Raw genomic sequence first — 72089 nt, 5'->3', positions numbered from 1 at the left:
GGACGGGACAATCCCCAGGCCTACCGCACCTGCACACCAAATTTCAGCTGTCTATCTACTGAAGTGCTGAATGGCCTCTTGCCCTTAGTCTTGGCTTTGAGCCTAAGTTCCATAAATCAATCTATCTTCTAAACCTTGGATATGCATAGGGGAAACACACACACACACACACACAGTTGAAAATTTAAATTATCTGGCCCTATACCGGATAGTTAAAATATCCTCTGTACAGCCGGATAATCTATCCGAGGCACTCTTAAATTTATCATAGAGGATTTCCTTAAATCCTCGGGTTGTGAGTCAGAGCCGACGACATAACCCCATAAAGGTATAATAAATATCAACATAATCATACTGTTATTGTTCTCAACATTTGGTGTGGGATATATTATCTGGCACTGTTCTTTATCTTATTGCCACACATGGAGTCGAGACTATATCGCCAGAGTTTATTCAAGGGTTTTTAGTGGTGGTTTGTGTACATGTACCATATTTGAGGTTAATAGAATTTATAAGTGTTGGTTGAAAAAAGTGCCAGTAAGTGTTGACAAATGAGACATGTGTTCGTAGCTCCTGCCTCGTGCGTCACCATCACCAGCCAACCGTGTTGTTGTGTTAACCATGTTGAGCTTTTCATTAAATATATCCTGAAGACTTTTATCCACGGCGACGTATTATATTTATTATCAATATTTATAAACCTTGTTGAAGAGAACTCGTGTGGGCAGAACGAACAACATTCTCGTTATCTTTGGTTCTCTACCTTATAAAACAGCGTCTAGCGATTGCCGCCAGACCAACGTTTGTTAACGTTTCTTAATTTGTAACTCTTTATGATGAGTGTTTATCATCAGCTGCTGGATATAAACAATTGAACTCTACAGCTGTGAAAATAACACTTTATGTTTGTAAATATAAACTCGTTCATGTGCAGTGATGGGATGTGGTGGGACAGCGAGATCCTCCAGCTGGATTTTTCGCAGGTTTGAGCAGTGTAAAGTACACCACTAACTTACCCTATTAGTTTAATTTACTGGTGAAATCTCATTCATCCGTTCCCAGTGGAGATGTGCTGTTGTAGTAAATACTATTAGAAACAAAACACCTACGTTTCCAGAGAATGGAGTAAACGAGTCTGGAGTGAAAGGGCGGGGATAAAGCGCAGATGTTACCTGATTAAAGCAATAACTGTGTTTATCTACTGACAGTAACAGTGTTGTAGAGTTCACTGGTAGAGAGACACGGTAACCCGGGGCTTGATCATCCTAGCAATGAGGTCCTTTTAAGAGACCTGGAGTTTCTTAAAAAAATAAATAAATAAAAGACGCATCCACTTTCCACACAGCTGACTTGTTATTCCTGGTCTCTCGTGTGCTGCTGAGAGAGAGAGAGAGAGAGAGAGAGAGAGTTAACATTTCAAGGAGATAAGGAGATCGTGTGGGTCGCTGTTCAAGCTGTTCAGCCTGTGTTTGGGTTGATGCTCTAGTTGTTCAGCCTGTGTGTGTGTGTGTGTTCATTGTTTGCATTTCACATAGCTTGAATACTAAAATATGCATGCTGGGAAAAGAGAACATGGAGTCAATGAATGGGTCACACTGGGAGGCAAGAGGTCATATATGACGTGTATGTTCCGTAGATATTTTCATCTGTTGGGATTTGGTGAGGAAAACATTTTTAAATTTCAGGGGTTTACAAAGTCAAGTGTCACTACATTTAGTAAACACACTGCAGTCAGGCCACAGCAGTCAGAGAATATTATAAACATATTTACGGGTTTAGTTAAATGACTGTAAAGTTTGATTTGAATGTTGAATAAAAATATTAAGCCCTTGATTCACATTAAGGTTTGGTTATAAATTACAAGGCGCCGAACAAAGCAATTTTCCATTCAGGATCATTAAAGCCTTGTACGACGTGCTCCTCAGTGCCCATTTGGCGGTGTCAGCCAACGTTGCATTTTGATTCATTACGGAGCGACAGTGAGCGAGGGTTTTTTCATGTGTTGCTCTCAGTCAAGCGGAGGTCTCTATTGTGGCTCTCGACCAGTCAACAAATGACGGCTATTGAGGCTATTGTGAGGTACAGTGTGAGCACCTCCCCCGCCCGCGACCCTCGCCTCATAAAGTCCTGGTCATCTTTACACGTGTGTCAGCCATTGTGTGGGAGTTGAGGGACATTATGTTGCAGTCGTCAACCTCTTTAATATTTAATATTTTGATAGTGAAATGTTCGCCTTACTGAAAGAAGGTTTTGTTGAGTGAGATTTAAGTCTTGATAAGTAAGACGAAAGACGTTGTCTCAGATTATGGCGATAAATTCTCTCAATATAAGTCCTGAATGAATCGACCCAGCTTATGACTGTGTGCGTGTGTGTGTGTGTGTGTGTGTTATCGGTGCGTGGATGGATTCTTAGTGGTATGTGGATTGTTTCTTGTGGTGTGTGGGTAGTTCTTGGTGTATGGATGATTCTTAGTGGTGTTAGATGATTTGTAGTGGCGTGTGGATGATTTCAAATGGTGTGTGGATATTTTCTTTTGGTGTGTGGATAGTTCTTGGTGTATGAGTGTTTCTTATTGGTTATGTGGATTGTTTTATTAGTGGTTTGTGGATAGTTTGGAAATGGTGTGTGGATAGTTTCTTGGTGTGTAGATAGTTTTCTGTTGGTATGTGGATAAGTTCCGAGTAGTGCGTGGATAGTCTTCTGTTACCTACTTTCTGGGAAATTTAAGTCTTGTTGAGTTTTATGACCAACTATGATTCTCCAACAACACAACACAATATGCTATAGTCACCGTGTTTCGTGTGGGATGAACCAGTTACTGACCGGAGAGACAAGACTCGATGAAACATTAACCTGCTGGCCAGTTTCCTTAAGTCCTCACGGTTCCTGGTCTTATTCACTATTATATCTTCGTTTTTCTTATTTTATTTAGTTACAAAAACTTGATCACTATTACCTTTAGAGTTGGGTAGAAATTTGACCTTTAATTAGTTACCGAGACAAACGCTAGCTTCGGTTAAATAAATGCCCTGGGAGCATCATAGGCTCATTCTCCTCAGTTGTTAGGTCAACACCTGTAAGCTGGACTGTTAACCGTTTTGCATAAGCTAAGGAAGTAAGCAAGGATCCTCCCTATATACATTTATTCTTCCGTCACTATATAATAACTTGTCAACAACACTAATGACCCTCAGAAACATTCCCCTACCCATCATCTAAGTCTGAGAAGGTAAGCATATACTCCATATTCTTCTCTGAAGGGCGCTGTGATGGTTCTGAGCTTCACCTCACACACACACACACACACACATACACACACTCACTCTCACTCACCACTCACTATATATATATATATATATATATATATATATATATATATATATATATATATATATATATATATATATATATATATATATATATATATATATATATATATATATATATAGGATGTGTAAGTCTCAGGGTTATTCACCTTTTTTTTGGCCAAACACTTTCAGCACCAGATTTATATTTTATATTTTTGTACAGCGCCTGGCAGTGAACTAAAAGGCCAAACTGAATACTGCATCTTACATGAAGCCTAACAGGTGTTCCACACTCGCCACCACCTCTGATGTGCCGGGCAGGAAACACAAAATAGGATGCTTGGTGTAGATGATTTTGTTGTGTGTGTCCTTCGGTCAACGGGGGATCTGTGTATATTTGTGTCTGTAATTATATCTGTCTGTCTATCAATGATCCTAAGTCTATAACATGTACTTTACCATTTCAATGGAATTTCACGCCACTTGGTACTAATGGTGTATATGGATGGCTGGTGTGAATGTAATACCACAGTTTTTATCTGGTGAGTCCGTCCGTCTATGTTGCCTGTATTGATAAGTTTCCTCAGCTGACTTGTTCATGTGTATTTGTTTATATTAGTAAAGATTCATTTGCTCTTTTTTATAAATGTATTGATAAAGTTATTGACTTACACATCTGTTGTAGATACTGTTTAATACTCCAACTATCGAGTACAGGTCAAACCCACGTTATAAAGGTTTGGTTATCCAAGTTAACATTGTGAATATTTCTAAGAACTACATGTTAATCTCCAAGTAACTCACCTGGAGATGTGAAGATTTTTCTACAGATGCTCATAATCACTATATCAGTATTTGTCACCACCCAAGAAAGACTTGCTGTCAAATTTGTTGTTGTTAATGTAGTAACTTTGTTGACTTATGAGAGTAATGTAGTTTTTGGTCGTTATATAGAGATCGATAAGTTTATTGATACCATATATGAGTGATAATTGTGATATAGATTACTAAATATACAGTACTGTTATGTTTGTTACTGTGATGTTATGTAGCTGTGTATCTGTACACTCTAAGATGGCAATTACATCCCCTAGACTTACGTGGCAGTGCACGACCTGGTGACTGTTTAATGATAATATTATTGTTATTATTATTATAATTATTATTAGTAGTAGTAGTATTTATAATAATATTAATAATAATGATAATAATATTAATAGTAACAATAATAATAATAATAATAATAATAATAATAATAATAATAATAATAATAATGATACTAATAATATATGAATAATAAAGGAGGTTTATTTTCGAGAATTGGGTATAGGTTGAGAGCAGTACGGTATTACACACACACACACACACTTAGAGGGAAGATTTCCTCTATCTGTAATGGGTGTCCTAAAGAACTCCAGACCGAACCGTAATATACATAATTTAACCTAAAGTAATCTACCTAAGATCTAAGTGAACCCAATCTAGCTTTAATGTGTGTAAGTGAACCTAACCAAAGTTTAATTTACTTAAGTAAGTCTAACCTAACCTTACCTAACCTAACCTTAATTTGCCAAGCGCAACCTTACCTAACCTAACCGAGCCTAACCTAACCCAACCCAAATTAAACTAGCCTGACCTAATCTATCCCACTTTTACCTTACCTTACCTTACCTTGCCTTACTTACCTTGCCTAAACTAAGTTAACCTGAGCTCTCTTATACTAACTTAACTTTGCCATAACTTACCTAACTTAACATTGCCTAATCTAACCTAACCTAATTTGACCTGACCTGACCTTTAGCTTCCCTTACATATGTGCCTTTGTTGGACAGAAGGAGCCCCTTTAGGACATATTACAGACAGTCATCCCAATCATCTCATACTGCACATTCCTGTCATCTTAGTCACCCCAATTATCACAGTCATTCCAAGTCATCATCAGTCATCTTAAGTATCATCCTAATAATCTCATTCTCCCTAATCATATTGTTATCCCAATTATCTCAGTCATCCAATAATTAATCGGTCACTAATCATCACAGTCATCCCAATCATCACAATTATCTTAATCCTCTCAGTCATCACAATCATCCCAATCATCCCAATCGTCTCAGTCATCCCAATCATCTCAGTCATCCCAATCATCCCAGTCATCCCAATCGTCTTAGTCATCCCAATCATCTCAGTCATCCCGATCTTCCTGCCAATAAAGCGCCGGAGTGACTGGTTATATCCTCCATCATAGTTCTAGGTGAGAAAAGCTCTTCGTATAGACTATCCCTTGACCTCCTCACCACCAGACACTCCCCTTGTGTTAAGCTGTCATGTTTATTTTAGTTATCCCCCGCTCAATGAAGGCGGTCGCAGGGGGGATATTAAATTCATCCTGTTGGTTCATTTGTCCTTATGTTCGTTTGTACGTTGTCTGTCTGTTCGGGTTTCGTTTCTAGAGTGAAATTAAATAATTAGAATTTAATAGAACAAATTCGTTGCTTAAGGAAGTGGTTAACGAGTGTTTTGTTATTTGTAGAATGTTCTTATATGTATTGCTGATGTTGTAGAGGAAGGTTTAGTTATGTGTGTGTGTGTGTGTGTGTGTGTGTGTGTGTGTGTGTGTGTGTGTGTGTGTGTGTGTGTGTGTGTGTGTCGTCTTCTTCTTCTTCAGGATTGTCAAAGAAATTCGAGGTGTGTGTTAGTACGGCCTGCTGTATATGCTAGTCTATACTCCTGTTAATGTAGCTCTTATGTAATGCAATACCTACGACCAGAATAAGTACAGGAATCTTATGTTGGTCTCTTGTAAATACATCGGTACATCTTTACACAAATATTCTCGTAGTTTTATTTTCAACCGTAGTTTCATTTTTTTTTTATAACTAAATATTTTTCAGCGGCATATAAGATCCTACCATGAAGTTTTATGTGCGGGCGAAACTCCTTTTTAAATCATCCTGGTATGAAGCCCGGCGATGTGAAACTAGTAGCCCACCCTCCCTCGGTTTGTTACTAATGAAGTCTTCCGTGTTTATGATCTGGAACTTGAAGCCAGGGTGAGAGAGTGCCAATTGATGTCGTCTGTTGCCCCAGAAAGGATCTCTAATTGCAGATACTCTCTTGGGGTATGAGCAACTAAAGGAGGATACATCTCAAGTGTTTGTTATCAGTATTTAAGGAGTAGATCTAGAGGCTGTTTCCTTGATGCTGTTGATGCGGTAACAGATAGCGAACACAAGAACAACATAACCCGGTTTAGGTGTGAGTGTGGGCCAGGAGCTAACCTAGGAGACACTCCACAAGGCCAGGGATTACCGCTCGTCTCTGGGTTAGGACACATTAGAGAGGTCGCTCCCATCATGGTGCCATTTATAGGATGAACCCGGTGGGCCAGACCTGAGTTGACCGATCACTGCTGAAACCTAGTCAAGCGCGGCCCATTAAACCTGCGTCCTGCAAAGTTGTCCGCCATTTACGATAACAAGAGTTGGGGTTAATGGCTTCCTTGACATCCAGCCCAGCCCCTCCCCGCCCCGCCCAACCAAACCCAACCCAACCCAGCCCAGCCCAGTCCCTCCCGTCCATCTCTGCCCAGCCCTTCTCGTGCACCCCTGCCCAGCCCCGCCCGTGGACGGTCGCTTGTGAGGTTGAATGTGAACGGCCACGTGTGTGGTAGTCATGTATGGACGGTCACGTGTGTGGTTGTCATGTATGGGCGGTCACGTGTGTGGTTGTCATGTATGGATGGTCACGTGTATGGTTGTCATGTATGGACGGTCACGTGTATGGTTGTCATGTATGGACGGTCACTTGTGTGGTTGTCATCTACGGACGGTCATGTGTGTGTGTGTTCGTCATGTGTAGACGGTCACGTGTGTGGTTGTCATGTATAGATGGTCACTTGTATGGTTGTCATGTGCGGACGGTCATGTGTGTGTGTGTGTGTGTGTGTGTGTTCGTCATGTGTAGACGGTCACGTGTGTGGTTGTCATGTGTAATCGGTGACGTGTGTGTTTTAAGAATTATGTGACATACAGGCCTACATTTGGTACAGTCAACCCAAAATTCTCGCGCCGCTTTCCCTACTTTTTAATCTGGAACAGGATAAAATGTTTAGATATCCCGGCAATGCCAACCCAACACATACCATGAGTGGCTGAGGTATTTGCTCGTTCCTAGTTCCATCGGACCTCAGGGGCGCGATAATTTTTTGTTGACTGTACCTAAACGGACATCTTGGCCAACCCACATATTCCGTAAGAATAGACTAGGAATAAATTTTAAACTAACTCTTAATGGTACTGTACTGCACAGCGAGACAAATTGACGCTAATTCTAAACAAAGACATATCAAAGAATCCGAACAATGTGTTAATTAATCAGCGTTTGTTTTTATCGAAGTAAAATTAACATACCATACCAAATTTCAGAATTTTATGTTAAAAGGCAGAGTTAAACACACACTCTCACACACACACTCTTAAAGGGGAGCAGCTCACAGCCTTTGTCCGTCCTTGGCCAAAATTACGTGTACATGCAAAAATTAGCTGTACAAATTTTCGAATATGTTAAAAACTGAGGTTGAGCAGCACAGGGTGGCTCACTTTTAGGTAACCATATTTCCTACGCCGAGTAATTGCACTTATTACTTTTACAAATTTTTAAAGTACTTGCTTATAATTCAGAAATAGTCCTTACCCCCAAGCCTGTCGGGTAATTATCTTTCATATCCCCAACGTTCCCTCGGAGGGGGTACAGGAGTAGCTGGCGTTCATTTGTGTTTATCGTACACGATGAGCACGATAACTTAAGACAGGTAGCAGTGGATTGTAACCAGACTTGGAGTTGCACAGTCGCGGACAAAAGTTTGCTCCCCGTGGTGACACTGACTGTCATCTGGTGCGGGTGTGATGTTTTATTTCATTTGGGGTCGATACTGCTTCAGTTTGGGAGGAGGCGAACTTTTGACCCCGACTGTACCTCAACATGAAGTCTCACAAGAACGATAATCACTACTTTATGCCATTACCATTCAAAAGTCCTGACTTCTAGCACTGTACCACGAAGGGTCAAGGTGGGGGGGGGGGCACTTTACTTGTGGTAAGAAGTACATTATAATGGAATGCAGGCAACGGTAGTGGGGTTGCAAAACGCACTTCACCAGTTGTCATGATGTATGCATACAAACTCAGTATCGAACACATCTCATACGTCCATCGTGAGTGGGTGAGCAGCTCTCTATCTCTCTATCTTGACAGCCTTAGTGCACTCACAGCTTAGTCATGATCTCTTTGGCTTTTAAGATGACAGTCTTTGATAAAGATTAAACCTGTAAGGCAGCAAGTGTGTCCAGTAATTGACGTTGTGTGTCAGTACTTGTAATGTCAGCGTTGGATTGGGTTTTATTATTGTTACAATGCAAAGACGAAATTATGTATATTCAGGCGGCCATTTGGTTTTTCCTTCTGTGTACAAAATGCTAATGCTAATATTGCTTTGGCAGATGGAAATAACTGTGACTCGTGTGTGCATTTACTTACATGAGGCGTGTGCAGAGTTGCCGTCCCTGTGTATGTCAATAGTCAGCAGCTTACAGTAAGTGTATTAAATCGCTTCTGGAAATGATTCATATTGCGGAAAACTCGACGATCTTAAGCCAAGCGAGAGGTTTTTCATTATTCTCTTAACTTACTGTATAATGAACCATGGTACTATTCCCTTCGTGTATTTTATATATTTGTTTGCTGAACATTACCTCTCGTGTGGAGGAGGAGGGTGGAGCAGGTGCATCTTGCATCACATACCGCTACATTCTTACCTTTTTGTTGCCACAGGTGAGGGGGCACCATGACAGCACAGCCACGTGCTGCTGCAGGTGCCTTGCCTGCTGGGGACGTCTTGCTCACAACCCTCATTTGGTTAAGATTGATTACTCTGTGCTCCTACCTGTGGCAACTTTTCCTCTGGTGTAGGTTCAGTATCATTATGGATCAATTCAGTATTGCAGTTTCCTAAATTTTAGCCATAGCTGTGATGTTGTTTGGCACTTTCTGAGTCAAGGTGATCGATCAGGCTCACACGTCAGTTTTGAAGACAGTCCGTGTATAAATCCTCAGAATCCCGATATACTGTATACACACTAAAGTTTTATCAGTCTTCCCGCCCGTCTGTCTGTCAGGATGTTTTTATACTCCCGCCATTGCCTGGTTGGGTAGTGTTTTTCTGGTCCGTCCATCCAGCTTTCCGCTCGTCTATCCTTCCGTCTGTCTGTTCTTGGGTGTTCACTTGGAAATATGAACGCTTACAGTTCACCATTAAACATTGTCAAACGTTATGGTGAGGCAGTAGAAGTGTCAGTAATATTATGAGTCAAGATAAATGATTGTCGCAGCATTTACTGTGTGTCGGACTTTTGGCGAGGTGTTGAAGCTTATCAAAAATATTTTATATGGATATTAGTGCAAATTCTTTCCTGCAACAAATATATATGGCAAGATTATCTCAAACAAACAAACTGTATAGAGCCGTTATATTAGATCACATATGATATCGAGGCGAGTGTTGTTGGGTTGTTTTAAGCTTGTTTTTTTAATGCAGTTGTCAGCTTAGCACACATAGCTTAGTTCATGATATTCTTCTCTGACATAAATGTCTTTTTAAGCTCTAGAGTGGTTGGGATGTTGCGTCCTCTGGCACTCATGACCAAATCCTGCTTTGGCCATCGTTAGAATTGTCTTCTCCCTTTCCTCGCTGTTGTTGTTATTATTATTATAATTATCATTGTGATTAATTATTATTTAATGGTGCATTGACTTCACAACTTAAAATTCTTTTTGTTGGTTTGAATAAATAATCCTTAAAAATTGGTGAGATTATACTGACATTAATTAAGATAGTCAAAATTGTATTTCAGAAGCTAACGACAATATTGTGTATCTTTGTTGTCAGGCAGTTTTTCAAGAATTATTTATGGTACATTAAGAAATATATAATTAAAGAAAAAAATCATAATTTGTTTTCTATTGACAGATCATCAATCATTTCTTAGATAGGAAGACAATATTTAACCATCACTTACATTTAATTAATGTTATTCATAAGAACCTCCAGTCTCGTTCACGTTGTTTAACCTATTATAATAGGTTTCAACAGCTCTCCAGTCGTCTCGTCTAGCCGGGCTTCCAAGTTGTTATCAGAAGTGCAACGCACTTCCAGTAACGCTAGCAGTATTACGTTAGATGTCACGGGTTCCCATCTGCGTCATACTGCTCAGATGTGTTCAATTGGGTTGAGATCTGGCGATTTGGAAGGCTGTCGTGGCAGTGGCCTAATTTTGGTATGATTCCGAAACCATGCTTTAACGCATGACGTGTGGAAGGTGCTGTCTTGTACCGAGTAAACTGGTGTTCTCACCTAAGGTAGAAGGACTTCCGTCCGTAACAATATGAAACATCGTGCGAAAACTGTAAACGTTTACCTGTGGTTACCGGCGTCAGTTGGTTGTTATCGCTTATATTCTATTCCACCGACCTTTGGCTGGTCGATACTTACTTTACTGACTGTACCTAACCCCGTGTGTGTGGGGTTCCCTCTTGAGCTGCATAAAATCTTCTGGCGTTAACCAAGCAAGCTATTAAAAGTGGCGTCCCTGTAGTGAAGAGATTAATCGGCAACTTCCGTGCCAAACTGTCAGCAAATCTAACCTCTCAAAACCCTAATTGGTAAAAGCTATTGAATTATCACCTATGCCTGTCCCTTCTATCTTCACTTCATTCACATTATAGTTGACTATCGTGCTCTACTTGTTATTAATCTTCCTTACAAAAAACTAGACGGCTGAGAGACGGTACAAAATGAAGCCATGTGCATCATCCTAGGATGTTCAAAATCTACCAGAATTGTGAACATGAAGACAGAACTCGGGCTGAATCCTTTATATGAGAGGATATCTCTACTTAATACCATGTTTTACGTTAAACTTGCTTAGAATAATTGTCTTCAACCATAACTCAAACTGAATTGAGATTTTCCCTAATCAACCACGACCGTCTCTCCAACTTTCCACAAAAAGCTCTCTATGGGGCATGGCTTCGTAAGAGTGTCACTAATCTCTTGAAGCTGAATGTGCCAATCACTCTAGATGAATCTTCTTAATGTTATTCTTCCTTGGCTAAATTTAACACTCGACATGTAAAAAATTGTGATATACTTTTAAAGCATAATCTTGAACGTTGTATTATAGAATGTGACAACCATAAAACAATTCACATCACCTGACTTATTGATTCCCGAACTTTATAATACAGGTATTTGAAGATATTATGACAGGTTATCCGCTATCCTCAATTTACTATAGTCCATACTGATTTCTCTTCAATAAATAAAATGACATGAATGAATATTCCCTATTTTATTGTCGCGTCCTGTGTATGAACCACACACACACACTCTGGGAACTACGTGGCAGGAAATGGGTATTTTCCAGCTAATGGACGCTATCATTCTGTCAAATTCTGAAATAGATATGCTAGGCCTTACCATTTCCTCCAATATGTCATGGAAGCCACACATCCTCAGCATTGCTAAAGCTGCCTCACGAAAATTGGGAATGCTGTACAGATGCCGTAGCTACTTCACTCCTGAATAGTTGCGTCAAGTATGTAAGGGATTCATTCGTCTTAACTTGGAGTACTGCTCTCATATCTGGGGTGGCTCTTCTTCTGTCCAACTGTTAGATAGGGTGGAATCAGAGGCATTTCGTCTTATTAACTCTCCTCCTTTAGTTGATAATCTTTCTTCCCTTTCTCTTCGCTACAATGTTGCTTCACTCTCTCTCTCTTTTACAGGTACTTTAACGGGCAATGTTCGGTGGATTTGGCATTCTGTGTACCACCGGCAAGGCCGTGGGCTCGTAACACACGTCTTGCTCGCGGTGCCCACCGTTTCTCTGTGGATGTCGGTCACTAGAATAACCCGTTATTGTACATCCTTCTTTCCTCACACAGCTAAACTGTGGAATGCTCTGCTTTCTTCTACGTTTCCATACTTATACAATGTCTCACTTGAAAAAGTTTGTTTTCCGGCATCTTCGTGGTGTAGATTAATACAGTATAACCTTTTTCTTTTCTATTTTTAATTTCTTTCTGTTCTTATTTTTTCACCTTCCCCCTTGGCCCCGTTGTGGGTCGTTCGACCTGTGTTCGGGTGGGCCAATTACCGTAAAGAAAATGTAATGCTGTCAGTGGATTATAAAAATAAAACTTCAGGACAAACTCAGACAGCGGACTAGTATTCGCCTAATGTGCTGACATTGGTATTGATTCTCATGATCAGGAATGGACAGTTAAGTTTTGAAACAAATGGCTTTTCACCAACTACTTACACTGTCATGTGTGGATGTGCTCAGGGGGAGTTAAGTGAATAAGAGCAGTGATTTAATGAGACAAGAAGAAAAACTCGTAAACGTCATCATCACTCAGAAAACCTAGAAAAGGTTTTGCTTACAGAGTTGATTGGAAGCATTACGTACATTTACTTGCTGTGGTAAGTAAGGAGCTTTATCCACAGGGGCAAAATTGTACCTTTTAGAAACTGAATGAACATGAAGTATAGAATCAGCGAAATTGACAGTAGGAAGACAGCAGAGCAGACCAAATGCCTAATTTGCATGCAGCGTTACTGGAAGTTCATTAAAGCAATATAACCGGCACTTGGAGGCAGTAAACAAGGAGTAGCATCTAAAAGAGCCGCTATGATGGATGTTGATGGCGAGGCAGCGGCAGTGTAACAACATGAGGCCTCCCCCGGTGCTGGGAGATGCAATCTAATCAAGTGGCACAGTAGACCAGCCCTCATTGCTAGTGGTTCCCTCTTCCCCACCCGGGAAAGAATAACCTCCAACGGAACTTAACTGAACAAGTAAAGGTGAGACGTACACAGCGCTACCACCACTAGTATACAATACTTGTATAAAGTACTTGTAAATATTTAAGGATAGCAGTTGAATATAATTTTTCTGTTAGTTATGCGATCCAAACAACAGAACTAAAATTAATGGATATACTGTTAGCTGAGCTCAATGTGGCAGTATTTGTTTTTATTTAGAGTAAATTACAGTGTGAGTTAAGGGTATGAAGTGGTCTGTATCACACACACCCACCCACCCACCCCCACACACACACACACACACACACACCCACACACACACACACACCCACACCCACACCCACCCCCACCACACACCCCACCCCACACACACACACCCCCCACCCCACACACACCCCCACACACCCCCCACACACCCCCCCACACACACCTCCCCCACACACACACCCCCCACACACACCCCCACACACACCCCCACACACACCCCCCACACACTCCCCACACACACCCCCCACACACACCCCACCCACACACTCTCCCCACACACACACCCCCCCCCCCCACACACACCCCCCCCACACACACACACCCCCCCACACACACACCCCCACACACACACCCCCCCCCCACACACACACACCACACACACACACCCCCCACACACCCACACACACACACCCCACACACACACCCCACACACACCACCCACACACACCCCACACACACCCCCACACACCCCACACACACACCCCCACACACTCCCCCACCCACCCCCCACACACCCACACACACACCCCCCACCCCACACACACACACACACACCCCCACACCCCACACACACACACACCCCACACCACACACACACACACACCCCCACCCACACACACACACCCCCCCACACACCCACACACACACACCCCACACCCCCCACACCCACACACCCCACACACACACCCACACCCCCACACACCCCCACACCCCCAACACCCCACATCCCCCACACCCCCACATCCCACACACACCCCCACACCCCCCAACACACAACCACCCCCCAACACCCCCACACACCTGGCAACTAACGAGCCATCATCACGACGAACGTTACTCTTGATAACGACCACCCTTATAAAAACTGGTCTTCCCCCGGGCTGGCTTAGACGCACGGCTCCTCCTGAGTTAACATTATACCAGCTGGTGATAATGCCGGTGTTAAGGGCATGGCGATTTAATTACTTAATACCTGGGTCGTACCATTCAGTGTTGTAACAATAATTCTGCAGCGACAATAGCCTCAAGATAACACTGAAGGATTCCCATATACTGTAATCAATACGGTAATTCATCCAACCAAGCAAAAATTAACTTTGGCAGTGTTAATGATGAGGTAGTTTTTGTTATTGTTAGTGATGGGGTAGTTTTTGTTAGTGATGGGGTAGTTTTTGTTAGTGATGAGGTAGTTTTTGTTTTTGTTAGTGGTGGGGGTTTGTTTATCATATTGTATAAAGCGGTAATGTTACAGGTAATCTCTCCCTCCACATGCCAGGTACAGTTTTGTTTATATTTTATGCGTTTTTAGAGCGCAAAATATTTATGTAAATATTTTATTCGTATTAGGAGAAACAGAAAATGACGATTGTTTCTGTAGTTTTAATTTTAGTGTAATTGCAATTGTAAAGTAACTAAACTTTTGAAAACGGGGGAAATAAATTGTTTTGTAATTGAAAATAAAAAAATAATTTATCCAACCCTGGTTGTGAGAGTGTTCAGAGGGAGAGTGTACGCTTGTGTGTCTGTGTGTCCTCTCCTCTCATGACGCTCTTAGTTTTATTAGCAAGAGTTGACCTTATACCTCCTTTATAGGTTTCAATGACGTTTACAACAAGAGTATGACTTAATACCATGTGTGCGGGATATTGTTTACTGTTGCCACAATGAAGGCAGTTGTTGCTGCTTAATTGGTATCTAGCCAGTGAGAATAAATTACCACAAGAAGGGGAATTCTTATGGGTAACTACATGTGTTTTCTGTTGTAGTTTATCTGGGTCATGCATGGCGCTGTGAAGGATACTCACCCACTTAGTGTTCATCTTGAGCGGAGTCAAGACTGGAAAAATCTTTAAATTATTTTTTCATCTCAGTTAAGAGTACAGGTGATTTAACGATAAAGGTGAATATCTTGAAATAATGATTCTGTTAATGCGGAGATGTACTTGAGATAGGTACGTGATGAGCCCGCCCAGTACTAATGGTTTCTCCTTGCTGGTCATCGTTGAATGGTGAAGGCAGGTAGCAGGAATCCTCTTAACGTGCTCACAAGACTATGATTAATGACTCCTGGTTTGAGTATTATGTTCTAATCTTATCGCCTCGTGCCTGGAGGTGTAGTCAGGTATGATAGGTCGATTAGAATTCAAATGGGTTATTTGTATGTAGTGAACACACGAGTGTTGGGTGAAATAGAACAGAACTTGTACACAGACTGCTGACTGCTTCCTGAATATAAACGTTAAGTTACAAAGTTGGTCGTTCATTAGTAAGTAAAAAAAAAAACTTTATGGTGTGATAATGTTAGTGTGTGCATATGCTAGAGAGAGAGACGAAGGAACAGGATTTACTAAGAACTTAATTTTTGAGAAAGTTTGTAGAAGGTGGATGTTAATGTTACAGCTGGGGTTGAGAGTGTGCTGACCACCTCTTTGTTGTTGTTAACATGGTCCGGGTTTTCTCAATTAAGAGCAGCTTAGTGTTCACCAGAAAGTTGACAATGAAGAGTGTCACTCCAGCCTTGCGTCATCAAAGGATCTTCGAACCTGGTTAGGCTATTGGAACAATATGTTGGACACTTTGGCTTTAGCAACACGTTGGTGGAAGTGTAAGGTTATAATGCCACTCAGTTATACGTTTGGGGGTACAGTACATAATTAACCCTTAGTATATTATCATTTTATCGTCTACTCTTTTCTCTTGTTCTTGTTTAACTGAGTGAAACTTTGTGTGTGGTTCTAGTGTAACGTGTTTAATGATCTCTGTTCATTTTAGCATATGTTAATTTTTATGTGTACTGTATGTCTCTGGCTGGAAACCCAAAACATAGAAGTCTGTAATCTTTCTTTGACATAAAACCCATGAGAGCATCTGTGGTTATCTGTCCGCTGGTACTTATACTAAAGGGTGTTTCGGAAATATATTTCATAATTGGGTAGGGGAGGACTTCAACAAGTCTATTGACATAAAATATCAAGCCTTGTTTAAAGAAGTGGTAGTTTGGTGGTAACATGAGGAAGGGGTGGGAAGGAAAGAGGGCAACGTAAGGTGATAGTTTTAAGTTGGCAGATTACTCCCTTCCTGCAGTGGTCTGTGTCAACCAAGGTTGGGCGAGCACACGTACTCAACAAAAAAATATGCACCCCTGGGTCTGACGGCCTTCGCAACGATCACTGAGGCCATGTTCATTTGGTAACGTTAGTACTTCTGATTGTGTGATGCAATGTGTAACCAATACGATTTATTCTGTATTTCACGTATAATTAATGCAGAGAATTTAACAGGAATTGCCCAAGTAAATGAGTGATGTTCAGAATCCTTACTCCGGTGTCTCATATTGTATAACACTGTAAAGGTGCAGAAATTTTGTTGTTGACTGTATCTGGACATGGAGGTGTATTTATTTGGCAAATATGCGGATATGCATCTCACACTAGGAGAAAATGCAGTGGAGGATTTCCTACTGTACAGGGAAAGTCTGTATCCACAGCAGTGACAAGTGCTGTACATCTCAGTAGGTAACTATTCGCAATCAATGTTTGGTGACTACCTTATTGGTCCATATCTGCTACCCCAGCGACTGACAGGTGAAACATATACATATTTTCTTGGAGACACTTTGCCAGTGATTCTTGAGGATGTCCCCACCAGAATACGTCAGCAACTGTGATACATGCTCATTTTGCTCAAATAACAACGGAATTCCTAAATGTTGGGTACCCTTGCCGGTACACGTTAAAAGCAAAGTGTATGCTACACAGGTCCCAACTCGTGAGGAATTGTGGCGCCGAGTGCAAGACAGTACCACAAAGCATTCGCAACACCCCTTAAGTCTTTGAACGTGTACGACGGTCACTTTTGCGTCGTTCATAAACTTTTAGCCAGTTGGAACTAAATGGTAAATCCAGAATATTCATTCTTGAGTTCTGCTCCTTTGTTTATGTCCTGGGACGTGCTGTTTCTTGGTTCATTCCGTCGCGCTGATTTTGTGGAAGCTGCCAGCAACTCGTATGTATACAAAGGACTGGATGAATACAGTGAGTGTATGGTGATTTATTATGTTGCATTTTATTTTGACACTGACTCGTGTACGCTGCCTTGACAAGTTCACAGTCCATCTGGGTAAGGGCTGCACAGTATGGTGCGCACAGGCCATTAGCCTTATTTAAGGACGCTGGTTTAGTTTATTCCAGAAGGGTATCATCATTAGAGCACCTCCCTTCTCTCTCTCTCTCCCCTTCCTGAATCAACAGTGGTCACAGACTAACATTTCCAACACTGTTATATACGAGAACAATTTATATGCCGTAAAATAATCGAGCGTCTGGTGTAAACTCATATTATAAGCTTAACCTTTGGGGGATATTAGGCTGTGAACAGAGATAAATTGACAATTGAAAATTTAAATTGTATTGTGTTTAATATTTACACAAGTCTGTTAGAATGATATAGATCACAGAGGCTCCATCTTTTGTATTGTAAACATTATTAGAGAAAACGTAATCATTGGGTCGGCTTATTTTCACCACTATTTTGGCTCTGTTAGAGGCGTTGAAGGCTGGCGCTCTTGTGACTGCTTGCACATTGTGTTAACTTCGTTTGCTTGTGTTTCATCATAGTATTTCACGTATTGTTGAACTAGTTCTTCATAAAACACTAGGAGGAAGTTTATTAAAGGTGGTTACTAACACAGTAATGTCAAGGGTAGTTGTAAATGATGTTGATTCGAGCTCTGATTGTAGGCTTGTTTAACTCGTGTGCACATATATATATATATATATATATATATATATATATATATATATATATATATATATATATATATATATATATATATATATATAAGCAGTGTTGTGGCGGGAGGTCAGTAGCACCTGGACCATCTTCACTACCTGCCTCACCCTCTGGTCCTCACACTCTCCATTGTTAGTGTGTCGTGGCCGTCACTGGTGTTATCTCCTGACACCTCATCTTGCCGCTGGTTCCGATCTTCACAATGATTCCGGCGATTCTTGTGCACTCTGGGTAGCGACTCCGGGGGACATGCGGCCTCCAGTAACCTATGGAGTTCGTCTTGTTTATATGCCTTGGACACTGTAGGCTTCTCGGCCTTTTAGATAGGCAGAAATCAAAATCCGTTTGAGAAGTTAATGTTAATTATTTATTGAAAACATGTGTTTGTCACCCAGCCGCTACAGCCGGATGCACTGTTCATTTAACCACTTGTAGTTATTATTTTTCTGTTTACAAATTAATTTCGAAATCGGCTTGAAATATACAAGTTGATTAATGACTCTTAGCATGGGTTTACCAGAGGGCGTTCGTGTTGGCCAAATCTATTATTATCCTTTCATTTGTTTGTGAATCAGCTGACGGTGGACACAATTATAATGTGGCTTTACCTCGACCTTAGCATGGTTAACGGGCAGGGAGTAGAGAGTTCAACATTATTGACACCAAATCTGACTGGGGTAACATACTACTTGTATATCCCAAGGCTCGGTACTTGGACTGCTACTATTTACTATATACAGAAACGACATAGATTTATGAATTGACACCAACATAAGTATATTTGCTGAAGACATATAAATAGGGTGTATAATTATATCTGATGAAGACTCCGAGGCTCGAATTCAGAACGGTGATTTGAGCTCGGCTCAGGCGTGTGAATCAGGATTCCTCGATCCGAGATTTCCTGCAGTGGATTACCCATATTCAGAACATCGGCTTGAACCCTAGATCGGGTAATCTGCTGCATTTTCTTCTATTACGAGCAAGAATTCGAACACTGAAATTCCAGCCAATCACTTTTCAGTTACACCATTACGACAGCCAGTCACCATCGAGAGCAATGTTTACAAGATTATGGCGGCAACTATGACTCGACGAGTTTTTACAGAGGAGAAATCTCTCAATGCACATAATAAGTTACTTTTGTTACAATAATTACAATAAAATTATAATAATTTATGGTACTGTGTTACAACGTGGCTGTGTTGATATATGATAACAAAAAAAATTCAGAGGAAGAACAATTACAGACAATTTGTAGATATAATAAGGGACAGGTGTCAATATTCATAACCAAAGCAAGATGAATCAATGCAGGGCGTAGTAACCTGGCTAGGTTAGGTTTCTTTCTGTTCTTTTAACCCCACATTTCCTCTGATTAGTAATGTTAAGAAAAGACTTTCCTTTATTATACATTAAAATCAAATTGCACTCAGCATTTGCTATTTTGAATGACGGATCGACCGTTAAACCTGCCTCCAGGCTGGATTAACGCGAGGATCGACAAATCCGATCTCAAACCCGGTTTGAATCTTTGTATTGGCTCAAGCCAGCGTTCTGAATACCAACAATCTTCAATCTTCGCTCGATCCTTGGTTTAAACCTCCATGTGGTTTCAAATCAGCATTCTGAATTCGGGTCCGAATATTTACAGGAAAACCATAACAAACTTTTAGTATGAACTGAAAAATGACAGATGTAATTTAATGTGGTAAAGTGTAAATGGCAACCAGCTGTCAACTGAATAAGTAAGAACCTAAAACCGAGTCAGCAACGCTTTTATTCAAAACAAAGCTAACAAAGTATTAGGGTTTACTGTGCAACACAGTAATGCCATTTTGAATATATAAATATTACTAAGCACATTAACTAATTCAATGGGTATTAGCTGCCCATACAACAAATTTCATAGTATAAACATTTCAAACAATATTGGTATTATTTTGGTTTTGGTCATCTGGTGAACCTTAAGATTCTAACTATGGGATTAAGTACTTTAAACAACAAGACACATTATCTCTAAGAGATTTCTATCGCATAAGAAAATACAGATCATATGTTAGGTTAGGTTTAGGGATGATGAGTTAAGTTATAAGGTTAGCTTAACATACACCGGTAATGGGGGGGGGGGTAGTAACTCAAAACTAGTGATTTCCGATAGAAATGAAGGTCTAAATCGTTCATAACACATCGCAAACCACCAGAAAAAAACATAGTCTGCATGTCTATGTACAGGGATGACCGAACCTTAAAATTTACCCAATATAGCCTATCTCGAATCTAAACATCCAAATACTTCTGGTAGTTAAAGTAAAGTTTTACCCACTAATTAATATAAATGATGATATATCCCAATGCATTATCAAAACAAAGTCCAGACAATGTCATTACTTCTAAATTGATTCGTATCTCCCTCAAGTACTGATATACTCTGGGGAAAAAAGAGAAAGTCTACCAGGTAAGAATACATGACAACTGAGCTGGTGTGAACATGGGATTTTTTTTTGTCCATAAGCTGCTCTTCACGGCACATTTCTTCACTTACAAAATGTCCCTGGCTTAGATCATAAAAAAAACACCCTTAAAACTTACCTTAACGTGGCATTTAGGGTCTGAAGAGGCCATCCTTTGTACTACCTACGACTGCAGCGGTGAGTTTGTTGGAGAACGTCGTCTGCTGGGAAACTGGTGACTTCATTTCAAATGGTGGCCCTGTTTCTAGAGAAATAAACTTATCTCTACTATTATAGCAGGACTTTAAACTTTTATCACACATTATCTATACCGTATCACTTTATGAACTTGGCGGAGTGTATTTCTTGTGTTAACCCAGAACCGACAACTCGTCCATTACCGAGTGAGGTAAAACAGCCACCTCATGCCCGGAGTTTTGATGTTGTTTTATTTTTGCTAAGGCTTGAAGTCTCGGAGCATGTTGGGGACTGCTTTGTAAAGGGATGTTTTTATTGCCAGTCAACGTTATATGAACTGCATAAAAACATCATTTACGAACAGTTGTAGTGACGATGTTCCTTCCTGGGTTGAAATCTAGAGGAACTGTTTACAACCGGATCTCGTAAAACAATTTAGAGAATGTCAGGACTTTCGCTCCACGTCTTGTTATAACACTCCGCCTTTGTCATATCACCAAGGAATGTGCATCATCACGTTCACATTACCTTTATAAACAATAGTAAACAAAAATTCTTCCAAAGTACCAGCACCGAAATTACCCAAGAATGAGCGCCTCCCACATTCTGTCGCCTAATGTACGGTAAAAAAAAACTCTTTACAAATCTTATACGAAACAAAATTACACCATGAACAAAGGTTTTTGATAAAGGCCCATGAGGCATACCTCGCAGTGGTAGCCCTGCGTGCAGAGTGTTTAGTTCGAAATTCATCGGAGCCGTCCTGAAAGATACTTTTTTTTTTACCGAGTGTACCGGAGCAAACCATGGCCTGCGATAACCTCCCCAGCCAGCATAGGATTTGCCTACGTTCGGTTAAGCAGTATCTATATTTAGTTCATAAATTTATTTCCCTGTTTGATATAAGAAAAATTCAACATTATTACAGACGTTTGCCGTAGTTGTAAATGGACTCTCTTATCCTGACCACCGACGCACATGTAGCCTGCAGTGTGGCCTGCTGCTACGAAGGTTGCCCTCCTTCGGCTTAATGAAAAGTTCGAGACAGCCGCGTCACAAGCCTGGCATACTTTGCACTGCGTCCAGAAGTCGTCGCCTCCTTCCACTTACTACCTGACAGTTTTAGTATAGAAGTGAAAAAAATAAAATCATCGGAAGTTAACTCATACCGTCGTGGATATTAACTCCATGGGTTTTTCTGACCTTTAACTTAACTGATAAAAAGTAGGGAGGTGTTATTAGTGAACACTGACCTGTGTGTGTTCGCGCGCGTGTGCTCGTTTGTGGGATGTCGCAGTTTTTAACCATATCATTACAACAGTCAGTAATGATATAATAGACAGTATCCTTATTCTGTTGTAATTGTTAACGCTCTTATTGCAGGTGAGGCCGTGGGACTAGACCTGTAGCAGAACCAGACGTAACCAAGGTAAGGAAGATCAACAATAAGTACTTTCATTTCCTAATTCCATGTTCTCTCTTAAGTACGACTTAAATCGGTTCATAAACAATAATCAACATCCTTATTCCTTATTATATAATAACTACCGTAGTTGAAAACCAGCGTCAACACGTGTCAAGCAAAACACATTTCATTGGTGTTTTTTCTATATTGCACAACCCTTTCATTCCCAAGTCGTTGAAGGAATAGGTCGGGGCATGTAACTGCTCTTATAATGATAACAAAACTAGTGATACACACGGCCGGGAGCGTCACAAAGTTGTTTACATCAGCGTGGGTTGACTTATCGTACACACTCTTCCCTTGTGTCAATAATTTTAGTGTAGTGATTCCTTGTGGAATCTCAAGAGGACTTGCTCGTCACCCGGGACGACATTTGTATCATTATATACCAAATTTTATGTGTTGTCGAGTTTAAGGTGTATTACAACACTACAAGTTTTACTACATTTCAAACATCATGCATCTTTGTTCTTAGTGAAACTCGTTTAAAGCTCCATCGAAGACGATTTTCAGACCTGTCTGTCTTGTTAAACAGATGGACACAGTCTTAATATAGAATTACATGTGTATCTACAACTTTATTAATACTGTACTAATGCTGAAATTCCACTGTAAGACGAGATAAAACACGGAAAATTGAGAGTACTGTATATTTCAACCGCAATCTACGGTCCTCTTCAGTGATTTCTAGTAATATTTAGCGTTAAAAAATGTGGAGGTGATACGTCTTGCCCTTGATGATAATATGACAGTGTACCATCTGGACCAACATAATGGGGATATCGATCTAATTGAAAGTACATGTACAAAATTACTTGAGTGTTAAAATTGGTGATAATTTCAGTTTATTGTGTGGAGAGAGAGAGCGTTGCTGATTAACTACTTGTATTAACACGAAGATAGATCTTACACATATCTTGATGGCCCGCCTCCAGTAAGACTCACTAACAACGTGGTGGTGCCACATTGTTAATGTATGCAATTGTGCTCTTTCTCCAAGATATGTTAACCCGTACACTACAGGGACACAACCTTTGATATTTTGTTTGACTACGGTTAGAGGCAGCCTGTTGACCGAATACCGAATATATATATATATATATATATATATATATATAGTATATATATATATATATATATATATATATATATATATATATATATATATATATATATATATATAGTATAAGGGGCAATCATTAGTGAAAGAAGAACAGTCTGTACTGACAGATGAATACTTATGCTGGGGAACCCCGTGTTTCTTCTTTCCTTGTGGTTAATAAGCATATACTAGATACGCGCATTCATAGTGATGACATATATAGTATGTGTGTGTGCGCGCACGCAGCCGATGTTGTTTTGCAAAACCTCGGCATGCATGCCCGAGAATTTCTTGCAAAACAACAATGCACACACACATATATACTATATATATGCAAGTAAATCATCAGGTGGCAAGTGTGATCTAGAGAGGTTATAACCATGGCAGTTGTTCACGAAGTTCTAAGGCCAGTAATTCACATCTTCAGGGTGAGTACAGACTGTTTTCTTCTTTCCTTGTGGTTATGAGAGTATATATATATATATATATATATATATATATATATATATATATATATATATATATATATATATATATATATAATGCCGGCTCTGAAGCACCTGAGAGAAACATGAATGTTTTCAGTTACCAAGTTTATATTATGAAGGAGCAAGAGGAGAGCTAATTGAAGCGTAGAAGCACCTTAATGAGCGCTATTCACTCAAATATGCGCATGTGGAGCTAGCTGATGGCCTCTCTATCAGGGGTCACGGCCTCAGTTTAAGGTCACGGCCTCAGTTCAAGGTCACGGCCTCAGTTCAAGGTCACGGCCTCACTTTAAGGTCACGGCCTCAGTTCAAGGTCACGGCCTCACTTTAAGGTCACGGCCTCAATTTAAGGTCACGGCCTCAGTTTAAGGTCATGGTTTCAGTTTGAGGTCACAATCTCGGACTAAGGAAGTAAACAGCACCACTAACTAATATAGAACAAGTCTTGGGGATACAGGGGAATATCTACGAGTGGGTGTTGGTACAGCACCAGGTATCATTATTCTTTATTAATCCAACTTAGATCAGCGTGTAGCTTTCACTCCCAGTCTCTGCCGACAGGGAGTCCCATGTGTGGGACCATGGAAACAATAACCTCACAAGGCTTGGAAGATTAAGTAAATAAGGAAAATACTGAGTGAAATATATACCAGTATCTTTCTTTCTGTATTATTTCCTTAAAATTTTGCGAATATAATTTTTATTTTTTGCGGAATAGAAGAAATGTGGCGCACATAGCATTTAAATGTCTTTTAGAGTGAAAATCAGTTTACGCCCTACACTGCCTGCTGGGCCTGCACGCTGTTTAAAAAATAACGGAATATGAGTCTTCTTATATCCGTTATGGAAGATCTTTGACATTTGTTAAAACTGGAAGAAAATGGAAATTTTAATTTTAGTGAGTTTTATAGTGAATCTGTGAGACTTGTTTACTGGGAATTGTGAAGTGTGCAGAGGAGTGTGACGGTTCTTACATAGGCTTATGATTTTCTTTGACCACAGGGCCTGGTTTATTGCATTGGCTGGGGTTTAGATAATTTTGTAGTCAATTTGACCAAGAACAGCTGATAAAGCCCTGCGATGCTTATTTCCAGTAGAGTCTTTATGCCAGCAGCATCTGGTGTTCTTAGGGCTACGTGGTCACCTATCCAAGTTCTCATATAACCAGACCCAACGTTCCTTAACGTCGCTGATCGGACAAGAAGCAGTGTTTCCACCTTGGTCCTTGGATGCAAAATAAAAACTGAGACGATCCTGGATATGAGGTTGCCACCAGTGTGTGTGAACTCCACTTGTAAACATTTTAACTCACGAGAGGCACACGTGGTGTACACAGGGGGCAGGCAGAACACACCCCCCACCCATGGTTAAAAGCAGCGTGACACACGAGTGTATCCAGGAACAATAGTCGCTGGTGGTGCTCACAATGGTGGTACATTAGTTAATGTTGGGAAGGTGTGTCGCTCTTCTCACCAGTCTGGGTCCTGAGTCTGATGAAGGTTCGTACAGTACTATGAATGTTCCTCGTTTCTGAGGACGTGAACGTGCAACTGTAGATGAAACACAAAAAGTAACACTAAAAATAATCTTATAATTATCTTCAGATAAAGTCGCAATGAAATATTAATACGATTTATTATGCTAATTTTATCCCTATCTTAAGCCAACAACTTAAGTGCGCTCTTACATCTTTATTTACGAGGAATATTCATCGTGCGAACCTTTAAGATTCTGGACCCTGCTTGTTAGACAATTTGCACGTCATCAAGACATATGGTGGCGAGGGTTAAGACATGTTGGTGTGGTGGAGATGGCGAGGTGCCGGACATGGTGATGAGTTGGTGTTTTGGTGGTGGTGGTGTAGGACATATTAGAGTGTTAGTGGTGTAAGACATGGTGGTGCAGTGGTCGTGTAAGATAAGCTAGTGTGGTGATGGTGTAAGACATGGTGGTGCAGTGGTCGTGTAAGATAAGCTAGTGTGGTGGTGGTGTAACACATGTTGGTGTGTTGGTGGTGGTGGCATGGGTGTAGGGCATGGTGGCGGGTTAGGTTGGCTTTGGGACGGACGGGCGAGCAGATTGGTTGGTGGACAGACAGACAGGCTTGTAGTGTCGGTAGACAGAATGAGTGAACCAGTGTCGAGTAGTCAGAATACCACCAGTTAAGCTGACAGTAAAACGAAATAACTATCAAGGAGGCAAGTAAACTGTGGAGTGGTTGACTGCTAGATGGGCATCCATGCTGATTGCCAGGCAGTTAGGTAAGCAGATTGACCTATAGGCAGGCAGTCAAGCAAGGTGAGGGACTGAGAAACAGCGGGAGGACAGGTGTAGTCATTGGTAGGTGACAGTAAATACAGTCTTTTGTTTGTGGCAGACAGGTATAGCGGTTTGGAGTTGGCAGACAAATGTACTTGTGACGGGAGGCAGACAGGTAATTAGACAGACAGACAGACAGACAGGATGGTGTACTTGTTGATAACAGACAAGGCGGATGCAGGGGGGAGTGGTAGACAAGACAGGTAGGTAGGTATACTGGTGTCAGACAGGTAAAAAGACCCGCAAGCAGACAATCACCATGGTTACTAAACACCCTCGGACAGACGTCACTCTCTACAAACATTAATTAAGGTGGTAAAGAGTCATTGATGAGACGGCCTCGGGAACAGACCTTGATAGCTCACCTATAAAAAACTAACAATAAATCCTCAGAGGGCCATGGAAATAATAAGTACTAATTATTAGACAGCTGGAGTAATGTATATATCAGAACCACACAAAGACTCATTAATAAGTCCAGCTAACGAGTTCGTTAATCATCTGCATAGATTTATATTAATCACGGTGTCAGATAAACAAATAAATGGGTGGTGTCTTAAAGTGCGTATAAATAACTCGTGTGTTTAAGGAACGTATGAATATTTGATGTAAATCTTTAGTGTCTTAAATGTACAGAACGTATAAGGGTGCGTTCACACTAAGGCCGGAACGGATATATGCTAACGCAAATTGTCCGAACGAGTGAGTCAGGTTAACAGCACATATCTCACATTATATTCGAATCAAATCTAAATCGAATTTTTAAAATTTTATCCTTGGGGGAAGACAGTTTCACTCTCCGTAGACACACAGCGAGTCGTGTAACAGGTATTAGTGAGTGAAAAAATCAGACAGTGGTGTGATATTTATGTTTTTTAGGTGTGGGTGTGTGGCTGGTGTGGTCGAGGTGTGTGGCCTCACATGCTCGTGTTAAACTTCACTACCAACAAACTTCTCCTTTTGACTTCCAATTTATCGTGAAAACAAACATGGTTACAATAATTGTTTATTGACAGTAGGAGTGAAAACTGCCGTTTTTCATGAAGGCAACACTGGTTATTTTTGTTATGTAATGTAATCCATTACTTAAAGGTATAGGCTTGAGGATCTGAGGAGATTGTAGCTTTCCCGAGCATGGAAGTAATTGGTGTAATAAAACTACGGGCATACCTGCAGTGTGTTGTGAGGTCATGGTCACCCCAGGTGTAATGGCCAAGGCTTTGTCTCACCAAGTTTTTGCTGTCTCAGTGGAATGTGAGGAGCGTAGGTAGGAAGCTCGTGGGAGCTTCACCGTGAACGTTGCCTTACGTTTTCCTGCTGTCTCCAGTGTATATGGCTGTGTGTTGCGGCCAAATTGGGGGGGGGGGGGTGTTCTATGTTAACTGATGTTTGCCAGTTTCTTCTCTTAACCATTACACAATATTTAATCTTTGATAATTTTCCAGATTTAGAAAGGTTACTGGCCCGTGTTGCATTACTGGATAGTGCGAATATTGAATAACTTTTTTTTTTGCCAAATGAAGCCACTGTCCTTTGCTAATTTCTAAACTATAGATAATAGAGTATTTGTCTTATGCTATATTACAAGATCTGACAAAATGTATATATGTCAAGATTTTTATTGTATGTACAGTCGGGGTCAAAAGTTCGCTCCCTCCCAAAATGAAGCAGTATCGACCCCAAACGAGATACAACAACTTGGGCATTTTAGTTTCACCATGGGGAGCGAACTTTTGTCCTCAACTGTACGTTTGATAGGGGGAGCTTTAGTGGTTGTTGTAGGTTGACAGGTGTGTTAAGTGTATAGCCGGAACCAGAGGGATTATTAGTGTATGATAATGGCTGATAATTAATTATTTAATGCTTATTAGTCATGTATTTGAGAATAATATAAGTAGGTGGTCTTGTTAACATGGACTGCAGCTGCTAGTGTTAACTTGGACTGTAGCTATTAGTATTAACATGGACTGTAGCTACTAGTGTTAACATGGACTGTAGCTGCTTGTGTTAACATGGACTGTAGTTGCTAGTGTTAACATGGACTGTAACTGCTAGTGTTAACATGGACTGTAGCTGCTAGTGTTAATATGAACTGTAGCTGCTAGTGTTACCATGGACTGTAGCTGCTAGTGTTAACATGGATTGTAGCTGCTAGTGTTAACATGGATTGTAGCTGCTAGTGTTAACATTGACTGTAGCTGCTAGTGTTAACATGGATTGTAGCTGCTAGTGTTAACATAGAATGTAGCTGCTAATGTTAACATGGACTGTAGCTGCTAGTGTTAACATGGACTGTAGCTACTAGTGTTAACATGGACTGTAGCTGCTAGTGTTAACATGGACTGTAGCTACTAGTGTTAACATGGACTGTAGCTACTAGTGTTAACATGGACTGTAGCTGCTAGTGTTAACATGGACTGTAGCTGCTAGTGTTAACATGGACTGTGGCTGCTAGTGTTAACATGGACTGTAGCTACTAGTGTTAACATGGACTGTAGCTACTAGTGTTAACATGGACTGTAGCTGCTAGAGTTAACATGGACTGTAGCTACTAGTGTTAACATGGACTGTAGCTACTAGTATTAACATGGACTGTAGCTGCTAGTGTTAACATGGACTGTAGCTGCTAGAGTTAACATGGACTGTAGCTACTAGTGTTAACATGGACTGTAGCTGCTGTTGTTAACATGACTGTAGCTGCTGTTGTTAACATGGACTGTAGCTGCTGTTGTTAACATGGACTGTAGCTGCTGTTGTTAACATGGACTGTAGCTGCTGTTGTTAACATGGACTGTAGCTGCTGTTGTTAACATGGACTGTTGCTGGTGATACTGTTAACATGTGCTGTAGCCAGGGTGAAAAAAATGCCAAGGTTATTGTAAAAACTAAACAAAAACATTGTTTTTTAAGTTTTAACCATTTAATTTATTTCTTTTATTTTTTGGATTTGATGCAATGAATTGCATTTATCTATTACTTGCAATCAAGAACTGTGCAGTACAGTATATTCTCATTATAAACTAACTGAAAAAACTATTTAGTTTACATTTCGTGTTTTATGCTTACTATTGAAATGTTTGCAGTATACAGTATGATCATGTCTTAATACAGCTTAATACAACTAGTTTAAGGAATTTGTATCATTATTACTTTATAATCGAATTTCCTTTGAATAACCTAAAACTTTTTCAAGTATTGGATAATATGTTAATTTTGTGCATTGTGCTGATAAATATTCTTCATTTTAGAGGTCTATTTGACCTCTATTTCCGGTTGTTGAACTTGAAGGATAAAAAAACGCGGGTGGTGTCCGTTAACCTTAGGGTGGATTGGTTTAAGCCAGTGGTTAAAACTATTTCATAACAATGTGTTTTTTTTACCCTGTTTGTGCATACCTTAGACCAAACATGTACCGAACAGGAAGTAGACAAATTGGAAGGCAGGTATGCTGTGTCGACTTGCATCTGGTTGCTGCTCAGTTCACTTCTTACTTCAAGTGTGTGTGGGAGGGTGTGACTGCGCCAAAGTCACTTACCGTAATTGTATTATTTTGTAGGGATATCTAGTTTAAATTCTATATGCAGGAGGTTTAATATTAAGGTTCCCCATGCCTCCTCCACTTAGTATGGACATGCAGGGCAGAGAAAACTTAGTGCTCTAAAATATATACTTAGAAAAATACTATCTGAAAATTATTATAAATTTTTTTTAAACATGGGTTAAACCAAATAGTTTTCACCATTGGTTTAAAGCAATTCATCCTGGCTGTAGCTGTTGGTGTTAATATATGTTGCAGCTGCTGTTGTTACGATGTACTGTAGCTTTTTATGTTGATAAAGGCTGTAGCTAGTACAGTATTCTTAAAACACTTGTAGCTGGTAGTGTTAACAAGACGTAGCTGGTGGTGTTAACAAGACGTAGCTGGTGGTGTTAACAAGACGTAGCTGGTGGTGTTAACAAGACGTAGCTGGTGGTGTTAACAAGACGTAGCTGGTAGTGTTAACAAGACGTAGCTGGTGGTGTTAACAAAAATATTAACTAGTGGTGTTAACAAGTAGTTTAGCTGGTGGTATTAACAATAAGTTTAGCTGGTGATATTAACAAAAATATTAACTGGTGGTAGTAAGTTTATTTGGTGGTGTTAACAAATTAACTGGTGGTGTTAGCAGCCTTGAACAACAGGTGACTGTAGGAAGTTGTGGGTTGGCGCAACTCACTCCGTACACCTCCGCAGTATTGAGAACTTACAACAAAAATATTTTAATTATGATTTACTGAACCAGTGATTAAGGCTTTTTTATCCGTGAGCGTAAGTGATGTACGCCGAGTTAAATTCAAGATCAAAGGAGGAATGAAGACATCAAATGCATGACAAATGGGTGAGGGAGGAGTCACCGGAGACGGCTCAAGGAGGAGGGGAGGGAATACGTAATTTATTCGTGTTAGTATTTCACGAGTCAAGCCGCAGGTGCAGGGGCGCACGCACACCTGTGAGGCGGAGGTGGGTCATGACTGAGCCACCGAAATAGCGGAGATGAAGATGATAATCAGGGAGGGGGATGATGGATGGTGGTGGTGGCGAGCCAAGAGAGGGAGGCAGACGTGGAGTACGAGCGCCTCTTGCTTCAGGGTGCTGCTGGCCTGACGCTCACTGTTCATTATGACGCTCTCTGTACATGCTGTGATCCTGTGATGATGAGGACAGTGCTGTAACATTATAGGTGAAATAATTTATCCTTCAATACACAGTGACTTGAGAGGTGTAGTGGTTTAACCCCTCAGTATGGTGATGAAATTACATCACCGTAATCTCAAGAGTGCGGTGATTTAACTCCCTGACTACTGGAATGTAATGCTACTGTATATATGCAGTGATCTACCCGCATAACAGCCACAAATACTTACGTTAGTCAGTAAACCCGGGGCTTGTGAAGTGTTTATCGGTCAGTTTAATGTGAATATTTACGTACCAGAGCGAGCCGGGAGAGTAAAGTCAGTTTATTGAAAATACTATGTAAGTCATTGAGATACCATTTAAAATTACATTAAGAGGACTTGAGAATTGGGTTGTTTTTTAAAAAGAAGTTTCTGATTAGACAGGTGTAGGGAATGCACCTGTCTGTATACACACCCACACTTCGTTGCTTCATAACACACTGCAATCCTTTTGCGCTACGGCTCACAGGATGAGTATGGGTGCATTACTTAACACACGTTTGAAAGCAAGACCACGCAGAAAAAACCTCCAAAAAAAATTTCCTTAGTGTTGAATTTAACCTGTAAGATTCCCATATTGTAAGATTTAAACGATAATAGATTTAATGGAACTAACCCCATAATATACGATGATTTGAACCCCTTAGAGAGGTTAATTAACCCCACACTGACGACTAAGATTATTATTATACTGAAGGCTGTGCGTCCCAGGAACCTCAGTCCTATAAGGCCACAACCTCACCATCCCATTTACCACATCCCTTATGGATTAGAACCCGTGAAGATGAGGGACCCATCAACATTAGGGTAGGACCCATTAGGACTGGGACCCATTATGACTGAGACCCATTAGGACTGGAACACATTAGGACTGGAACCCATTAGGACTGGGACCCAATAGGACTGGGACCAATTATGACTGAGACCCATTAGGACTGGAACCCATTAGGATTGGGACCCATTAGGACTGGAACCCATTAGGACTGGAACCCATTAGGACTGGAACCCATTAGGACTGGGACCAATTAGAACTGGGACTCATTACAACTGGGACCCATTAGGACTGGGACCCATTAGGACTGGGACCAATTATGATAACAGGACCCATTAGGACTGGAACCCATTAGGATTGGGACCCATTAGGACTGGAACCCATTAGGACTGGAACCCATTAGGACTGGAACCCATTAGGACTGGGACCAATTAGAACTGGGACTCATTACAACTGGGACCCATTAGGACTGGGACCCATTAGGACTGGGACCCATTAGGACTGAGACTCATTAGGGCTGGGACCCATTAGGACTGGGACCAATTAGAACTGGGACTCATTAGAACTGGGACCCATTAGAACTGGGACCCGTGGGGCCTCTGGGACCCATTGGGACTGGGACCCCGTGGCACTGGGACCCGTGGAGACTGGGACCCCGTGGGACTGGGACCCCGTGGGACTGGGACCGGAGGTGGAGACTGGGACTCAGTGGACTGGGACCAATTAGAACTGGGACTCATTAGAACTGGGACCCATTAGAACTGGGACCCATTAGGACTGGGACCCATTAGAACTGGGACCCATTAGGACTGGGACCCATTAATACTGGGACTCATTGCAACTGGGACCCATTAGAACTGGGACCCATTAGAACTGGGACCCATTAGGACTGGTACCCATTATTGTAGAGCACCAAACACGTATCCAAATAAGATGACTTTATGACCCATCAAGTATGTCGGTCGTAAGTTGGGGGAAAAAATAAATTACCTCATCCGTTGTCCTTCTTTAGTTCACGTCTGAGCCAAAGCTTTCAGAGTGTTGGTGGTGGAGTGGTGGAGCACTCAATGTTGGTGGTGGAGTGATGGAGCACTTAATGTTGGTGGTGGAGTGGTGGAGCACTTAATGTTGGTGGTGGAGTACTAGTGTGCCAATATCCCCAGTAGCGTGGATTCACTTGTAGTTATTATAAAGCTGGAACATCAAACTATCACTTTTCCTTACGATCAACAGAAACTTTTAACACAACTTGTAAGACTGAGTTTACTTCACCTAACGACTTATTCCATATTTCTCTCTTTGACTTCAGTATATTTTACCTTAGAAAACTATTGCCCAGACGTATAAGAATTCCTAGGCCTCATGACTAACCTGCTAAGTGTTTCAGTATGGTTAATTACAATAACATTCTAATTGATATTTAGATTTAAAATAGTAAATGATGTTTGGTTTGTCTTTTATTTATCTTTATGAATAATGAAGGTAAAAGTCATACTTATAGTCTAAACTGCTAAATCGCCATGAATTATGCTAAAATAATTATTAAGAATTGATTTTGTTCATGAAAAACGCAGAGATTCTATGGTAGAGTCCAAGCGTCGACCGGACGCCGTCTGGTCGACTACCACTACTTATTATGTCTCTCTGTTACCGTTGTCGAGAATCTCTGTGTGAGGAACTATTGACGTAGTGTATTACCTTTCCTCCTGCACACCGTCTACGTTAGTTCAAGGGAAATGTAAGACACTAGAGAGAGCAGAAAAAAGAAAAAAAACCCGGAAAAGTGAAAAGTTTCTTAAGTTGAGGTAATGAGAATGTGTGTGTGCGCGCGCGCTCGCAGTTCTAAGAAATACTGTTATTTGTAATGTACAGGATTTCAGTTTGAATCAGATGATGACATCAAGATAAATTTTCATAACATAAACTGGAAACACTCTAAATAAAGAATTCTCTTATTATGGTGTTGGCTAAGAATCTGAGGACGGAGGAGGATATTATCAAACTTTCCCTGAAAGTGACTATTTTCGTTTTGAGTTAGAATAGTCAGAAGGGGGGAGGGGGGGGATTCATTATTTTATTTATGAGAAACTCGTTATTTAATCTTTTTCAGTTACATAAATTATTTTAATCAGAAAATACAGTAATAAATATTGAAGAGATCATTCCTGATTTTGCAACCATTACTAGATGCGCCGAAATATTAAATACTGTAGAGCGTTTTATGATGAAGAAATGGGAGTTCAGTTATACAGAGCGATGAAGTGAAGGGACGAGGAAGGAGAGCAGATGGAGAGGGGACAAGGAATATACACAATAATTATACGACAACAAGGAAATATCAACAACAAATACACTAAAAGTAAATGACAACAACTTCACGGGTACATTTGTTTAGAACACCTACAAAACAACATATATTTATAACACCTAAACAGATATTTCCGATGTTGTATTTATGTTGCGTAAAGCAAGTCTAAAGGCGAATAATTGTTAACGTGTATAAGTAATTCCATACTTTGTTGTTTAATGTGAATATAACTGTAGGAGAAGATGACACAACAAACGGGAGCTCTGTATACTATGGCAGTGTTAACATTGTGAGGTATTACATCCTGCTTCCGGCCTGTGGATATGTTCATTGTTCATATATTATATTTCACTTGTTTTTTATATTATTTTTACGGTCATTCAACACTAATTAATTCACAACTGTCCAGTATTACTATAGTATTCTGCTTTTTATCTTCTTAGTTTTCTACAACTCGTGTTAAAATATTGAGTCAAGTTGTGGAAATAACATTAGTTGTGAAAACTATAACATCTTGGACAATGTTTGATATAACCTCCAGTTATAATATTATAGCAGGCATGTGTGTGTGTGTGAGGGGGGATTTCTGTACGTCATTTGCCTCTGTCTACACAGCAGTAATTGGGAACCTGGATGTTAATCGATTTGCGGATCGTGTTCTAGGGTAATGATTAGCCACTGCAGTTAGCGAGTCTTCTCGGACTATTCCTTGACACTGGGTCAAGCAACTCGCTAACTTAGGGTGTGGTTGTTGTGTTGGCGACAGCTTCTACAGCTAAAGCAAATTTACGCCTAGGTAGCCCTTGGGCCGGCCAATCTCGTACACGAGGGGCAACCATTGTAAAGCTGATTAATTTCCTCCCCCTCCCCTTCCACTTTAAAATTAATAAATAAAATAAAATAAATATATTATGCAAACAAAATGAAAAGATGATTTTAGAAGTAGAAATTTTATAGAGCCATGATTAAACAAAAGAGAGATACATTCCGGGAAACAGATAGGTAATAGACACACACAAACTTATGTAAATTTTCCACACAGTAACAATACAAAAGTAAGATTGGTAAGGAGTAAACACACTGGTTAACTATGATTTGTTGATAACTTTTACAATGGTTGGGATTGGGTTGTTCTTACAGCGATCAATACGTGCTTGTATGGGCTGGATGCGGTCGTAGTGTATTTGTGGACGAAGGATCTCGGGTGGAAGCAGGAACGGTGTCGAGGATGGTGCAGAAGCTTCTCCCCATTTCTGCAGATGAGGTCGCGGTGATGATCAGAGAGAGCTGAGAGGGTCAATGTGTTGTGGGCTTCTTGATATGTGGAGTAGGGGGGGGAGAGAATAATTTTGCACGCCCTCTTATGTACCTTATCTAGGTGTTTCCGTTATGTGTCATTTAGGAAGAAAGACCAGGCGGGGGAATCATAGGTGAGCTTGGGAACTCTGAATGTTGAGTAAGCGCTGAGGAGTTCGGGCGCGGGAACTCCAAGGGAAATGAACCGACGGAGGAGATGGAAATGAAAAATGAAAGATTTGACAATTGCACTGATGTGTGTTTTGTAATTTAGTTTATCTATAGTGACGCCGACGAGCTTGGTGGAGCCTACAATCTGGAGTGTGTTGAACCCCAAAATAATGGAGGGAGATGGGACAAGGTCAGAGGAGAGGTTAATCTGCATAACCATTGTCTTAGTATGGTTATGGTGACATGGTTGTTGGTGCCCCAATTTTGGAGGGCTCTGTTTTCGGGAGCCGAGTTGTTCACACTGATCCTAATGGATGAATAGTCGACATATTTCCAACGAGAGGGAGATTTTCCCAGGTCGTCATTGATAGGAAGCAGAGCGGTCCCACCTTGGTGCCTTGGGGGGCGTCACAGGTGAATGACTAAAAGGTGGAGACAGTCCACCTGAAGCGTACAGCTTGGCGTCGGTCACTAAGGAAGTCTGTGAGCCATGGTCTAAGACTTCTCCGAAACCCGAGGTCGATAGCTTTGTTGGTGATTAAATTGTGGTCGACTAGGTCGAATGCCTTGAAGTCAATGAAGGCAACAGCCACAGACAGTTTTCGAGAAAGCTGACAAAATAGTGGATGGTGGAGGAAGTTTTATATTGCCAAATTGATGGGGATCTATGGTGCCTGCAAAATCAGCATAAGCCCAGTCAAAAACGAAACTTTCGTAGATTAAGCTGGGTATTGGGGTGATGGCAATGGGTCGTACCTCATTTAAGGATTGTATGTTCGTTGACTGGTGACACATATGAGGTGTGCGTGTTGTGTGGAAGGTGTCAGTGGAGTATAATACACCTTGATCTTAGGTAAACTGAAGATACATTAGACATCTTCGCCACAGGTTCCTTAAATAAAACTACATCATGTCTACATCAATAGACTTACAAAGACTCCTACATACTAGGTTTACTTCTTTAAGTGAGGCTCAATTTAGATCTCGTGTACAAATGGTCTTACAAGAACCTCTCTAGATTCAATTATAATTTCAAACTAAGAAACATCGTAGGAAATTAGCGATGCCTTTGTTTTTATCAGCCACCTTACTTTAGGGGGACAGAGACTTGTACGCGGGTATACTGGAGCCGCTCGCCTCCTCGCCTGGAACAATTTACACACACGCCATACAAAAGCCTACCTCAGTACCTCACCCAAGAAGGCCCTCCGTAGCGTCTAGTTGTATAAGTTGATCTGTCTGGTGTGTATCCTCATTCCGGGTTCACTGCTTGGCCGGATGGTCACAGCAGTCGACACAGCACCGCATTTGCATGACTAAACTTGATATTAGTATTCATTCAGTATCGCACCAGAAAATTGCAGCTCGCGAGAGAATGTGTGTAATCATAAGAGACCAAAATATGCTCGTAAGGGATCCAACAATACGATGCGCTCTTGTTTTGCCCGACGTTACGACCACAGGTGATGGGTAAAAGTATAGTGTTGTACCTAGCGATTTACAGTCTGTATATTGGAGCCTATTGAACGGTGCCTAATATAGTAACAGGGTCATTATTGTTTATTACGGTAATATGTGAGTAAATCAGATCGGTGTTAACTGCGGGAAAGTTTAGTTAATCGTAATCTCCGCATCACTATTTTGTTTTGTAAGTGTAAAGTAACAGTAAAGTGCGTATAAGTAAAATTAGGGGTGAGCGACCGACCCTGTCGCCCTGAACAGGTTCCTTCCTGGTGTAAAGGACTTGGTGCTGAGAAAGTTGGATCAGTAGATACGCCTTCCCTTGCCCATACCCCTCTCTTTCACCATATCCCTCTTCCCCATACCTCTCCCCTTCCCCATATCCCTCCCGTTACCCATACCCCTCCCCTTCCCTATACCCCTCCCCTTCCCTATACCCCTCCCCTTCCTCATATCCCTTCCCTTCCCCATACCTCTCCCCTTCCCCTTATCCCTCCCCCTCCCCATACCCCTCCCCTTCCCCACACCTCCTTCCCACATCCCCTTTCCCCATATCCTCCCCCCCCTCCATACCCCCCTCTCTCCCATACCCTCCCCCACACCCCTTCCCCATGCACCCCTTCCCCATACCCTCCTTCCCCATATCCCTCCCCTTCCCATATCCTCCCCCTTCCCACATCCTCCCCTTCCATATCCATCCCAACCCACACCCCTTCCCCATACCACCCTTCCCCATACCCCTCCTTTCCCCCATATCCCTCCCCTTCCCCATATCCCTCCCCCTTCCCATATCCATCCCCAACCCATACCCCCTTCCAGTAATTCTCCTTCCATATCCCTCCCCTGCTATCCCCCCTTTCCCATACCCCCTCCCCCCTTCCCCGATCCTCCCTTCCCATACCCTCCCCATACCCCCCTTCCCATACCCCTTCCCATACCCTCCTTTTCCCCATATCCCATCCCCTTCCACAATTCCCCTCCCCTCCGCCATACCACTTCCCCTCCGCCATACCCCCTCCTTCTCTACCCCTGCTGCTGCACCAGACCAGTGCTGTCAACCTACTGAACCCTCCCTCACTGATAGATAGAACATATTGCAGAGAGACGAGGTTTCTGAGCTGCTGGGCGTGATCCTCGTGTTAAATATGACTAAGATCCCGATAAATAAATAAGAGAATTAACAGCTGTTGTGTCCAGGAGGCGGAAAACTGTACCTCCGGCGACGTGGTGTTGATGGTATAATGTTATTACTGCGCTTCAACATTAAAGGTTATTAATTGCGTAACAAATTTATAAATTACACCAACCCATCAACTTTGTATCACTTAACCGGCGACGTGTATTGACTACCGACTCGTTTCCTAAGGCAGTTGTGATTTTTTTTAAGGAAAATAAAAAGCCTTTAATTCACACAAAAACAAGCACGAAAAAGGGGGAAATTATCAGTCATGAAGTCTTATATCTCCTTATTAGCTACACGTTAGTTAAAGGAGACTTGTACCATGACAATCATCAATGTGGGTACTGTACAATGTACATGTTAACGGAATGGAAATTCTAATTGGTAGTCATGATACTAAAAATCTTGGGAACTTAACCTCTTGTGTACGATGACATAATTCCCGGAGTACAATGTCATTATACTCAATGGAATCTGTCATCGTTTACAAAAGGTTCGGACATCGCGCTCAAGTTAAATTGCCTTTGTACTGTACTTAAGATATGAAGTAATTGTACCCAAGGGATGAAGTCATTGTACTGAAGCGGTTAAATCATCGTACTCATGCTGTTAGATGATTGTAATCAGTGGATTACTTATTTTTATTTAGAGGATTAACATTGGTAGTTCTTTATTAATAAACCCTGAAAGAGAACATTTGTCATGTGTATGTTAATAATAGACTTGTACAGTCGCGGACAAAAGTCGTTGTGCTGTTTTATCTCGTTTGGGGGTCAACATTGCTTCATTTTGGGAGGGAGCAAACTTTTGACCCCGACTGTACAGTTAACAAAAAAATTCTCGCGCCGCTTTCTGTACTTTTCATTCTGGAACATACTGTAGGATGAAATGTTAAGTTAACCCAGCTATGCTAAAGTGTAGGTATGCCTGCTCTACTTCCCAGATACTTCCTTATGATAGAGATACGAGTTGTCTCAAGTAGCGATTTATTTGTATGTATTCTAGTAATATTGAGAGTTTTGAGAACCTTTCGCACAGAATGCTACTTTTGTTTGTATCCCTAGATTATAATGATGTTTAACAGCAACTGGGGCGAAAGCGTGCTTTTCATACCCATTATTTAACTCGATGTCAGACATTAAGCACATCTTAAAGTGCGTTCACACGTGCTGGAAACATTTTTGCGAAAATTGCTGCAGACACATTGGGCAAAGCTGTTAGCGTTGCTAGCAACATGCCCAGAGACATGGCCCCAACAATGGTTGTACCAATGGTGGCAAACATGTGGGATTGAAAGCCTCGTCCACACCACCACTAACACTGCTACCAACATGTTTTCGGCACGTGTAGACGCACCTTTACACACTCATCATACTATTCATTGTAAAATATATTTTGTATATACCCAAAGTAAGGGAGTGTTGGATATGAATAACGTTTTGTAATGATGTGCCGATGTAAGAGACGCATTCCAAGCCAAAGATAAAACGGGTATATTTGGCGGGCATAAACGTCAAAACATGTTAACCTTAATCCTCAACGAGTTTTATTTAACTTTATCTCCATTAACCAAGAACTATAGGTCTGTGTCCCATGAATGATATGCCAATGTGCATTAATACATGCTATGTGTAATATGATTCCTATTTTCCTGGATTTCATTTCCCCAGCACTACTTTTCCTCGGCCGGGGCATAACTCACGTATCGATGCAATATTTTGATGGAACTTGTTGTGAATGCACACCATTATTAAATATTAGTGTCTTACCAATAATCCTGTGGAATTAAACATGCACTCAGTTCGCGAGGTGCTAAGTATTAGGTATACACCTGATTTTTCTTTTATCAGATTCATGGATTCAAAGCTGGAACAACACTGAGTTTTAAGTCAATAGTCATATTATAAACGTCTTACACGCGCGCGCACACACACACACACACACACACACACACACACACACTAAAATAGCATCGTGCCGACTTGAACCCCTGGTATGACCCTTTAACATCACATAAGCCAGCGAGCGTGTGCGTCACGAGGCGGCGGCAACTAATTAAGGGTAACCTGAGTGGTGCCAGCATCACCAGTCCCTTAGTGCCACAGCCAATGTCACAATCCTGGTTTTAATCTTGTTATGGAATTTTAACCTTGGGCTCCAAATGTGTGTGTGTGTGTGTGTGGGGGGGGGGGGCTGAATATGAGTTGTGTGCACTTGTAGACTTACTTGCGTGACGTTTTATTATGTGTGCGTGTGTTGGTATATATACCTGGATATGTGCGTATACGTTTATGTATATGTATTTTATATAGTGTTGACCCCCACAAATACTGTGCACTTATCACTCATCTGTACCTCAGTCTGTATAGATTTTAGTCAGAGTCTAGCAGCGTTTCTCTTCCACTGGTCTCAGCTACTGTACTGTACTCCTCCTAGTCTTCAGTTTTTCCCCTCACAACATAAATCAGTTACGGTGTATTAACTCCTTCCCCGGTGGAACAGATTTATATATGGGCGGACGATGAGACACATATCGCTCAGTATTATCGATATTCCTCACGTTGAAAAACACATCTGCGAACACCTCTGAGAAAGTATGTGCGCCAGAGCATGTGTTGGACCTTAGGTAGAGCAAATCTGTCAAAGGCTCTTGAATCTAGGCTTATTGAACACACACGTTCTCCTTATGTATAAAGGCATCTGGTGTGCCTCACTTCTACTCTCGTTATTTTCTTTTTACTCGGGTAATTAGCTAGAATTTATGGGCCATGACTGTGAGTACAACACACACACACATGATCTGTTCTGGGTATAATGTGGGAGGGCCTCGTGATGCATAGGTACGTGGATACTTACTTATTGTTATGCAGGAATATATAAATATCCATACATACAGCCACACTTGCTTACCTCATCACTTAAACACATTCTTGTACAGTACATCTCAAAATATTGATTGTGATAGCATTAAAGATAAACATACCCACCAACTGAAAACACCATCATGTTGCATCTCATTGAAAAAATCTTGACAAATTAATTTTGATTAGGAAAGAAAAGGCAGAATAATATAACATTATTGATCTATGATTGTGACATTGACTTGATACCGTCATTTGTCAACAGTCACCTTGCATACTGTTATAACAAGTATAGCATCATCATGTGAAAGAGCTTCGATAGATCATTTCATATATGAGATACATCCTAGTTCAAAGTAAGAATACAAAATTAAGTTTGAAAATTACTGTGTAGTCTTTGTATACACTCAGAATGTACTATCAACTTGTGAATTTGTGCAAATGCCTACCTGTCCAAGAGTGTACAGTACGTCCCATTCAGTAGACAGGGCACAGCTGATACCACGACACTCAACACAACCCAGTAAACATCTAAGTCCATGCAGCTGCACCGTTTTGTGTCACAGTCGTTGCGGCACCTGCATGTAATCACCTTCAGTGGGTCTGCTGGTGCTGTGGGCAAGTCAGGCATGTCTGGCACAAGGATGATGTTCTCAAGCTTCTCTCTGCATGATTTCCATCCACTGTTGCACCTGCAAGTATACTTTTAGGTTATGAAATTTCGTTGCCGCTAAAGTCGGCGGAACCGTGTGTCAAAAGGCGTGTGGAAAGTGTAAGGCACCAGCAATACATTTATGGCCACATCAGTAAGGAAGTGTCCACGAACAGGTTTGGAGTAGAGCATTAACATCATTTAGTGCATATACCTAGACACCACATCATGGAGGCCTGGTTCTTGCTTGAGCTGTCGTATTCAAGCCAGAAAGTTCATATGGAGATGAAAGGAGCCGAGGCGGAAGACTATGGAGTACAGATCACGTGTTTCTAGTGCACACTTGATGATACTGAACGCCTTCCAGTACAGGTGCTGGTCCAACGTTGAAACGGGTAATGTGTGGTTGCATTTGGCCTTAGTACAGACAAAGAGTACGGCGGAGAAAGATAATATTTGTGCTATTTTTAATGGACGGTTTCAGTCGACCCAGTAACCTTGACTTCGACCTCAATATACTGTAAGTCATGGAAACATCACTGAGTAGGCTTAGATCTTCCACATTTTTGTTTTGTTTTACTGCACAGAATGCTAATCTGGTGGCGAAGCAGGAAGCATAAGGCTTTGAGTTTTCATAACCACATGTGAACGGGATCCCCTTTGTGCTGAATAAAATCGTCAAGCGTTAGCCAAATAAAATATGGCGTCCCTGTTTAGTGAAGGGGTTAGGAAGTAAGCATCTAGGCTGCGGCTTTGGGTGCTTATAACAGCTAAGGTAATTAAAAACAAGACCATTACTGAACTCTGTCTGATTATCATAAGAGTGAACCACTGAGCAATTGTATCATAGCTCAGTGGTTAGTTATTACTGAAATCAGACATAGTTCGGTTATTTCCATTGGTCTTCGAAGCATTGACGGTGAGGGGTCAAGGCCTTCTTGTCGCTTCTGAGCTATATTAATGTGGACACTAGAAGGTTCCATGAAAAAGAAATGAAAAATAATTAATTTGTTTACGACTGATAAAATGAACACTGATAAGTAATATTTATGAGTTTACTCGTTTCCATTCACTCATTTCATCACAACACTGATGTAGCCCTCGCTTATCTGACCCCCCCCCCCATCCACTGGTATTTCGACATTAGTAAAGTACAGTATTTGTATTATACGTTGGAGTTCTGTGAAATCTTAGTTAGCTGAGTTTGTGATATTTTTGTACGTCTCATGATAGTGTCATTACCCGAGGTCAACAGGTCACGGGGCAGGATGCTGCTTATTGGATTGAAAACCAATATTTATGTTTACGAGGGGCTGGTCGGCCCAACAGGCACCGACCACGTCCCTACTACACCTGCTGGTCTATTCACAGTTTTGAAGATAGCGCTGAAATTTTGTAGGGAGGTGGCCACGCACTATCATCTGTCCCTCCATCTAGGCGACGGTGAGTAACTCAACTAGTTTTATATAGAAAGATTGTGGTAGCTGCTTTTTTACACTGCCTGAAAATATTGAAGAAAAGAACTGTTTCGTGATATTGAAGTGAGAGAGAGAGTAAGATTTACTGTAAGGTGTTGGCAACACACACGTATTAATATTAAACTTAAGAAAGAGAAAACTCAGGGTAATGTGCCTCACCTCACACTGTAGCGTGTTGTGTTCAGCTCACTCTGGCCAGTTAAGGTTCATGTAGGAAATCATTTATGTCAAGTGTAATATCAACAGAGCGGCCCGGACCCCCATATAACCTCCCATAACAGCAGGTGACGGGGATGTCCTTCACCAGTTTTACTGCCCACGTTATTAACATTTTATGACGCTGGCCTGTATTACCCGTATGTCTGAGGTTCTCCTCGTCGTGTGCTGGCATCGGCGTGCAGTCAAGGTCATGGTTGTCATATGCAGAATACTTTGAGAGTCACGTCCGCCACTGAAGAGGGCGCGGTACGTGATGAGTTGACTCTGGTCAAGACGTCAGGAGATCTCCGCAGGTTCAGAGAGTGTATGATGTTTTGAACTGTCATTTTAGACGTATATATATATATATATATATATATATATATATATATATATATATATATATATATATATATATATATATAATCGATCTAAGGTCCAAGAGTGGACGTGAGCACCATCGATAGTGTCTGTAAATCTCAGATCTGTTCACTGCATTACTGAACACATACTTAACCATGTCTTGGGTCGTTCTGGCAACTGCCGCCACAATACGGTTCGCAATTCTTCTTTTGTAAACCTCATACTTTATACATCCTCGCGCAAAGAAGTCTTATGGAGTTTATCGTCGACGAGCTTTTACCAGATCGCTGGATTGGACGTGATGGATGGAGACCCTAAGGCAGTACTATTTAACAACACTGCTGCTGCCTCCCCGTCGCCGTCGTTGCTGCTGCTGTTGCAATAATAATAATAATAATAATAATAATAATAATAATAATAATAATAATAATAATAATAATAATAATAATAATACACTGACTTTCACTATATGTTGTGAGCTGCCATGAGCCTGACTAGAATGCAGTTCGCATAAGTTATTATGAAACTATAACAAAAGTCAAGCGTATACGTTTTCTTCGGGGTACAGGCCGGTATTACCATTATTTGTTTATTTATTTTTCCGTCTTGGGTAAGGAAAGCTTGTGTGATGAGATAATCCTTCCATTTTAGTTTTGTTTTCATGATGGTGTTCGGTGCATATTAAATGAACCATTTTACATTGACTTTAAAACAGTTAACTGAGTATTATATTAAATGCAATCTTGGCACCAGACACGGACATTTACATAGCGACTGAGGCGTGCGTGTTTGTTGCTCTTTATTGCATGAATGTATAGCACTTGTTTGTCATAGCGGTGGTGTTTGTATAATACTTGTGCTTTTTTTTTTACACGTGGTGAATGTGTAATACCTGTGCTTTTTGTTACACGTGGTGGATTTATAATACTTGTTGCTTGTTGTTACCGGCAGTCGAGAGCTCTTTTGTATTCATGGTACCGTGGGTGGCCGAGGCGTCATGACACAGCACGCCAGGTCGTAACATCCTGGACACGAGTGGTGGAGGATACTGGCAAGAGGATGATGATGGTCAGGTAGTGTTGTGACGTGATGGCAGGTGTGGTAGTAAATAAATTAGACTTGATTAGAATCTAAGAGAGTTTAGACGATGCAAACGCTGTTCTGATTAACTTTTTAGGACTAACGGAATATACTATCATAATCAAATGGCTTAGCTATCACCCTCAAAAGATCTTGCTCAACGGGATGAACTATCATTCCCTAAGGGTTGCATTATCATCCTCAGTAGGTTATTTGTCATCCTCAAAGAGATAAACCACCATTTCAAAGGGTTAAATCATCGTCCTCAAACTGTTTACAACACTTAACTAAACTTAAACTTACCCTGACGACGAGGAATCCGCCAGATGAGCTATAAACTCGGAGCTACTGTTTATAGATGATCACTTGGAAGCAGCTGATAAGTGAAGAAAAAATTTAAAGGAACGATCACACTTAACAACATTTCCACCGTTCGATGTTCTCATTATTCGGTCCAACGTCATACAAAAACGGCGGTCCCACTCGTACTAGAATTTACTCCCTCGTTCTCATTCCGCCGTCGCTCACATCATAACAACAAAGATGGCTGCACGTCATGTTGGTGTCAGTCTTACTTCACGAACAATGCGTATATAGACTTAAGTTGCAATACATGTAGATGAAGAAGACTCATTAGTGGGTGTCAGCATTCTTGTCCACAGATTCCTGGTGCTCCTCAACCCATCTTTTCACCACGTACCGTCGTGGTTTACTTGATATAACCAAATATTAAATGACTTATTTAGAAACATTAAAAACATATTCCAAGAGTGAGCGCTTTGGTGGTACAGTTGCGGAAATGTGTTCCTACACCCCCCTGTGGTAACCCGTGTCTCCAAACGACCAAACTATTTGACCTATAACAAACCTATCCACCAATCGCGTCCGTCGTTACACACCAGTAGTCCAGTACCCATTCATTCACAAAGAGTGATACTACTACTGCGACGTTGCCGTTTAGAGATACGGGTTACCACAGGCGGCGAGAAATACCTTCCCGCAACTGTACCAATATCTATTTCCGATTTTATTCATTTAAGATTGTTTTTAGTATATATTTATATAGTCCACAAGGCCAATTCCAAAAGAGGCCTATTTAAGTAGTGACCGGGTAAAAAAAATGGCAATGGTAGCAACAGTTTGGTGATGTATGGGGTTCACAGGGTGGATGTACAGTAGAGTCTGAAAGTGGTACAATTCTTTATTACAGAACGGTTTCCATGGTAACCATCATCACAAACACCCATCTTGGTTCAAACTACGATAAATTTGTTATTAAATATTCTAGGAACACAATTATAGTGTTGAATGAAAGATCTGAGATTGATTGAAACAATTGTCTCTTTTTGCTAATGTTCAGCTAATTTGCATATAATTATGACGCCACAAACAGGAAAAATAGGATTTTCTTCTTTTTATTTTTAGGTTTTCTTTTTCTGTTGTTCATTTGTTGTTGGTTCTTGGTGGCTCGAAATAGTGGTTTCTGGTAGGAAATATATCTAGATTTTCACAAATTTTAATTATATGAAATGAAGGATAAGGAAAATATCGATAAATATTTAGTTGCCTTGGTTAAGTAAATATCGATTTCGAGTATTTTAACCACTTCACTACGGGGGCGCCACTTTTAATATGTTATTTGGTTAATGCCTGACTAATTTATTCAGCTCAGGGGATCCCGTACACAAGGGGTTAGTAAACTATCTCCCCTAAGCAAAATTGGGTCTTTCTCAGGGGTTATAAGTGTGCAATTATAATATATCCCTTCACTTTTTCATGCAGTATTTTTCTCATTTTTTTATTATTACCTAATCAGGGTCTGTATCCGACTCAGAGGAAGATTCCCCAATTCCCGATTGCTGCAGTTCTCAACGCTTCATTTGTATCTGTTACTAGTAAAGTGTGGAATCCGGTATTGTGTAGAATTCTTAGGCATTTTATACAATGCCTAAGACTTCACGGCAAAGTATCAAATTAATCATTTCGTATACTTGTCCTTGGCATTTTATATAATAACGGGTTTGTTTTAGGTAACTACAGTACACTTAATATTTGACCTTAACCTTTAGTCATATTATTACTGTAATCCTGTAGTATGACGCCTCAGATGAGGTTTAGTTTCATGTTCAATCTATAGTTCAGGTTGTGTTTATTGTCTCGATACAAAGATATTATTTGTATCATATAAAATAGATAAACTTACACTTTATTTAATTGGGTTATAAGCCATTTCATCTTAGATAAGATTGGTTATGAATCATAATAATAATAATAATAATAATAATAATAATAATAATAATAATAATAAACGGTTTATTAATAGAGTTGCAGCCGGTGGCTGAAAATATACAGACTTACATTCGATTTAGACATAATGATATAATATGCATTGAACTAATAGATGTTCTTGCAAGAAAATTAAAATCAGATATGTCCACATGATAATGAATAGCATCAGAAAAACTTATAATATGTAGGTATGTGACAAAATGTGTTAAAATGACTCATCTAGGCTTGTGTCACGGGTGTTAAAGTATTGTTCTAGGCATGTGTCAAAATAGATGTGAAACTGTGGGGATCCCTATGGTTCACATCCAGGACCACAACAACTGGTTCACTTCACCGGGGGACGTCATCACGTTCTTTTTCTCTGGCAGTAAAATATCTCGTCTGAGACTGGTGCAGTCACCCTACCCCGTGCAACATAAAGCAATGGTTGCAAGACGCCTGCCAATAAAATTTGATTTAGGAGTGAGAAATAATAGAGTATCGCTGATGGCGGTGTCTGGAACCACCTTATTTGGCCCGGAGTTTGCAGTGTTAGGGAAGGAGGGGTAATGGAGGCAAGGGGAGGAGGGTAATACACCACGAGTTTAAGCCTACTATACTAGTTCATTGATTTTGGTGACCTCCTTCCGTGTGTGTGTGTGTGTGTGTGTGTGAATGGTAGGACATTAGAGTACTGCTCACGTCCAGAAGGTAACAATTAAAGAATAACCTATAAATAACTCAAGTTTCCCTGACACATTAAACTATAGGTAGTTCATCGCAGTTCCCATAACAGAATAAACCGCAGCACCTTCATCACAATTTTTCCATCAAAATAAATTTCAAGTTCATGAGTTTCCCTGACAGAAAGAACTGCAATTAGTTCATGACAGCTTTACATCCTCTTGCTTATTTATGACAGTTTCACTATTACACACCTGATTTCCTCAATTACAAGACACTTTGCAAACCACCGACATAACTCGTGCTAAATCAGTGGTAGGGTCACAAGTGCCTCACCACCCGCTGGCTCTTGACGTTTTCCTGCCATTTGTCATATGTTAACCACCATGACCTTATAGGAATGATTAAACACACACACACACACACACACACACACACACACACACACACACCTACCTCGATGTTTGTTATTTTACCTTTCATCTTTGATTGATGGTCCGAGTTCCTCTCCACCCCAGCTTAACGTCCAGTCCTTATCTACATCATCTGGTTCAATCAGTCTTGTAGGTCATTAGGAGATCTCTATCCCTCCTACTTTTTAAGGCTGGTAATTGTATTATTTTCAGCCATTTACGGTAACCCGGCTAGTTGGTACACCATTCTAGTTACACATATTTCTGCTCTTTTCAGTTCCTCTGACTATTTCACATTCAGCCTTTGGGTTTACTTTCTCTTATATATGTATATTTTCTTGAACCTATATCCATCCATGATCCTGATGGTTCCCCTTTATCATAGGTACAGTACCAGTGAGGCAACAGTTTCCCTGACATGTCTATCAAAATGTCAGTAATTCAGTATATTTCTTCATATATATATATATTTTTTTTTTTTTGTGTTTTCTCATCGCAACTATGATGGAATTCCATTTTGGTCATCCCGATTACCTCCGATTCTCAGCGCATGACACATGGTATGAACTCCATCATCCATTTATCCTCTTGCAGCTCATCACAGTAGTCTTCCTCGTTAACTTCCACCATTAGTTTTGCATTGTCTACTAACTTACAACATACGATCTCTCTTCTTTTGGTAGATCATTAACATACACCGAGAATAGCACAGGTCCCAAGACACGTCCTTGCTGCACTCCTCTTGCACCTTCTCTCCACGATCAGCAGCGTCATAACCTAACACATCCTTCCACCTTCCCAGTAATATCAAACTGCTTTATTACTCGTACTGATCACGTGGTTTGTTGCACTATATCGAAATCGTTGCAAAATCAGTAATGAATATAATCATTCTCACCTGTATTTTTTTTAGTTGACTTTTGCGAGACTGTCAGGTGATCAACAGATGATTATTTACTTTTGAATCCAAACTGTCCATCACTTAAAGAAAAATAAACATCAAAATATTTCAATATATAATACCCAAACTGTCATGAGTTAGTTGTAATTAATTGTATATCCGGGAAATTCTCATGAAGTAGTTGCAGTTCATTGTCTCAAGGAAACTGACGTGTATTCAGCACAGTATGTAGGCCAAAGAGTCATGAATTAATATTGGTAGACTGGGAGGAAGTGATGTGTAGTACAGTAACAGTTAAGTGGGACAGAGATAATCATAAACTGTATAAATTAAGTGTAATAGAGATAGTCTTGTATTAATAGCAGTGTAGCGGGACTGAATTATAGAAGTTACTAGTGACTGTGAGGTAATCATGAATTATAGTACACATTACCTTATGACTAACAACACCAGCCTCTATACTTCCTCCACCACCACATCCCGCCATACTCTTGTACCACACGTTTATATTTTGTGTGTTTGTGTGTGTTGAATGGTTAATGGTTGTAAGAGTTACCATCCAGCTCAACAACCACCATTCACGTCACTAGTTTTACTGTCGCATCTAATTTGAAATCACATGCGAGTGAGGAATTGCTCTCATAATTTTCAGTATTTGTTTATGTTGTCGAGGTTGGAGTAGCTTGACTGTCGCGGGAGATTAATGGTGGGAATTTGTTTTAATCTGTCTGGGGGAGTGAAGGGCCGCGCAGCAGGCGGTTAATTGAGATATTTGGAGGCGTTGGCCTTTAGGCGCTCTCTCGTCTACTTAAAATGTGTGAGAATCTTTGTTTCCAGGTGTAAGGATATTAAAATAATTTCAGACTTGGATTCCTTAGAAGTCATGAAGGTTACTGGTTTGTTAACATGCAACATTGACAATCCAGAAAGATAATTCTTAATACTTTAGAGGGATAGTTGTGATATAACTATTATTTATGTATATATTATTGTTTAGAACATTATAATATATCTCTATTTAGGGATGGTATACATTATTATAATGCATTTATAAAAATAGCACCATTACTGTCCTAAACTAAGTAACTGTTACAATACCTTAAGTAGCCTGACTTAATATATGTAATAGTAATCGATGTCTTAATTGAAACTAAATTTAATCATATGTAAATTATTTTTCATTAAATAATTGTAATAAAAAGAAAAAGTGATTATTTGGCACAAAATAAAACTATCGGTATAAAGACTAATAGGGCGATTATCCCCAGTCAGTGATATATATAAGGAAAATTATTACCAGCTCGTAGACATATATCTAATCAGATATTTCGAGGAACACCATCTTCCTCACTAGTGGCACAAAGAAGTAAAGAACCATATCAGTGCCATTAAGCATAACATATAATTTCTTCATATTTAAAAAATACAAATTTTTTATGTAAAACTGTTTAAAGAAAATGAAAGTATTAACTTTACATTTAAAGGATGTGGATTAGCAAATATAAAACTATGACACTAGAACTACAAAAAGAATAAATAAATTAAAAATGTAATAATATAGTCAAGAACTCAAGAGATTATTAACAATTGCTAACCTAGATCGAACCGGTGTATGTACGGTATGTTGTACTGTGACTGTGTGGTTGAGTTCTGGTTTTATATTCGAAATGTCAGTATTTTAAAATCTTGGTCGGTGTAAAGGTGTTTTTCTGTTTCAATGAGAAGTTCTATTAAATGGATAGTGTGTTCGTGATGACGCATCTTTATGTTCACAAATCCTGTGTTGCAACCACCTACAGTAGTTATGGAAACAGTATCCCGAGCATTGCACCTCGGACATGTGAATAAGTAGTACACAACACCGGCTGTGAGATCAAAAAGTTTCCTGTTTTACTCTCTTTAAGAATGAACCCATTGTGAAGTCGTTGGTAAAAAAACAAAAGGAAAACAATTTGCGAAAAGAAATATTTTAAAACTTTCCGTAACTGTTTTCCAATACTAAAACTAAAGTAACCACCGAGGTAACGGAGCTATATAAATATCTTGTTTCTAGCAGCTGTTTGTATCACAGGTTTAGGTGAAAACTTACTGTTTAAAATATTACGCAAACCCCCGTAATAAAGGTGACTAGGGTAAGTATTACAATTGTTGGCCATGTTGAAAAAAAAATGTCGGACACATTAACAGAGACGCCGGACATGTTAACAGATGCCGGACATGTTAACAGATGCCGGACTTGTTAACAGATGCCGGACAAGTTAACAGATGTTGGGCTTGTTAACAGATGCCGGACAAGTTAACAGATGTGGATGTGTTAACAGATGTTGGACGTGTTAACAGATGCCGGACGTGTTAACAGATGCCGGACGTGTTAACAGATGCCGGACGATGTTGGACATGTTAACAGATGCCGGACATGTTAACAGATGCCGGATGTTAACAGATGCCGGACAAGTTAACAGATGCCGGACAAGTTAACAGATGCCGGACAAGTTAACAGGCCGGACAGATGCCGGACAAGTAACAGATGCCGGACAAGTTAACAGATGCCGGACTTGTTAACAGATGCCGGACATGTTAACAGATGCCGGACATGTTAACAGATGCCGGACATGTTAACAGATGCCTGACAAGTTAACAGATGCCGGACTTGTTAACAGATGCCGGACAAGTTAACAGATGTTGGACGTGTTAACAGATGTTGGACGTGTTAACAGATGCCGGACGTGTTAATAGATGCCACGTGTTAACAGATGCCGGACATGTTAACAGATGCCGGACTTGTTAACAGATGCCGGACGTGTTAACAGATGCCGGACGTGTTAACAGATGCCGGACGTGTTAACAGATGCCGGACTTGTTAACAGATGCCGGACGTGTTAACAGATGCCGGACTTGTTAACAGATGCCGGACATGTTAACAGATGCCGGACATACTGTGAAAGTAGACTAGTATTAACAAATTACTGCGATATAAAGGATATGTAATAGTTCTTACATATCCGGAGTGAACAATTGAACACACCAGTTTGAACATTATAGAACTCAAATTAAATATATGGGGTACTTATATATTGTCTCGTAAACTTAATTTGATAACCCGAACTCGTTAAAACACAAGGAATTTGCGGTAAAAGTTAAAAATAATTACAACTCGATTATTCAGGACCGCATTAATGAATTACCATATTTGTGCTGTATAATCCACAGAAAGTGTAAGTTAATCACAAATAGAGAAATGGAATGCCTTATAATGTATTATTATTGAACAATTTGAAAGTTATAAACTACAATGAATTAATGTAAAGATGAGAGACGCAGATAACCATTCCGACAGACCTGGTGTAGCGGTACCTGTAATTGGTACTTACCTGATGACAGGTCGCTATTGACTGGGGTAAGATTTATGGTATTATTCACTTGTATTGTGTTGTAAACTTATCATTACTCAATCCCAACAAGTGACCCTCGACTTAGGTGTACCCATATGGTGGTGGCTACAATTCAGGCAGCGTCCACACTGTATCAGTAATTAATTACAACACTGGTAGTACACCAAAGGCTCTTCCTAAGATGGTTTCTGCAATGACAGCATTGTATACGACATGCAAATGGTAAATAGAGTGTACCGCGAGGCTGGCGGCTCAAACCAGCTCGTTCGGCAACTCCCACCTGCAGTTAACAGTCCCACTAAGAGTGTAATAGCAAGCTGTGAGAAGTCTTGACGAATCACACACGGCGGAGGGAATTTTGTGTAAGAGGTGCTCCTACACAGTTGACCTCTGTGTTGTACCGGGTGAGAGTCACCTCGAGAATGACTGCTGACAGAAGGCTAGATCTACTGCTGGCTGATGTAGTGTAGTGGCCTCCCTGTTATCACTCGGTACCTGTGAGGTGACTGACTGGACGGACGAAAACAAGCGAGATTGTCTTACACATAAACTGTTTTAAATGAGACATTAGATGTATGAACGGTCAAAAAAGAAACGGTCAGGTACATTAATCATCACCGTATATGTAGTCAGGTACAGTCACAAGCCCTAATATCTAGTCCACCCTGGCCGAAGGGAGAGTTGAATCCAGCGGTCTTTCTGATCGACGGATCACCGTGTCAACGCGCATACGAACACACAACCCACTAAATCAGGAGACATTGGAATATCCATCAACACGGGTACATTTAAGCATCATCGTCACCTTTTTCACGCAACATATTATTTCAATGAATAAACAACGTGGAAAACAGCCCATATAACTTGGAGGCTGTGCTGTTGTAGATGTCTGGCCTCCATGATATTGGAAATTACTATTTTATTGATACTGTGGCGGGACGAACCAGCTTTAGTAATTGAAGCAAACTTTGGAACGTAACCATAACCTTGGCAGTAGAGCATTCGAGAGGGAGCATTATGTGCTGACGCTTCACATGGTAAGTAAAACAAATATCTGATTTGTGAAAATAATTAATTTTGTTGTATTAGCAATGTATAACTTTATATTAGCTGTTTTATGGGAGATACTGGTGGTAAAAATGACGTTGTTGCTTCAGAGATGTAATTAATAAAATTTCTGCAGAATTTTACACAAGTCGCCACAGTCCGCTGTAATTGATGATACTTTAATATCGGGAGATTTAAATTTAACAGTATATTTAAATAGTCTTATCCTTGCTCTTCCCTCCACTCTATATCACCTATAATCTCGTATTTACACAATTAATGTCAAATAAAGACATTACTAAATAACAGGTGAATTAACCATAAATATGTGATATGGAACATAAATACAACTTCCAAAATTACCCTCTTATGCGTCCTTACCGCGGCCTGACGAAACGATACTACGGTATTGTTCTGTCGGGCCACTCGCACATGGCTGGTTCACAGCGTGCCTCAGGGTTAACCCTGCGAGGTTACTCGCTTCCTTGGCCAGTCATGGCGGGCCAGTACTTCGGAAGCCTCAGGGTGGCCCATTCCTTGGCCAGCCGTTTCTGCCACGTTCTTGGGATGCCTGATGACAAACTCCTTAGTTTGCCATTAGGCATCCCAAGAATTTGGCCTAATAAAAATAATAGTTTCTAATTTTTTGAAGGCAAAGAAAGTTTGGCCAAAGACGTGAGAGGGTGCAACTTTACGAAGACCAGAAATTTCTCTCTTTCTCTGTGCCTGTCTATTATGTGCGAGACCGATAGACACAAAAGTGGCATAGAGTTGATCCTCGTAGGGGTGGTGCGCGCACGCGCGAGCGCACACACACACACACACACACACACACACACATGTACACGTGCATATCATTAAATTAAATGATTGGAGAATGGCCTAGTAAGGAAAGGAGGATGAGGATTGTGTAAGGAAAGGGACAGTGTTGACGGGAAGAAGGGTGGGAGACAGTTATGGGACGGGAGGAGTGATAGCAGGGGTGTGCTGTGGGAAGTAATATACTGTACGGCTCAATGTTTGTTTCCCCACTAAAGCTGGTTCGACTCTCAGTTTCTATAAGATATTCATTATTTTCAAATATAATGGCGGCCAGGCATTCATGAACTGTTTAATATCTAATTTAAATTGGCTGTCCTTAAGATTTTGTATTAATAAAAGTAATAAGTTGTGTGATAAACTGACGGTGATGTTTAATTGCACCCAGTGTTGGTGGGTACTGGAATGTCTTATGAGTTATTGGGGCGTGTGTGCGTTGCCACGGTGATCCGTCGCTTAGAATGACCGCTGGATTCAACTCTCCCTCTGGCCAGGGTGGGCTCGAAATTAGGGCTTCTGACTGAACATAAACCGTCTTGAAAGAATCAGTCAGATGCTTGAATCTTTTTAAAAGATACTTATATAGAGGAACTATCTTAAGAGAGAAAGACACATACACGAACTTGTAGTGTTGTACGTTAAGTGTGTGAGGTTATGACAGGTAGTGAATGTACAGTGAGTGTGTGGGTATAACATAAAACAAGTGTGAACATAATTATGGCAGGTATACTGGTATGAGAAATAGGGAGTGTAGTCAGTCGTTCCCGTGTAATGACGAATTATTTCCCGTAATTTTTAAAATTTATAGGTATTTGATGTAATGGTTATGACCCACAGACGTCTTTGCGGTTGTTAGGTGATAAATCTTACCCATTACGACAGACAATGATTTCACACTTTGGACTCGATGGTGGGAACATAAAGAAAATTGTAAAGTGTGATTGTAATTTTTGAAGTAATTTTGTGGCATCCTGTGTTACCGTGGCTGGGTTCAGACATACCCCAGTGGGCACCATTTCCGATTCTACTGATGAATATTTTCCGCTCGCGAGGGAAGTTTTATTTTATTTTATTTTATTTATTTTATTTTTTTCATGGGCAGTGTAAGGACACCAATGTTCAGTTCTTGTTCATCCTTGTTTTATAATAGGTAACAGTATTAATTATTTGAATTATCTTCACGTTCTTCCTATTTATATTTTTGTACACCTCTGACTGTGGCTCTGCTACAACGTTGACACGTCTACGAATCAAAACCCTTGCATGACTGTGTGTGAGTGTGTGTGTAATAACAGTAATGATAGTTAACGGTTTATTGACAAATACAGCAGCCAAAAGCTGCTCTTTCTCTAGGAGACCTCGTTGTGTTGTAATTCAGGAAGACCAGGTAAGGGAAGCACAGATGATCTTAAGGAAGTATGAAGGTTGTGTAAGCATTCAAGAGCTCAGATGCAAGAACTTTAATGGGACGACGAAGGTTGTGGAGACGATAGCTGGAAGATGCGACGGTTGTACTTTCTAGTTAAGTTAGTCATCTATAATAACACTGAGGAGCTTGGTGGAGTCCACAACCTGGAGGGTGTTGGGGCCCAGTGTGATGGAAGGAGGTGGGACATGGACGGAGGAGAGATTGATTGGCATAACCATGGTCTTGGTATGGTTGATGGTGACATGATTGTTGGTGCCCCAATTTTGGAGATTGTTCAGTATATTGTGGAGGGCGCTGTAGTCGAGAGCTGAACATTATTCACACTGATGCCAAAGTGAAGGCGTCGACATATTTTCAGCAAGAGAAAAAAGATATATATATATATATATATATGTGTGTGTGTGTGTGTGTGTGTGTGTGTGTGTGTGTGTGTGTGTGTGTAAAGAAGACGTTATAATGTGTCTCATGTGCACAGTGTTAGGTTTTCCTACTGCCGTATTTGTATTTACAAAAATAAGAAATAACTAAACAATTGCAACTGAAATTACAGGGTAAAGGAACTTTTAGTATAAGAATAATAATAATAATGATAATAATAAATTCTCTCATTTCCTCAATCATTCATTAAACTGTGTCCTCGAAAAATAAATGATCACAAAAATACGAGTAAAGCAACGAGTTAAAGTAGTGTATTCCTAACTCTTTACTGTCCACTTACAGGTGAGTGGCGGCACCTGGAGGGAGGCGTGTGGGCAGTTGCTGTGTGCAGGTAAGTCTTGGTGGTTTAGTGCTGTTTTTACGCCAACTTATAGTCCGGTAAGATAAGGTGGTGCAGTACTGTCTCCAGGCCTACTTATATCTATTAAGCTCACTTGTAAATATTTGATTTATTTTTGTTTACATTGAAACAGATAGTCATGAACTGTAAAACAAGATTTTGGAATAGGGAAAATGTGCTGTTTTTTAACATCTTGCCTCTGACCATTATCTTACAGTAAAAAAAATATATAAACGACGCCCATGTTGGGGTTAGCATGCTGGGAATGTTATCTAAAAATCAATATAAATCAAAGAATAAAAGGGTTGGATTACATTCTGAGCTCTAAAGATAATTTATTTACCATTTCCTTACTTCGTGATGTTCCTTGTAGAAATATAGCAGTGTTGATGCGAGGCAGCGGCCGGGCGGGACCGACTTGATAAGCCTTGGCGCAGTACTCGGGCCGGGAATAGACTTGTCACTCAAACAGCTGGGCCGGTGTTTCCAGTATCACGTTGACGAGATTCCAATTATAGATTATGTGATGCATATGCTGGTCAGCGACAGCCGATTCCTACCTGATTGAATTCGGTTTTCGTCTATAATCTTTCGTTGGTCCCTGTGTCTTGGTGGTCCCGGACATTGGCGCAGCTAGCATCTTTTGTCTTGTATATAATAATAAAAGGACGTATCTGTCTGAGTGTGTGTGTGTGTGTGTGTGTGTGTGTGTGTGTGTGTGTGTGTGTGTGTGTGTGTGTGTAATAATAATAATAATAATAATTGACGGTTTATTGAAAAAGTTCTGCAGCCCGAAGGCTGAAAATATACATTGGACATAAATGACTTATTACATACATTGGTGGTTTAACAAAAGCCTTCATTAGAGAAAGGTAAAGGAACATACAGTGAACATACAGATTATTGTAGGTGTTGAACAGCAAAAACGTAGTGTAGTAACTCCCTCCCAGATGGTGTTAGGAGGGACCTCACGTGGTGTAGTAGTTCCCTCACAGATGGTGTTATGAGGGGCCTCACGTGGTGTAGTAATTCCCTCACAGATGGTGTTATGAGGGGCCTCACGTGGTGTAGTAAATCCCTCACAGATGGTGTTATGAGGGGCCTCACGTGGTGTAGTAATTCCCTCACAGATGGTGTTATGAGGGTGTTATGTGTGTGTGTGTGTGTGTGTGTGTGTGTGTGTCCCAGCCATAACTCCAAAACGGAAGCAGTTAGAGTCCCAAGGTTGTGCACCTTAGTATTACTATTGACCGCTGACCCCCGGGTGGTCTGGGCAAGAACCGAAAATCTTCCCCAGCTGAGATATCACCACGGTGATTGCGAGAGGGCAAACTGTGACAGTCAAGGCTAACCAGTATATACCTCCCCCACCCACCCCACACACTTCATGTCTTACAATTATTAATAACCATCGATGAAGAACCTGATCGTTGCCTTATTACATTGTAAACTTACGGAGGCATACAGTAGTGTCTGGTCTGGACCTCCAACATCTCCTCCCCACCAACCCTATAATAATGCCATGCCTTGGACCCCCAACAACCCTCACCATCAGACATACCATAATGCAGGTTCTGCCCCCAACAACCCTCACCATCAGACATACCATAATGCAGGTTCTGCCCCCCAACAACCCTCACCATCCTTATAATAATTCCTTATCTTGCATCTCACTCCAAACCTTATAATAATTCCTTCTTTGCCCCTCCCCCAAACCATAGGTCGTGCCCTTTCAGAGAGATATCCAGTGGCAGTAAATAACACCCCGAGGGTTTGGAAATATTAGGTACCCGCCTAGAAAACCAGGTGACGAGGACGTGCATATAATTCATTCACAAAATGCGCCCCGATGCATGAATGGTGTGCGCTGATGACTGTGGTAGAGGCGGCGTTCATCTCCCCATAATTGGGATGTACAAACGTGGATGGTGTGTAATTGCTAGTGTGGTGCTCGGCCAGATAGGGTGTGATCCTTACCTTGGGTGCTGCCAGTGGTTAGGTGATAATGGGAAGAGAGGGAAGAGGAAGGTGGTAGGAGTTGAAGGAGGGAGGGTGGAGGGAGTGTTGCCAGGGTTTTCTCCTATAGCCAGACCACACAAACTTCATCCTGTAGACTCCACCAAGGATCGTACGGTGGTTGCTCCTCGTAAATGAAGATATGATAGTAAACCTAACCGTTTGACTTTGCCAAAATCACTCAAATATCGTCCAAAAGTTTCATTAGAATTACATTCAGACTAAACTAGATACCTTCACTTAGCTTCAAACGAGAATCAGGTACAGGATCTTTTCCACAAGATCCTGTACTGTACCCTTATGTAGTCTTCTAACTGTGCAAAGTAAACGTTAATATAGTCTTTCAGTATAGTTTGTATTTTATTTCTAAGCAGTGTTACTCCACCTAAAGTGAAGCAGTTAGGTGCATTCATACGGTTTTTGTTACGAGGAATATTCATCGTCGGAACCTTGCTGCATCCATCCAAGCCTAAAGAGGCCATCACACTGGGCATAATTTCCCCATTTCTCAGGAGAAAAAGCTAAACGAACTGGAGTTTTAAGGGAAATTCGACGGGATTTCAAGTTCTATTCAACTATTGTAATATCTAATTTTGAATTGCAACTGTATAATTATATGTATAGTATATACTAAGATCAATATTTTCTTAATAAAGTTGGAAATAATTAATGGTACCAAGAAACTGCTCACTCTTATAGTATATTTTTAATATTTTTAAATACTGATTTGACATTTGGTTACAACCAGCAAGCCACATCCCACAACAATACGTGAAGCACCAGAATTTTGTGGACAAGAATGCTGAAGCCGCACCCGTTTTCTCCTGATTCTTCTTCATTCATATGTATTGCAACTAAAATCTGAATAAACCTTTTTCATGAAATACGTCTGACTCCACCATGACGTGCGGCCATCTTTGTTTTTTTTATTTAAGCGACGGCGGAATGAGATCGGGGCGGCAAATCCAAATGCAATTGGGACGTAGGACTGAGAATTGAGAACAGCGGAAAGTTTGCCCAGAGTGACAGCCCCTTAAGGGTTCACTCAACAAGGTTTCCCCATCAGCGTAGTATTCCTGGTATCCTCATTTGTGAACCTGTGTAGAAAAATGATGATGATGATAATGTGGAGCTCAGTGAAGTTTAAGGCTCATATATGAAGATGTAGAGCTGAGCTGAAGTTTAAGGCTTAGATGATGTTGTAGAGCTGAGCTTAAGTTTAAGGCTTAGATGATGTTGTAGTGCCAAGCTGAAGTTTAAGGCTTAGATGATGTTGTAGAGCTGAGCTGAAGTTTAGAGTGCATGGTTATAAGTCTGGTAAAGATGCGACCAGTTTTTACTTTCTTCAGCTTCACTTGGAGAGGAGGGCGAGTAGGAGCAGGTTTTACTTCCTGTAACTACGTCCTGTGTATCCTTGACGTGAAGGTGGACTTACTGTAACTACGTCCTGTGTATCCTTGACGTGAAGGTGGACTTACTGTAACTACGTCCTGTGTATCCTTGACGTGAAGGTGGACTTACTGTAACTACGTCCTGTGTATCCTTGTGGGGAAGAATTTTTCGTGTTAACGTTTCATGTATAGCCCAACTGAATATTGCCTAATTACCTAATTACTTACTGTAACTAGTAAAGGATTGTATGTTAAGCAGCAGTCTAGAATTTTCTCCAGGGTCGTCACTAATAATATTTGAGATTGAGGAGCTAACTTGGATCATTACATGTCATTAGGAGGACAACACAACCATGTTCTTGCTGTCCGCCAAGAACGTGTCAACTTGTTCTATATTTATTTATTTATATTTATTAATTTATTTAATTTTTTACGGGAATTAGCCCACCCGGGCACAGTTTAAACGACCCACAACGGGGCCTGGGGGGCGAAAAAATAATAACAAAGAAGTTCAAAATAGAGAAGAAAAAGGTTATACTGTGTTAATCTGCACCACGAGGATGCCGGAAAACCAGCTTTTTAAAGTATGACAGATTGTATAAGTATGGAAACACAGAAGAAGGTAGAGCATTCCACAGTTTGGCTGTGTGAGGAAAGAAGGAAGTACTATAACGGGTTATTCTAGTGACCGACATCCACAGAGAAACGGTGGGCACCGCGGGCAAGACGTGTGTTACGAGCCCACTGCCTTGCCGGCGGTACACAGAATGCCAAATCCACCGAACATTGCCCGTTAAAGTACCTGTAAAAGAGAAAGTGAAGCAGCATTGCGGCGAAGAGAAAGGGAAGAGCGATTGTCTACTAAAGGAGGAGAGTTAATAAGACGAAATGCCTTTGATTCCACCCTATCTAACAGTTGGACAGAAGAAGAGCCACCCCAGATATGAGAGCAGTACTCCAAGTTAGGGCGAATAAATCCCTTATATACTTGGAGCAACTGCTCAAGAGTGAAGTAGCTACGGCATCTGTACAGCATTCCCACCTTTCGGGAGGCAGCTTTTGCCATATTAAGGATATGTGATTTCCAGGACATATTGGAGGAAATAGTGAGGCCTAGCATATTTATATCAGAAATTGGCAGAATGATAGCGTCTTGAAATGTAATTGGTGGCAGATCATCTAATTTAGAAAGTGAAATTGGTAAATACTGAGTTTTATCACTATTGAATTTAACCAAGTTTGTACATCCCCATTCAGAGATGCTGCACAGATCCGCATTGATAGAAGTAATTATATCAACTATTTAAACAGATCTAGTTTGAGTGTTAGGAGGAACGGGAAAACGTGAGGAGTAAAGAGTAGAATCATCAGCGTAAGAATGGGGAGAATTAGTTGTAGTGTGAAGTAAATCATTGATAAAAAGAAGGAAGAAATTAGGCGAAAGAACAGAACCCTATGGGACACCTCTATTGGTAGAGAAAGAGCGAGAGATCGATCCCTTGACAACAACTGCCATGGATCGGTTCTCAAGGAAGCTAGAGATTAGAAAACAAAGTGGGGGAGAGAAACCATAAGAGGGAAGTTTAGAAAGCAAAGACTTGTGCCATACCCTGTCAAATGCTTTGGAGATGTCGAGGACCACGACGAAAGTTTTCCCATAATCCCTAAGAGAGGATGATCAAAGATGGGTGATCTGTTCGATCACCAGTAGATCTCGCCGAGCGAAAGCCATACTGGTGATCCGACAAAAGAGAATGGCGTTCAAGGTGACGGAGAAAATGGGAGTTCAAGATAGTTTCGAAAATCTTAGAGAGGGATGAAGTCAGGGCAATGGGGCGATAGTTAGAGGGATTAGAATGGTCACCCTTCTTCGGGATGGGCTGAACCAAGGCATGCTTCCAAGAAGAAGGAAAAGTTTGGGTTTTGAGGCAGAGGCGAAAGAGGCGAGCAAGCACAGGGACCAGAGCTTCAGCACACTCCCTCAGAACACGAGGGGGTATTCCGTCCGGTCCATGCACCTTACTCACATCCAACCTGGATAACACACTGGCAACCCTGCGAGTGGAGATTATAGGACAGTGCATAGGTTCAGTAGGAGGAGCTGGGGTAGGTGGGATAGAGTGGGTATCGTCTTAGGTGGAATTAGAGGCGAATAAGGTGCCAAAGAGATTTGCTTTATTAGGAAAAGAAGGAGTGCAGAAGTTGTTTCAGATGTTTTTGGTTAAGGACCAGAAGGATTTACTAGAAGAAGAGTTAGTCAGGACAGCGATCTTTCTTTCTTATAAAATTCCGTTTGGCCCTACGAAGAATAGCCTTACAACGATCAAACCATGATTGTAATGTGAAAGTTTTGGTAGAAGATGGGATAAATGCACTCATACCACCCGGTATAACCCCAACAATGCTGTCAGCACATACCGAGGCGTCCCGAGTGGAAAAGCAAAATTCATCCCAAGGAAAGTCGGTGAAGAATTCGCACAAGGATTGCCAGTTTGTTCTCCAATAGTGCCATAGTTGACGTTCAAAGGGGGTGGGGGAGGTTGCAGTGCCCAGTTTCATTTAATAGAAATAAGATTGTGATCAGAAGACCCTAAGGGGGCAGAAATTTAATCTGAATAGTGTGAGGGGTTGGAGGTAAAACAAAGATCAAGAATGTGCAGTTACCATTGTTACCAAAGAACGTTTGTTAAACTTCTCCGAGATAACAATTGATTAAAGACATTATTTCACCAGTATAAGAAAATCTTGTTTATAGATAGATATATCACCGCCCATATTCTCTAAAGAGCTTGTCATTGGGAAACATATGCCCTTAGAGCTGTGTCACGTGCCTGTCCCAAGAGATTGACAAATTACTCGTTAATTCTTCTAAAAGCGTCATACACAAATACAGGTAATCTGCGATACACAGTTATTATTAATTCACGAAAACTTAAATAATTTCTTATATTTTGTTATAAATACTGTATTAAACTGTATTGTAAAACAACGTAATGTTATGTATAAACGTGAAATAATAATGTCAGCGTTTTATATGATTAGTAGCTTAACAGGTAATGCTATTGTTTCGTATCATGGAATATTTTATCTCTAACGAAGTAAAGATAACCACAATGGACACAGCCTCATACATAACTTATAATATGTCCATCCTTGGCCAAAATTATAAGCACATGCAAAAAATTATCATGTTAAATTTCAGCTATGTACAAAACCGTGGCGGTGCATAACAAAGAAACAAACATAGCTCTGTTTTTGTGTGCTCGTGTGTTTTAATGAGGAGTGTCCACGTATGGGGGTGGGGAGCCGAGCATTGTGACCATCCATCGTGACACACCAGAGTTCATGCGTATCTCCTTGACTAATTCTAGGTCTCTTATCTTCAAAGCTGTGGCTGTGCATAGCGAACAACTACACATACACACTGCTTTATATATTAGACAACGCCCTTAGGTATACGCAATTTCAACACTTGGGTATAGTGTTTCTTTTTTGCTCACACTTTCGGTGACTTCTCTAAATTGTCTTGTAAATTATTTTGTAAAGAGAATCATAATCATATTAGCGGTAACTACCCACACACCGTAGGCAGCCTATCTCGACTATTATACTAATACCTCTGTTATAGCTTGTTATGTGTCAATAAGTGACCTCTGTGGCACAAAATTACATTTGGTTAGGTAATTCCATGACAGTATTCTCACTGAGTGACGTAAGGATCAAACAAATGCCACACTCACTAACCGCATGTGTGACTGGGTATACTGTAAGGGGTTGCTTGAGGAAGGTTAGGTCATGTCAGGTCACAAGGGTGTGTCATGTAGACAAGAAGGCCTCCAGCAATCGAGCTAGTGATCAGTAAGAGGCTGGAGGCAATGCTGGAAGTAGAGACTATTTTTGTTTTCCGATTCTACTCTATTTCCCACGAGTTTAAGATGAAGGGTATTAAGCAGCAGCGGCGGCGGCGGCAACAACAACAAAATACATAGTTTAAAATATAAAAGTAAAAGAGGATATGTGTATACTAAATTACTAAAGTGTAACACCTTTCTTGGTGAACATAAGTCGTTTCAGTTCCTTGGTAGAATTAGTTTCATAAAATAGTATTGTAGTTACTAGAAGCTGTGTTCTTACCTCGGTATGGAGGGATGTGTGGGTAATACTTTACCACATGAAGACTTCGTGCCCTTATTCGTCCATTACCACAGACAGGATGGATTAATATTATGGTAAGTCATCCCGGTCACCTGAGCGACGAGTCGTTTAATGGTAGTATTAACATTGTTAAATACCAGTGATGCATGGGTGACCTGCTGTCTGGCCGAGGACTAGTCGCCGGTATGTCCTCGGCGTTAGGTGTGTATGTAAGGTTGTGGTTAACACGCTCGCTACTAAGTTTCTAAACCAGAAAACTATAATTATTTGGAGCGAATAAACAATAGTTACACAAGTATTGTGGTCTTATACTATTACCATCTTAGCATTTTTTTATTAGGGAGGGGGGGGGGGTTCTGATTTTAACGACCCGTAATTGACACATTTGCCTCCGTAAACACAGTGATAACTATGAGAACAAAGTACTTGTGCCTGTAGTTGAAGCAAGGTATTAATGACCATTATATGCGAGAAAAGTTGCCAGGCGTGATGAAGCGTTAGGCTATTTGGCAGCACCTGACTAAGTGTCTACGGGATCTTAACGCCTGGTTTAACTACGGCAGGAGCATCTGGGAACACTAACTGCTCCCTGGGTGCCAAGACTCAGTCACACCTCCTGTACTGTTGGCCGATGTTATCTTGAGTATTTTTCCCTGTAATTTAGATGTTATTTACAGCTGTATATACACCCAAGAGTACAATAGTCCTCACCACCACCACACACACTACCACACTGTACTGATCAACACCGTCAACAGAGTGTAGGGCTCACCTGTATTGGGGATGATCATACCTTAATGACGCTCTTTTCCGTGTGTAATGCGTAATGATTTAATTAAGGCATCTTTTCATAGGCAACATGTACAGTTGCGGACACAATTCCCTGGACACTTAGCATTTTCCAGCACGTACTGTACGTATTGGAGGGTCATTAGGTGAAGGAGATTGGAATTATTCATATAACCCAAAAGTTAGTGACAGGTGTTGCCAAGGGTTCAGGGAATTTTTTATGCAACTGTACAAGGATGATCGCCTATAAAGTGAGTCGGGTCTGTGAACACAAGATAATATATTTATACTGTGAGGCTTTACTTCTGTACAGTGTGTTAGTGTCACCACGCTCAGTTCTCATTGACTGATGATACCTTGCTATGGTGAGGTGTGTTGCTGTGAGGCATGGTCGAGTTTGACGGCCAGCCTGTGCCTTGTTCTCCCTCACGTTGCTGTTCTCGCATAATTTAAGGCATGTTAAAGCCCAGGACAGCTAAGGTGTTGACGGCTGACCAGCTGACTCCAGTCACCTCTGGAGGTAGTGTACAGTCACAGTTTATTGTGGTTATTTTGGTGAACGTTGTCCTGTCATCTGTAAGATTATTTTGTTCTTAATATAGCACTTACACACACACAATGGGCGACCCCGATCAAGTATGATTGTGTGTAGACCATTGTTGCTTAAGCGGTGAGGCGGGCGTACATGATGTCAACCGAGGGCAGAAAACTCGGCCAGCGGCAGGTGTACCCACAGGGAGGAACGCTAAGCATAACGCTTTGCTCTCAGACAGCCAGGACCTTTGCGTATTTTTTTAAAGTGATTATTGACATGAGAAGACCAATAAGTATCCTTTTCTGTTGGGCAGGAAGCTCTTGTGAAAACTTGTGTGTTTGTGAAATCCCGAGACGAAGTAGTGACGTCACTTGACCGTCAGCCGATGATGGATCTGATACGTTGTTGTTTTAAAGTGTGCCAACATATTTAAGTACCGTCCATTACCTGTTTTGTAGTTAGTAGTGTGATACAAGTTACTGCGATGCTTATTTTTCGTGTAGTTCGTTGTCTTGGAGATGTGGCGCCGCTCCGTGACCAGTGAGGTAAGTTATTCTTCACAAAGACCACGAGAGCTGGCCATGAACTGTGATCCTGACAGTATAAGAGTTTCACGTGAATTGACCTCAACTGAAGCTCAAGGGGGTACAAAAACTCCTCGATGTATTTGAAAGTATACACAAATATCATTATATAGTCCAGTAAATATTTTTTTCAACACCGTGAAGGACTGGGGGACGTAAATATGACAGTTTGACCTGACAGTGTGAAATTTGTTCAGGTTAAACTGGCCTGTTACACCATGGAACAATTTACAAGTTAACCATGTAGGCCTGGCGTCACATACCACGGATAGGTTGAGATAGGACAGGTATTATAATTATCTCCCACTATGGTCTGGATAATTGTGAACAATCTGCGTTTGTACATCCACTTAAATCACAAAATCTCTCCGGTGGGTTTTTGAACTCGCGACATTGTTAGAGACATATATTAAGTTGATCAGCATCTTGTATATAACACTTGTAGGTTTATTTTTAAAGTCACACAATCATTATGTATTATTGAGTAATGTCCTCTGTCACGTGTGTTACAGCTTACTAACTCTGGTCATCCTAACAACGTATTATTAGTGAGAACAGAGCGAAAAGAACGTGTACCAGGCAGCTCCGCTTTCTTTTATGTTTTTAAGAGGAAATTTCAAAAGATAAATTAACGAGACGCTGTATTTTGAGTCTGATGTGTACAGGAGATGATGATAATATGTCACTTGGACAAAATAATCTTTTGTAATTCATGTCAAAGGTCCTGATAAAGATAATTCCTGATACAAAAATTCACTGAGGCAAGAAAGGTCTCTAGTGACATTGTTTCATTGTTCAGGAGTCACTTTCAAAAGGTCAGACAGTTGGTATGATTCAAAGGATTTATTTATCACAATCATAATGACGACACCCTTCCTCACACAGGCTCCACGGACATCAGCCTACCACCTTAACCCCTGAAACGACACCTAGAGTGATTTTTTTTGCAGTTTATAGCAGTAAAGAAGAGCAAGTCAAAAATTTTAGAAATTGTATACATGCTAGAGAAGAAGCTCTATCAAGAATTTTTTATAAACTAACTAATATTAAAACTAATCACAGGTATATAAGGGATTATAGTGCTTAGTAATATATATATATATATATATATATATATATATATATATATATATATATATATATATATATATATATATATATATATATATATATATATATTTATACTTCTCTTTAGTCTGTATCACCCCTGAAGATGTGAATTACACGAAAGCGCTTGGGAACTTGTGTTTTCTTCTTTCCTTGTGGTTATCAGCATATATATATATATATATATATATAATTTTTTTTTTTTTACTTGGATGGAAATTAAAGTAAATATGCCAACAAACTATACATTTTTTAAGTATGAGAGATGAAGATTATAAATGGCTGAACATAATAAGGGACCGCGCGCCACAGCACCTGTGACGCGTGGCTTGGTGCGTCTTGATCACCATCCAGCAAAATTTCAGGTACCTGTAATCTTTAGCAACTCTCATGTATTGTTTGTATCTTTTATTACGTCTCAAATACAGAGGTTGAGTGTTTTGTTATTATATCTTCAGTAGTACATTTTTCCTATATACAGCGAGTATAGGGGTGACGGGCTGAAGGGCTCTGATCACAGTGGATTAAAGCCACGAGCGAGTTTAGACTGAAGGTGCCTGAATTGTCGTTCGAGTTAGATTGGTAATAATTCCTTGTGACGGTTATTGCTGCATTTCGCTTCATTTCCTTGTGAATGGAGTGAGGTTGATAAAGGCGTCAGACCCAGATACCGACTACAAAACTAAGAAATGCCACTGATGGCACAATGTAGTGCCAATTAGACCACTGGGCACAACAACGTGACACTAGGTCACTGCCACCTCCTGGATAACATTCATTCACACGCTGCCCGGGTTGTTCTGAAGGCTCTAGAAAACACCGTACATCTCTTTTAGACAAAAGGAGTTTACTGATCAAAAGTCACCTGCAGGTTTCTCAGCAGTATGTGCTTTACGTTTTGTCTTCCATCGATGTTATATTGTTGTAGAAAATGTTCAACACGGAGAAAAACTTTACTGGTAGAGGAAGTTTAATTAACAACTAAAGAAAAGTTTATACAGTGGCAGAGAAATATAGCTCCCGAAGACACCATGTAAAGGAAACTAGGAACACAGCCCAGCCCAGCCCAGGAACACAGACACGCGTGTTCCCTGACAGCAGCAGCGCCATCCTTCACCCCCCCCCCCTCCCATGTTACTTTATCTCTGGCTCTCGTGAACTAGCTCATTGTATGCAAATTGTGGCAGGTGCAATGTGGTTGGTGGGGACATGAATAAGAGTGTCGTGCGGCGGCGTAAGACTCAGAGGTGGGGGGGGAGGGGAGCAGATAACATCACCAGGAAGGGATAACTGGGCACAGTTTCACCATCACCCCTCCTCTGTACCAGCTGATCCTCACGTGTTCCCCACCAGGTTATTGTGTACGGGGTCACCCAGATTAGCTCGCCATTATTATTAGTTAGCTCTGTGACGTAAACACTAAGAGAACCAAAGGGGGTTAAGTCTTGGTTGAGTGAGAAGGAAGAGCTATTTGGAGTCCCTAAAGTTTTAATTTCAAAACCTATAAACAAGTTGGACGTTATTGAATTAATTTTCCCTTTACTTTATCCATGAAGCTGTAGTGAGTGTCAATTGTATTAGTTTTTAATATTACAGTGTTGTTTATAGGTACTCGTGTCTGTCTGGTCATTACTATGTTTAGGGATATATAGAAGAGATTGTAGGGGTTAAAAGGCCCTGATAAAACTCACGTACTTATTCACAAAGGAAGGGGCTTAATAAAGTAAAGGTCCTATGACAGATATAGAGCCAGATTGAGGTAGAGGGAAGGAAGTAAGGAAAGTGAAGGAAAGGCTGAGGAAAGAAAGGGGGAAATTGAAGGAGAGAGGGTGGGTGAAAGAGAATTAAAGGGCTGTCACACCAGGTCAAATTTCCGCCGTTCGCCGTTCTCATTTCTCAGTCTTGGGTCTCAATCACACTTGCATTTACAACCCCGTTCTCATTCCACCGTCGCTGAAATCAAAGCAACAACAGAGGTGGCTGCATGTCAAGTTGGTGTCATTCGTATTTCACAAAAAAAGCTGATTCAGACTTAGATTGCAATAGAATATATATTAAGGAGAATTCTGGATCTTCACAATCCATCTTGGTGCCACCACGTATTGCTGTAGGTTGTGGTTTGCTTGATGTAAACCAATTTCAAATGACTATATAAAAAAATGAAAAATAAAAATATATTACACGGGTGAGCGCTTTGCTGTGACCAATTACCATTTCCAACTTTATTTATATAAGAGTGTTTTTAGTAAAGATTTAATCTTTTATCGTTGTACCTCATCATTAGATATTACAGTAGTTGAAGTGATCTAGAAATCCCGTCGATATTCATAGGAAATTCCTGTTCGTTTCGGAGTACCCAGATCGCCGTTTTCTTCTGAGGAATGAGGAAATTATGTCAAGTGTAATGATCCCTTTATGGTGCTTATAATTTGGAGAACAAAGAGAGAGAGAGAGAGAGAGAGAGAGTTTTAAAAAAGTGTTAACAAAAAACACAGGGACAAAGACATGATTTGATGAAGAAAGTGGATGGATTAAATTTTGTAATTATCTTAGAATATCATCGCTGCACTTTCTCGGTGGTGAGGGAAGGGGAGAAACAATGTGGAGAAAGGGAGGGATGGTGGTAGAAGAGAGAGGGGAGGGATGGTGGGAAGAGGGAGGGGAGGGATGGTGATGGGAGAGAGGGAGGGATGGTGGGAAGGAGTGGGAGGGGGAGGGATGGTGGATGGTGGAAGAGGGAGGGGAGGGATGGTGGTGGAAGAGAGAGGGGAGGGATGGTGGTGGGAGGAGGGAATGGGAGGGATGGTGGTGGTGGTGGAAGAGGGAGGGGGGAGGATGGTGGTGGAAGAGGGAGGGGAGGGATGGTGGTGGAAGAGAGAAGGGAGGGATGGTGGTGGAAGAGGGAGGGGGAGGGATGGTGGTGGAAGAGGGGAGGGGGATGGTGGTGGAAGAGGGAGGAGGGATGGTGGTGGGGAGGGAGGGGAGGGGAAAGGAGGGAGGAGGGATGGTGGTGGAAGAGGGAGGAGGGATGGTGGTGGTGGAGGGATGGTGGGGAAGAGGGAGGGGGAGGGATGGTGGTGGAAGAGGGAGGGGGTGGATGTGGAAGAGAGAGGGAGGGATGGTGGTGGAAGAGAGAGGGGAGGGATGGTGGGAGGAGGGGAGGGGAGGGATGGTGGTGGAAGAGGGAGGGGAGGGATGGTGGTGGGAAAGAGAGGGGAGGGATGGTGGTGGGAGGAGGAGGGGATGGTGGTGGAAGAGGGAGGGAGGGGATGGTGGTGGAAGAGGGAGGGGAGGGATGGTGGTGGAAGAGGGAGGGGGAGGGATGGTGGTGGAAGAGGGAGGGGAGGATGGTGGTGGAAGAGAGGGGAGGGATGGTGGTGGAAAGAGAGGGGAGGGATGGTGGTGGAAGAGAGAAGGGAGGGGATGGTGGTGGAAGAGAGAGGGATGGTGGTGGAAGAGGGAGGGGAGAGATGGTGGTGGAAGAGGGAGGGGGAGGGATGGTGGTGGAAGAGAGAGGGGAGGGATGGTGGTGGAAGAGAGAGGGGATGGATGGTTATTGTGGGAGTGGAGAGTGAGAATGTCAGATGGCTTCTCAGCTCTGGTCGGTGTGGGGGAGAATTAAGTATTGTAGAGGTTAAAACTACTATTAGTTTATTAACACTTATTAAAAAGTTTATTTTGGTTGTATTTTTATATTAATTAAATAAATAATTCTTCTAAAATCAGTGTCACTCAAAATATTTAGTTTTGTCCACTATACAGTGTAAATTCACGTATTTTATAATAAATGAAATACTTTTGTTCCTTTCACTCGTAATTTTATTGCAGTATTGTGCGATTTATGGAATTTCTAGTTGTTCAATTTGTGTTCTCTTACATAGTTAACAAGAAAAAACTTAACTTCGTTTATTTTTTCTATATTATATGGTGAGGACATGCACAGTAGCCTTAAAACGGAATTTATTTTTCGGTACTTCATTCACGTGATGCTTCATTCATGCGGTTTCATTTATGTGGTGCTTCCTTTACGAGGTGCTTCATTTACGCGATGCTTCATTTATGTGGTGCTTCATCTACACAGTGCTTCATTTATGTGGTGCTTCATTAACACCGTGCTTCATTTACGTGGTGCTTCATTTACACGGTGCTACATTTACGCAGTGCTTCATTTACACGGCGCTTCACTTACATAGTGCTACATTTACGTGGTGCGTCATTTACACGGTGCTACATTTACGTGATGCTTCATTTACATGGTGCTACTTTTACGTGGTGCTTCATTTACAAGGTGCTACATTTACACTATCCACTGAGCTCTCTATACTGTATAATAACTTAGGTAGGTGAGCGTTACCGGGGTAAAGGATTGAGTCCCCTATTGGTGTACACAAGCCCTTGTGCACTCGGTAGTAAATGTGTAAACAATCCTTCTTAGGTGGTGTTGTAACCCAGTAGCTCCCGTATTGAGGGTCAAGAGGCGCCTGTCCGACCACCGTGCGTCACAGTACGAAAAAGGCTTGTTTGCATGAAAAAAGAACAGAAAAAACTTATGTAGTGTGAAAGTGAATGTGCGTATATAGGCTTATTTAAAGTTTATATATTTGGATGCAGTAGTTATAAAAATGATACACCAGTGCTAGAAGCCAAGATATGGTCATGTGTACCTCCAAACCTACCTAGTGGTAGTACAGGGAGGTCAATTGCTTGGGTCTTGGTACCTGAGGTAAGAGCCGAGATTGTAAGGCACCTGTAGGTCGTTTAAAGGTATACTGTACAAGAAGATGGTTTGGTAGATAAAGGCACAGACTGGTCACGTATACGGTGAAGGAAACAGGAAGGTCACTTTTTAGATGTCTGCCGCTCACGTATGTGGACTGTGCCATACACCAAATAAAAACCATTGTCTGTTGAATATTGGGGTCACCCTCACGCGACCTCCTGCCGTACTTTCACTTGCAAATTTTGTTGCATGGT

Source organism: Homarus americanus, unplaced genomic scaffold (genome assembly GCF_018991925.1).
Source record: "Homarus americanus isolate GMGI-L3 unplaced genomic scaffold, GMGI_Hamer_2.0 scaffold30108, whole genome shotgun sequence".
Lineage (NCBI taxonomy): Eukaryota > Metazoa > Arthropoda > Malacostraca > Decapoda > Nephropidae > Homarus > Homarus americanus.
Note: the sequence above shows the minus strand (reverse complement) of the source record.